Source organism: Muscardinus avellanarius (genome assembly GCF_963383645.1).
Source record: "Muscardinus avellanarius genome assembly, chromosome: 16".
NCBI lineage: Eukaryota > Metazoa > Chordata > Mammalia > Rodentia > Gliridae > Muscardinus > Muscardinus avellanarius.
The window spans coordinates 53855275-53925090 of NC_137802.1; the positions used below are offsets into that span (position 1 = coordinate 53855275).

Consider the following 69816-nt stretch of genomic DNA (forward strand, 5'->3'; position numbering starts at 1 on the left):
TTTAGTGAGACCCTGGCTCAAAATAAAGAATAAAAAGTAGGGCTGGGAGTGTAGCTCGGAGGTAGAATGCCCTTGGGTCCCATCCCCTGTACCGCAAAAAAAGGGGGGGCTAGAGGTATAACTCAGAGGTAGAGCCCCTCTGGGTTTAATACCCAGTAACACACACACACACACACACACACACACACACACACGGATGTAGCTCAATGGTAGAACACTTGCCTAACATGTGCAAGGCCCTGGGTCCAATCCCCAGTGTTGCCAAACATAAATGTAACACACCATGAAAATAATCTCATGGCATCGAATCTTCGTCCTTACCATTTCCAGTGGTGGTTAGGAGTCTGACTGTGTTGTCTTACAGTTTACTTGACCCCCGATTGATGCTTTCATTTGTTAGCTGGTTGATGCTGGGATAGAATCCCAGGGCTGTGTGCTGGGCGGGCACTCCACCATTGAGCTGCTTCCTCAGGCTTTCTTAAGGCTTCTGGCCCAGTGAGGGACTTCAGCACGGAGCCTAGTTGGCCAAGACAGAAGCCTCGGGTATTATTCAGATCAGAGGAGAAGGCCGATCAATTGTGGGGCGGGCATGCTGGTGCACACCTGTACTTGGGAGGCTGAAACAGGAAGCTGGCAAGTTGGTGGCAGCCTCCGCAACTCAGTGAGGCCCTCTACAACTTAGTAAAACCCTCTTAAAAAAAAAAAAAAAAAAGCCGGGGGTGTGGTGTTGCATGCTTGTAATCCCAGCATTTGGGAAGCTGAGACTGGAGGATCACAATTCGCAGATGGCCTCAGCTACTTAGGCCCTTTGCAACTCACTGAGACCCTGTTTCAAAATAAAGAATAAAAAATAGGACGGAGGTAGAATGCCCTTGGGTCCCATCCCCTGTACCGCAAAAAAAGGGGGGGCTAGAGGTATAACTCAGAGGTAGAGCCCCTCTGGGTTTAATACCCAGTAACACACACACACACACACACACACACACACGGATGTAGCTCAATGGTAGAACACTTGCCTAACATGTGCAAGGCCCTGGGTCCAATCCCCAGTGTTGCCAAACATAAATGTAACACACCATGAAAATAATCTCATGGCATCGAATCTTCGTCCTTACCATTTCCAGTGGTGGTTAGGAGTCTGACTGTGTTGTCTTACAGTTTACTTGACCCCCGATTGATGCTTTCATTTGTTAGCTGGTTGATGCTGGGATAGAATCCCAGGGCTGTGTGCTGGGCGGGCACTCCACCATTGAGCTGCTTCCTCAGGCTTTCTTAAGGCTTCTGGCCCAGTGAGGGACTTCAGCACGGAGCCTAGTTGGCCAAGACAGAAGCCTCGGGTATTATTCAGATCAGAGGAGAAGGCCGATCAATTGTGGGGCGGGCATGCTGGTGCACACCTGTACTTGGGAGGCTGAAACAGGAAGCTGGCAAGTTGGTGGCAGCCTCCGCAACTCAGTGAGGCCCTCTACAACTTAGTAAAACCCTCTTAAAAAAAAAAAAAAAAAAGCCGGGGGTGTGGTGTTGCATGCTTGTAATCCCAGCATTTGGGAAGCTGAGACTGGAGGATCACAATTCGCAGATGGCCTCAGCTACTTAGGCCCTTTGCAACTCACTGAGACCCTGTTTCAAAATAAAGAATAAAAAATAGGACGGAGGTAGAATGCCCTTGGGTTCCATCCCCAGTACTGCAAAAAAAAAAAAAATTATATATATATATATATATATATATATATATATATATATATATATATATATTGGTGGTACTGGGGTTCCTGGAAACCCTTCTATCTCTGGGTTACACTCCCAGACCTATTTTTTATATTTTTTTTTAATTTGGAAACAGGATCTCTTAAGCCAGCGAGGCTAGCTTCGAACCAGCGCGATCCTCCTGTCTCCGCCTCCCAAGCGCAGGCCCGGGCTAAATTAATTAATTTAATTTAAAAATAAAATAGGGCTGGGGGTATAGCTCAGAGGTAGGTAGAGGGGTCAGGCTGCCAGACTGAAGCTGGTCAGGCACTGGGGAGACACTATGTGGGGCTTCCCTGGAAACCAGAGGAGCACTCTTGCTGTCTTGCCCCTCTGCCCCTCCTCCCCAGCAGCCGCGGGTGCTCCCTCCCGCAGCTCCTTCGCTGTGGCCCCCATGCTGGCTCGGTGCTGCTCCCAAGCAAGCTGACGGCGAGCTGCAACCGCCGCAATCTGTGCCTCGCCCTAACGCCCCGAGCTGTCCGCTCCTCTTGCAGTTCCAGGCCTTGGTCCCTCCAGGGGTCTCGCCCCCCCCCCCCGCAGCGTGGCGAGGACTGGGGAGGTGGGTGTTGGATGCGGGCGCAGAGGACAGAGGAACTGGATGTCTCCGTCCTCGGGGAGATGGCAGATGACTCAGAAGCCACGAGAGGCGCGAGGGGCTCGGGATGAATGGATGGCGGCGCGGGCTCGGGCGCGGCCGGGATTGGCCCGTCGCGGCTCGGCTTCCAGCGCGGGGGCCGCGGCCAGCGGGTCTGGATGACTCACCCGCTCCAGGCTGATTCACCGCCCCGCTGGGGACGCGCGGAGGGGAGGCAGCCCCTCTCTGCGGAGCACACGCGCGCAGACACGCGCACCGACGCGCGAGCCGGGCTCGGGTGCCCGGGCGGCTCTGGGTGGCTAGAGGGGGGATGCGCGTCCCCTGGCTCACCTGGTGATGGAAGACAAGGCTGAAGCCTCTGCGTGGCTATTCACGGTTTTTTTTTTTTTTTTTTTTTTTTTTTTGGTACTAGGGATGGAACCCAGGGGCAGTGAGCCTCCAAGCAAGACCCCTATCCCGTGTGTGTGTGTGTGTGTGTGTGTGTGTGTGTGTGTGTGTGTGTTACTGAAGGTAGAACCCAGGGGCCTTCTACCTCCGGGCTACACTCCCAGACTTATTTTATATTTTATTTGGAAACAGGGTCTCACTAAGTTGCCAAGAGCCTCACCCAGTAGCTGAGGCTGGCTTCGAACCTGTGCGATCCTCCTGTCTCAGCCTCCCAAGCGCAGGGATTACAAGCATGCGCCACCAAGCCCGGCTTTATCCCTCCTTATTTTTATTTCTTTATTTTTTTTGTGGCAGTGGGAATTGAACCCAGCGGCATTCTACCTCTGAGCTATACCTCCAGCCCTATTTTTTATTTTATTTTGTATTTTGAAACAGGGTCTCACTAAGTTGCAGAGGGCCTCACTGATTAACTAAAGCTGGCTGTGAACCTGCAATCATCCTGTCTCAGCCTCCCAAGTACTGGGACTGCAAGTGTTCACCACCATGCCCAGCTTGTGTGTGTGTGTGCGTGTGCGCGCGCGCCTGTGATACTGGGGATTGAATCCAAGGGCTTCTACCTTTGAGGTACACGCCTAGTCTTACTTTATTGTTTTTTTGTGTTTTGTGTGTGTAGGGGGTTGGAACCCAGGGGCATTCAACCTCCGTGCTAAAACCCTGTTCTATTTTTTATTCTTTATTTTGAAACCGGGTCTCACTGAGTTTTAGAGGGCCTCACTAAGTAGCTGAGGCTGGCCGCAAACCGTGATCCTCTGGTCTCAGCCTCCCACATTCTGGGATTACAAGCGTGAGCCACCAAGCCTGGCTTTTATTGTTTATTTTGAAATGGGATCTCATCAAATTGTGGAGGGCCGCCTGCTGGGGAAGCTGACCTAGAACCTGCATACTCCTGCTCCTGTCTCAGCTTCTTAACTACTGGGATTACAAACATGTGCCACCATGCCTGGCTTTGAACAGCTAGTTTACATGCACTGGCTACACACTCAGAATACACAACTTTCTGGGAGTGTAGGGGCACACACCTGTAATCCCACTAGTTGAGAGGCTGAGACAGGAAGAGATTTGAGGCCAGTCTTGGCCATTTAGGAAGATTCTCAGCAATTTAGCAAAATCCTGTTTAAAAAAAGTTTTGAGCCGGGCGTGGTGGCCCACGCTTATAATTCCCGCCTTGGGAGGCAGAGACAGGAGGATCGCGTAGGTTTGAAGCCAGCCTCGATGGCTTAAGAGACCTTGTTTCCAAATATAATATAAAATAGGTGTGGGAGTGTAGCCCGGAGGTAGAAGGGTTCCATCCCCAGTACCACCAAAAAAAAAAAAAGTTTTGAGCCGGGCGTGGTGGCGCATGCTTGTAATCCCAGCATTCCTTCTGGAGGCTGAGACCAGGACAGCCGCAGCTACTTAGTGAGACCCTGTTTCAAAATAAAGAATAAAAAATACAGCAGGGGATGTAGCTCAGAGATCAAATGCCTCTGGGTTTCACCCCCAGATCCGCAAAAAAAAAAACAAAAAAAAAAACTTTTTTTTTTTTTTGCAGTACTGGGGATTGTACCCAGAGGCTTTCTATCTCCAAGCTACACCCCTAGCTCTATTTTTTATTCTTTACTTTGAAACAGGGTCTCTCTAAGTTGCAGAGGGCCTCACTAAGTAGCTGAGGCTGGCCACCAACCGCGATCCTCCTGTGTCAGCCTCCCAAGTACTGGGATTGCAAGTATGCACCACCACGCCTGGCCAAAAAAAAAAAAAAGTGCTAAGGGTGCAGCTTGGAAGCTTGGATTTCACAGCCTTTATACACACAGATCAGCCATTCCCCACCCCCATAGGCAGCACACAACACACATTTAATTCCACACACTCACTCAACATGCAACACCCACCCACCCACCAACACAGCCACACGAAACTCTCAGTATGTGTACGCATTTCCTGTCCAAATATACCAGTGTCCATACCAAGGAAAACAAACACGCGCATCATCACGGCGATTCCAATACAACTGTTCATACAATAAAAACAAATCAGGGTGAAATGCATTTGCAAATATGCTGAAATAGATACAAACCCAAGCCATGTGGTTCCCATAACAATTCCCAGCACATGTTTGCAAACTCAAGTAGGGGGGAAGGGAACCCACAGTTGTTGAGGCCCTGCCAACATGCCAGGCGTGGAGCTAGCCATTTCAATACATTAATTCATTTAATTTCACAGCAACCCAGTAGAGAAGACGTAGCATTCTATTTTCATAGATGAAGCAACTAAGGTTCAGAGAGAGAGAGAAAGTAATTTAAATGTATAAACCCAGCCACCAGACGTGGTGGCGCAGGCCTGTAAATCCAAATATCGAGGAAACTGAGATAAGATTGAAGGTTTGAGGGCAACCTCAGCAACTCAGTGAGACCCTCAACTACTTAGCCAGACCCTGTTTCAAAATTTAAAAAAATAAAAATAAAAAGGATAGGGGTGTAACTCAGAGGTAGAAAGTCCCTGGGATATAGCCAAGTGTGGCAGCACACGCTTGTCATCCCCGCGCTCGGGAGGCTGAGACAGGAGGATCGCACAGGTTCGAAGCCAGCCTCAGCTACTTAGTGAGGCTCTCAGCAATTAGTGAGACCCTGTTTCCAAATAAAGTATAAAATAGGTCTGGGAGTATAGCCTGGAGGTAGAAAAGCCCCTGGGTTCCACCCTCAGCACCACAAATAAATAATAAATAAATAAATAATAAAAATAAAAAGGATTGGGGCATAACTCAGAGGTAGAAAGTCCCTGGGTTCAATCAACAGCACCAAAAAAATTATATATATATATACACACAAGCATGGCAGCACATGCTTGTAATCCCAGTACTTGGGAGGCTGAGACAGAGGATTGCAGGTTCAAAGCCAGCCTCAGCCACTTAGTGAGGCTCTCAGCAACTTAGAGACCTTGTTTCCAAATAAATAAAATAGGTCTGAGTTCCATTCCCAGTACCTTATATACAAAAAAAAAAATTATAAGCCACTGGACATGGTGGTGCATGCTAGCAATCCCAGCATTCAGGAGGCTGAGACAGGAGGATAGTGGTTCGAGAGACAGCCGCAGCTACTTAGTAAGGCCATCCATAACTCAGTGAGACCCTGTCTCAAACTAAAGAATAAAAAATAGAGCTGGGGAGCCGGGCGTGGTGGCGCACGCTTATAATCCCCATGCTAGGGAGGCTGAGACAGGAGGATCGCACGGGTTCGAAGCCAGCCTCAGCTACTTAGTGAGGCTCCCAGCAACTCAGTGAGACCTTGTTTCCAAATAAAATATAAAATAGGTCTGGGAGTATAGCCTGGAGGTAGGAAGCCTCTTCCTTTCCTTCTTTCTTTCTTTCTTTCTTTCTTTCTTCTCTCTTTCTTTCTTTCTACTTTTTTTTTTTTTTGGTGGTACTGGGATGGAACCCAGAGGCTTTCTACCTCCGGGCTATACTCCCAGACCTTTTTTTATACTTTATTTGGAAACAGGGTCTCACTAAGTAGCTTCGAACCTGTGCGATCCTCCTGTCTCAACCTCCCAAGCGCGGGGATTATAAATGTGCGCCACCACGCCCGGCTCTTTCTTTCTTTCTTTCTTTCTTTCTTTCTTTCTTTCTTTCTTTCTTTCTTTCTTTCTTCTTCCTTTCTTCCTTCCTTTCTTTCTTTAGAAAGTACCACCAAAAATAAAAGACAACCCAGGAAGCGCAATAGAAGTGAAGCACAGTGGAAGTAACCCCCAAACTCAGGGCTCTGGAAGCAGGGGAGCTGCGTCTGCTTAGGGGTTGAGGAGGGCTCTTAGAGGAGGTAACTGAGCTGGGCTGAGAGCATGCCCTGTGGTGGGGAGGGATCACTGGGAGATTGCTTGGGAGACGCCGTAACTGTTCTGGCCCTGGGATTTTACGCCTGTCATTGTCTGATGACTGAGGAAGGACGAAAGATTTGGAGCTTTGTGCGCTCTGGGCAGGCTGTCTGTCACTGAGCTGACACCGCCAGCCCTGAGGATTTTTTTTTTTTTTTTGTAGTAGGGATTGAACTCAGGAACATTGAACCTCTAATCTAGACTTCCAGCCCTTATTATTTATTTTTAATGAATTTTTTTGTAGTACTGGGGATTGAACCCTGAGGCATTCTACTTCTGAATGACACCTCTAACCTTATTTATTTATTTATTTATTTATTTATTTATTTATTTATGCAGTTCTGGGGATTGAACCCAGGGACATTCTACCTCTGAGCTACATGCCCAGTCCCACCTTTTATTTTTTACTTAGAAACAGTGTCTCACTAAGTTGCAGAGGGCCTCACTATGAAGAAGAGGCTGGCTGCAAGTCTGTGGTCCTCCAGTCTCAGCCTCCCAAGTACTGGGATTACAAGCATTGTGACACCATGCCAGGCTTTATTCTTTTTTTTTTTTTTTTTTTTTAAACAGCCTCACTAAGTTGCTGAAGCTGGCCTTGAGCCTGCAATCTTCCTTTCTCAGCCTCTCAAGTACTGGGATTACAAGTGTACACCACACTCAGCTTATTTTTTAATTTCCAAACAGGGTCTCACTAAGTTGCTGAGGGTCTCATTGAGTTTTTGAGGCTGGTCTTCAATCTGAGATCCTCTTTTCTCAGCCTCCCAAATACTGAGATTACAAGCCTGGGCCACCACACCTGATTCCTGAGGAACTTTTATAGTGGAAATAAAAGGATGCCATTTACATGTTAGATGGGATGACCAGAAGGAAGGAGAGCTCAGGCTAGGTGGGGACCACACAGGAGGTACTGCAGTAGTCCAAGCTAGAGCTACTAAGGTCTGACATGGGAGTGGAAGGTGTCTGGAGAAGATGAGGAATAGTGGGTGGGGAGGGGTGGGGCGTATCCTGTTCCTGAGATAGAGCAAAGAAATAGCCTTTGACCCATAAAAATATGATGAAAGCTATGGATTTTCCCCCAGAAGAAAGCACATGTGCATCAGCACATGATGTTTTGCACGTAATTATAGAGGACTTATATTCCCTGCAGCCTCAGGTTAAGAACTCAGTTCCTTGGAATTCTAAGAAGCAAAATGACATAGCGGTTAAGTTTGTGGATCCTGAAGTCATAATCTCAGCTCTACCACCAATTGCCGATGGGAGCTTGGGCAGGACCTTGACCCTGGAACAGTACCTGGCACACAGAGTGCTCGGGAAGAACCGGCTGCTATTGGCTGGGGTTAAACCAGAGAGCTTCTGGGAACCCCCCTTCCCATACACACCCTCTCCTGTGCCCCCCGCTGCAAGCCGGGCGAGTGGTATTTCTACCATGGATCTTCCTGCCCAACCCCCTGCACCCACTTTTCCCATTCTTTGCAACTTTTGTGTGTGTGTGTGTGTGGTGCTGTGTATGGAACCCAGAGACACTCTTCCTCCAAGCTACACCCTAGCCCGAGTTTTTCATTCTTCATTTGGAAACAGGGTCTCACTGAGTTGAGGAGGGCCTTACTAAGTAGCCGAGGCTGGCCGCGAACCCGGATCTAGATCCTACTGTCTTAGCCTCCCAAGTACTTGGATTACAAGTGTGCTCCACCACACTTCTTTTTGAACCTTTTGACTTTCTTATTTTCTTTCCTTTTCTCTTCTTTCTTTCTTTCTTTCTTTCTTTCTTTTCTTTTCTTTTTTTTTTTTTTGTGGTGCTGAGGGTTGAACCCAGGGCCATTGTATCTCCAAGCTATACTCCTAGCCTATTTTATTTTATTTTATTTTTTGTGGTACTGGGGATTAAACTCAGAGACATTTTACTTTTGAGCTACAGCCCCAGCCCCCAGCCCAATATTTTATTATTTGGAAATAGGGTCTCTCTAGGTTGATGAGAATCTCACTACTTGCTGAGGCTGTCCTTGAACCTGCAATCCTCCTGTCTCTGCCTCCCAAGTACTGGGATTATAGGCATGTGCCACCATGCCCGAGTCTTTATATTTTAACTAATTAATTAATTTTTTGCGGTACTGGTGATTGAACCCAGGGGCATTCTACCGCCAAGCTGTACCCTCAGCCCTATTTGAAATAAGGTCTTACTAAGTTGCGGGGGCCTCACTAAGTAGCTGAGGCTGGCCACGAACCTGCAATCCTCTTGTGTCAGCCTCTCAAGTACTAGGATTACAAGTGTGTACCACCACTCAGCTCTTTGTTTTATTTTTAATTTTTTATAGTATTGGGGATTGAACCCAGGTCTATTCTACCTCCAAGCTACAATCCCAGCCCTATTTTTTATTTATTATTTTATTTATTTATTTATTTTTTTGTGGCACTGGGTATGGAACCCTTCTACCCCCGGGCTACACTCTCAGACCTATTTTATATTTTATTTGGAAACAGGGTCTCTTAAGCCAACGAGGCTGGCTTCCAACCTGCGTGATCCTCCTGTCTCTGCCTCCCAAGTGTGGGGATTACAAGCCTGCGCCACCACCACCCCGGCTTTATTCTTTATTTTGAAACAGGATTTTACTAAGTTGCAGAGAGCCTCACTTAGTAGCTGAGGCTAGCTGCAAATCTGTTGTCCTCCTGTCTTAGCCTCCCTCGTACTGGGATTACAGCATATGCCACCATGTCTGTTGTTATTATTATTATTATTATTATTATTATTAGTGTTTGTGTGTGTGTGTGTGTGTGTGTGTGTGTGTGTGTGTGTGTCACTGGAGATTGAACCCAGGGGCATTCCACCTCCAAGCCGCACCCCTAGCCCTATTTTATTTTTATTATTTTTAATTAATTAATTAATTAATTTTTGGTGGTACTGGGGTTCCTGGAAACCCTTCTACCTCCGGGCTACACTCCCAGACCTATTTTATGTTTTGAAACAGGGTCTCTTAAACCAGCGAGGCTGGCTTTGAACCTGCGCGATCCTGTCTCCGCCTCCCAAGCGCGGGGATTACAAGCGTGCGCCACCACGCCCGGCTTTATTTTTATTTTTAAACAGGGTCTTCTGATGCGAGTCTCACTACTACTTACTGAGACTGTCCTTGAACCTGCGATCTTCCTAGTTCAGCCTCCCAGTACTGGGACTACAGCCATGGGCCACCACACCTGACTTGTGATTTGGAAACAAGGTCTCCCTAAGTTTCCGAGAGTCTCTGGCGGCAGGCTTTGACCTGCACTCCTCCTGTCTCATCCTCCCAGGTACTGGGATTACCAGCGTGGCTGGTGGAGCAGGGTTGTCCTGACCAGGCAACGGAACCCACCCAGTTGGTTGTTCCTCCTCTACTCATCTATGCACCCGCCCAGTCTATTCTTAGACAATCTGTCTATTGTCTATTCAGCAATTTAGTGAGGCCCTGCCCTGTGGGTTTTTTTTTTTTTTGGGGGGGGGGGTCTGGGGATGGAACCCAGGGGCATTCCACCTCCGAGCTACACCCCTTGCCCTATTTTTTATTCTTTATTTTGAAACAGGGTCTTACTGAGTTGCAAAGGACCTCACTATGTAGCTGAGGCTGTCCTCAAACTGCGATCCTCCTGTCTCAGCCTCCCGAATGCTGGAATTACAAGGGTGCTCCACCATGCCCGGCTCAGCCCTGCTCTGTAAAAAAAAAAAAAAAAAAAAAAAAAAAAAAAAAAAAAAGTCTGGGGGTATAGCTTAGAGGTAGAATGCTCCTGAGTTAAAATTCCCAGTACCAAAAAAGGAAAAAAAAGAATAGACGGGTGCATAGATGAGTAGAGGAGGAACAAAACAACCGGGTGGGTCCCGTTACCTGGTCAGGAACAACCAGGCTCCACTAGCCAGTCCGTGTCCTTTACACAGCAGGGAAGGGGGAGCAGGATTCCCCAACCCCGCCTTCACCCAAACCATTCCACTGGGCCCGAGGGGCCGCTGGGGGGCGACCGAGAGTTCGCCACTTCCCCTTTAAGGCTGAGGCGGAAAGACGGCCTTCCTGTCGGCGGGATAGAAGCAGGCCCGCCCCTTTAAGAGGGCGGGGACTAGTGTGGCGGCGGCTTCGAACACGGCCTGGAGTCGCGCCGCGGCCTCCGGGCGACGCGCCCCCCGCCTCCCCGGGCCGCCCGCCCCCTGCCCTCGGACCGTCCCTGAGTGCCGCCGCCCGGAGTCCCACACCGCCCCCTGGTCGACCGGGACCCCGCCGGCGCGAGCCCGTCGCCATGGTAATGCCGCGCCGCGCCACGGGGACGGCAGGCCGCGGAGCTGGGCGAGGGCGCCCGCCGCCCCGGCCTCAGTTTCCCTTCTGCTGCCGGCCTCTGCCCTCGCAGACCCGCGGGCCGTGCTCCGTGCGCGCACCCGGCCTGGCCTCCAGGGCGAGCCCGCCCGGCCGCCCCGCCGGCCCCGGGGGCTCTAAGGCGGCCCCGCCGCGGCTCTCCGCGAAGCCGGTCGCCACCGCCTGCGGGCTAGAAGGAGGGACGTCCTCTCCCCACACACCCTAGCGTTTGGATTGGGTAAAAGGAGAACTCTGCATCATTCTTAGAACAAGGCTACCGCGCTCGCCCGGCTTAGATGGATGGTAGTTTCCTTGTGTTTGAGCAACTTTGGGGAGATCGCAGTCGCCGGGCCTGTACGCACAGCGCTGATTCCCGACCCCCAAGCTGGGGGTGGAATCCTTGCCTCAGCCCTGCTAGGCACGCTCTGTACCAGCCCCGTGCTGATTCTGAAGACTTGCCCTTGCTCCTCTCGGCAGCCTTCTCTTTGTCCCCCTCCCCCTTTCTCTTCCAGGACTAATGCTGATGGATCTAAGTGGATTCTATTACAAGAAAGTATTTTAAGTCATTTATTTATTTTTGTGGTACTGGGGGTGGAACCCAGGGGCTTTTCTACACCCCCCCCCCTTGGGCTATACTGCCAGACCTAGTTTATATTTTATTTGGAAATAGGGTCTCACTAAGTTGCTGAGAGCCTCACTAAGTAGCTGAGGCTGGCTTTGAACCCACTCAATCCTCCGGTCTCAGCCTCCCAAGTGCTGGGCCACCACGCCCAGCTTTTTAAAGTCATTTAAATGTTTAACTAGATCCTATTTCTTCTCATACCTATTCCTCCCCCAGTACTAGCACAAAAAAAAAAAAAAAAGCAGTACACCTGATGGTCTTGTTGGAGTTGGGAAGCAACACAGTAAGGACAAAATGTACTTGCAAGCACGATTTCTCCTCTAGTCTCAATTGCTTTGTTTTCCTTTCAGGCATGCAGTTTGCAGAAGCTGTTTGCTGTGGAAGAAGAGTTTGAAGATGAGGTAAGGACAGGTTGGTGATCAGAGATGGCAAAGGATGTAAACATTCCAAGTCCAGAACATTTTCCAGCAGCCTGTGCCAGCCTTCTTTGAGTTGACATGTTCATCTTTTTTTTTATCTGTGAGAGGCTGAGAAATGAGAAGAAATATAAACAACCTACTTAACTGTCTTAGAAACAAACAGAAAACCAGAGATGAGCTGCCTAATTGTCATACCTTTAAATTTTAAGGACCCATTTCTGGAAGCTGTGTCATGTAGATGATTTAATTCACCTTCACGATAACATATTTGAGATGGAAAGAAAGTTTGTGAAGAGTCAGACTAGTGTAGGAGGAGCCGGGTGTTGTGGTACACGCCTGTAATCCCAGTACTTGGGCTGAGGCAGGAGGATCACAGATCCAAGGACAGTCTCAGCAAGTAAGGAGACTCATCAACCTAATGAGACCCTGTTTCCAAAATTAAATAGGGCTAGGGATGTAGCTTGGAGGTAGAATGCCCTGGGTTCAATCCCCAGTACCAAAAAAATAAAATAGAATAGTGAGGAGACAGAAAAGTTACTGAATGGCTTGAGGGCTGTGGTCACCAATTGGTCTTAAGAACCAGGGCAGCCGGGCGTGGTGGCACATGCATGTAATCCCCATGCTTGGGAGGCTGAGACAGGAGGATCGCACAGGTTCGAAGCCAGCCTCAGCTACTTAGTGAGGCTCTCAGCAACTTAGTGAGACCCTGTTTCCAAATAAAGTATAAAATAGGTCTGGGAGTATAGAACTCAGGGGAATTCTACCTCCCAACTATATCTCCAGCTCTATTTATTTATTTATCTATTTATTGTTACTGGGAATTGAACCTAAGGGCGTTCTACCTCTGAGCCATATCTCCAGTCCTTTTTATTTATTATTTTGAAATAGAGCTGGGCATGGTGGCGCGCCCTTGTAATCTCCTTTTTTAGGGGGATGAGACAGGAGGATCACGCAGGTTTGAAGCCAGCCTCGCTGGCTTAAGAGACCCTGTTTCCAAATAAAATATAAAAAAATAGGTAGGTCTGGGAAGCCGGGCTTGGTGGTGCACGCTTGTAATCCCAGCATTCGGGGGGCTGAGACTGGAGGATCACAGTTCGCAGACAGCCTCAGCTACTTAGTGAGGCCCTCTGCAACTCAGTGAGACCCTGTTTCAGAATAAAGAATAAAAATAAAAAAAATAGGGCAGGGGGTATAGTGTGGAGGTTGAATGCCCCTGGAATCCATCTCCAAACCCTCAAAAAATAAATAAATAAATAAAAATAGGTCTGGGAGTGTATCCCAGAGGTAGAAGGGTTCCATCCTCAGTACCACCAAAAAAAAAAAAAAAAAAGAGTCTAACTTGCTGAAGGCTGGCTTTGAACCAATGATCCTCTCATCTCACCCTCCCAAGTAGTGGGATTACAGGCATGCCCCACCTTGCCTGGCAGCAAATTACTTTATTCTCTGGCCTTCCACTTTCTCTTCTACAATACAGGGCATTCTTCTGCTTCTGGATTCCTCCCTTTTTTTCCTCAGAAGTTAAGGGATTAGACTAGATCTAATGCCAATGAGTTAAATTCACCTTGTTTAGGCCTGGCCAGTTGCCAATTAAATCAATATCAGAATTTCTAGAGCTGGCAGAGTTGTTGTTTTTTTGTGTGTGTGTGACACTGGGGATGGAACCCAGGGGCCTTAAGCCTCCAGGATACATCCTCAACCCTATTTTATTTTGTATTTGGAAACAGGGTCTTGCTAAACTGCAGAGGGCCTCACTAAGTTGCTGAGGCTGGCTGAGAACCTGCGATCCTCCTGTTTCAGCCTCCCAAGTACTAGGATTACAAGCATGTGCCACAACGCCTGGTTTATTCTTTATTTTGAAACAGGGTCTCACTAAGTTGCAGAGGGCCTCACAGGTAGCTGAGGCTGGCCAAGAACCTGTGATCCTTCTGTCTCAGCCTCCCAAGTACTGGGATTACAGGGTCCACCACCTTGCCTGGCTCTTACATGTGGATTTGGTTTTTACAAATAAATAATCCAGAACTGCCAGCTTTGTCAAGGAGATGTGTTCTTGTCTTTCAGCTTTGGAGATGTGTGATTACAGGCTGAAAAGTGACTGTTAAAATGACCAGGTGATGCCGGGCCTGGTGGCAAATGCTTGTAATCCCCGCACTTGGGAGGAAGAGACAGGAGGATCGCGCAGGTTCGAAGCCAGCCACGCTGGCTTAAGAGACCCTGTTTCCAAAAATAAAAAAAGTATAAAATAGGTCTGGGAGTGTAGGCCTGGAGGTAGAAGGGTTTCCAGGAACCCCAGTACCACCAAATAAATAAAATAAAATAAAATGACCAGGTGATGGATGATAGGATTCCTAGGCTGGTAATGGAATTAGAGAAAAGGACTCTGGTTGTTCAAGTTTCTGTTCCCTGAAAATGGCAGACTAGTCCCTTTCCCCCTTTCCCAAGGCACATGACATCATGTGTGAGAGTGAGCTCTTTGGGAGAATAGGGATCCATCATCCTCCAGGCTCACTGGGGATTTGTTCCTTCTGAATTCTGATTGTTGTTATTGCTAAATCCTAAGGTGGGCCTGTGGAGTGTGGGACTCTCTTGATAATACACAAAGCAAGGAAAAAAGCTTTCTCTAGTCCAGACAAGCCGGTGCAGCAGTGGGGGCCGGGTGGGGGCCTTTCTGCCAGTTAAATCAGCAGTTCTGACTCAAAAACACCCTCAGAACAGGTCTGTTGCTCTTGAAGGTGTCAATCTCACCTTGCTTCCCAACTGGAATCCATACTTAATTTAACTTGCCTGAAGAGCTATATTTAACTTCCTCCTATTTTGCTGGATCCAAGGGCTGGGCTCTCTGGCATACTGAATGTGTGTGTGTGTGTGTGTGTGTGTGTGTGTGTGTGTGTGTGTGTGTGTGTTGGGGGATGGGGAGTGGGCTAAGGACATGCAGCATGACCAGCTGGATCCCTATTGGCACAGACTGGACACCAGAATGCTAGTTTTCCTTGAGATGGGTATTTCTTTTTCTTTTTTTCTTTTTTAGTAGTAGGGATTGAACACAGAGGCATTCTACCCCCAGCCCTATTTTATTTTTTATTTTGAAAGAAGATCTCACTAAGTTGTGGAGAGCCTTATGAGGTTGGCCGAGAACCTGTGATCCTCTTGTCTCAGCCTCCAAAGTATTAGGATTACCAGTGTGTGCCAGGCTGAGATGGGTGAGTTTGACCTTGGGTGATTCCTTTTTTTTTTTTTTTTTTTTTTTTTTTTTTTTTTTTGTGGTACTAGAGATTTAACCCAGGGGGCATTCTACCTGTGAGCTACACTCCCAGTTTGATTTTTTTTTTTTATTCTTTCTTTCTTTACTTATTTATTTTTTATTTATTTATTTTTTGTGGTACTGGGGATTGAACCAAAGGGCATTCTACCTCTGAATTACACCCCCAGCCCTAGTCTTTATTCTTTTTTGAAACGGTCTCACTAAGTTGCGGAGGGCCTCACTAAGTAGCTGAGGCTGGACTTGAATCTGTGATCCTCCTGTCTCAACCTCCCAAGTACTGGAATTTTATATTTATTTTTTTACTTATTTTTTGGTGATACTGGGGGTAGAACCCCGGAGATTTCTACCTCTGGGCTATACTCCCAGACCTATTTTCTATTTTATTTGGAAACAGGGTCTCACTAAGTTGCTGAGAGCCTCACTAAGTAGCTGAGGCTGGCTTTGAACCTGTGCGATCCTTCTGTCTAAGCCTCCCAAGCTGGGGATTAAAAGTGTGTGCCACCACGCCCAGCTCTGAAATTTTATTCTTTACTTCAAAACAAGCTCTCATTAAGTTGCAGAGGGCCTCACTAAGTAGCTGAGGCTGGCCATGAACCTGCAATCTTCCTGTCTAAGCCTCCTAAGTACTGGGATTACAAGTGTGATTTCTTTGATTGTTTGTTCCCTGGGGTGTTAGCTTTCGCTGCCCCCCATCCTTAACTCCCTAACCTGGAGATTGAAGGAAGTGAGAGGTGCTGCTTGAAGACAGCCTCAGAATGTTTCTGATAGAAGGCTGGTGGTAGGGCCATGTGCAAGGTCAAATAGTGATTTTGAGAGACATCACCGTTGCCTTTTTTTGGGGGGGGGTGTGGTTCGGGAATTGAACCCAGGGGCATTCTACCCCTTTATTACACCTCCAGCCCTTTTATTTTTTTCTTGAAACAGAGTCTCACTAGAGAATCTTCCTAAGTTGTTGGAGCTGGTCTCCAACCTGCGATCCTTCCGTCTCAGCCTCCCAAGTACTGGGATTACAGCCTTCCAAGACTAGGATTCCGGACCACCGTTGCCTTTCATGGCTTGGCTTCTTGCTTGCATGTATCTGCACACAAACATTCCACATGCCTGAACATTAAAAGGGAAGTTTTTTTTTTTTTTAATAATTCTGGATGCAAAGGTGCACTGTCTCTGCTTCTTGCAGGATTTCTTGTCTGCCGTGGAGGATGCAGAGAATCAGTTTGCTGGCTCTCTACCTGTGGATGCCGGGTGCCTGAGACCTGTCTCTTCCAGGCCACAGGAGACTGTGCAGGCCCAGTGCTGGAGGCGGCTGCCATCACACCCCACTGCTCCTTCAGAGACTCTGGGCCAGCCAGCCTTGGGCCTCTGCCTCCCTACCTCCAGCGTGCCCAGAGCCATTGGGGACCCACCTGTTACAGAAACAGTCTCATCAAGGCCGATGTTGACTTCCAGCAGCTGGGCCGGCAACCAGAGGAGAGTGACAGGGACAGAAGTGCCCCGTGAGCCAGCAAGACTGCAGTCCCCAGGCCCATGCCCCCTGCTCACCTTTAAGACTCACCAGTGGCAGGGCACCAGTGATTTTGAGGGGCCTCAACAAGACGAATTTGATGACATCTTGGCAAGCATGGAGCTGGAAGAAGCTGGCGTGGAGCTGAGACTTGGCATCCGCAGTGAGGACACTCGGATCTTGCCTGCCCAGCAGCAGGAGGACCCAGAATTGACAGAGAAGGTGTGGGGAGCTGAACTGGGTGGATCTTGCCCAAAGGGGCCCATGGCTGCCAGCCGCGTAACAGGTGTCACGTCAGTCCAGGTTGAGCCTCTAGCACCTGCTGTCCACTGTAGGACTCCGTGGCCCCGCGCGAGACCTGGTGCTACAGGCAGCCTTCCTATTTCAGCTGCCTTGGTTCCACTTCAGCAACCGCCCTGGGAAGCCTGCTCCAAAGGCCCCCCTGTTCTAGCACCCCATACTCCCCAAGCTGCTGGAGGGCCTATTCAGAGCAGCCCTCAGAATCATTCACCTGGTCAGCCATATCAGGCTCCCCGTTCCTGTTTAGGTGGCAAACCTCGTTTTCCTGGACCTCGCACTGCTAACTCCAGCTGTTCTACTCCCTCAAGGACCAGCTCTGCAGTATTTCCTTCGGGAGCCTTGCAGTCCCGTGCCCCAGTGTCTTCTGTTGTGTCTCCTGCTGTTACCCCAAAAGGTCCCCATTCCTCTCTGGTTCCCCAGGCAGCTCTGCAGACCCCCTTAGTCACTAACCACCTGGTACAGCTGGTCACTGCTGCCAGCCGGACCCCGCAGCAGCCTACCCACCCCTCCACTCGAGCCAAAGTGCGCCGCTTCCCTGGCCCAGCGGGGCTCCTGCCTCACCAGGTGAGTGACCTGGTTCTCCAGCACACTGGGGACAAGGGAGGGAAGCAGCAGGCCATCGTGTCTGGCCACAGTCTAGAACAGTGTTCTCTTAGAGGACAAGGAGGAAGGAAGCAAAGATAAGGACAGTCTGCGAAGCTGCAGAAGGAGTAGAAAGTGGTGGGGAGGGGCTGGCGGGTGGCTCAGGAGAGCGCTGGCCTAGCAGGGGTGAGACCCTGGGTTCCTTTCCCAACACGGCAAAGAAAAACTGGCAGGAAGGAAGAATACTTGAAAATCTTCCCTTGCCAAGCATGATGGCTCACGTCTGTAATTCCAGAACTTGGGAGGCTGAGACAGGATGATCGCAGGTTCAGAGCCAGCCCCAGCAACTTAGGCTGCCAGCAACTTAGCGAGACCCTGTTTCCAAATAAGAAGTAAAATAGGACTGGCGTGTAGCTTAGAGGTAGAAGACCCCTGGGTTCAATTCCCAGCCCCACAAAAAAAAAAAAAAAGGAAAGAAAATCTGCCCTTGAAAGAGGTGCCTAGACTCTGAGAGCTTCCTAGTTTTCCTATGTTGGTAGAGTGCCAACTGTTTGATAGCGCTAAGGCAGGAAATTCATTCTTTCATACTTGCTAATGAGTAAGTAGATAATGGACAGTATGCTTTGAACTAGAAATATAGAGAATAAGAGATAATTTCTGTACTAAGGAGCTCACAGCATAGGAGAGGGGTGTGGACAAATGCGCACAAAGAGCGTAGTGTAAAGGTCACTCGCAGGCTGCTGGGGCGGCGCTGGCTCTGCTGGCGCTGGCGCGACTGGATGGCTGCGGCGGAGGTGAACAGGTGTGGAGGGGCTGTGCTCTGAGGGTGTCCTGCAGTGGGAAGACGGAGCATGCGCAAAGCACAGGCCCAAGAGCAGGTGCTCTCAGAGCCACAGGACAGTCCCCGGGTGGTGTGGAAGGAAGTAGAGCTGCAGAGACGGCGGGAGTTTGGATTTAAGCCATGGTAGAGGGACAGGATCTGTCCAACTAGTTTTAGATCAGGTCCCAAGTGACTGCCTGGGCTCTGGGCATGTGTTCTTGTTGTTAATAGGTGTACCCTTTCATCTTAAGGGCGTTTGAAACAATTTCTGCCTGTTACTTGCCCTTCCCCACTTGAGGAGAGTCCATGGAGGCTGTCTGTACTCCTTCTGGTTCTCCCTGAAGGGAAAGGTTAGGTCCCTAAGAGGGGCCCTGGGGAAGCTGCCTCTCTCCTCATCACAGGCCCCTTATTTGGGTTACTGCCCCCTTCAGGCAGCCCTGGGTTTTGTTCCTGAGCCCACTCCGGCCTCTTCACATTCTCAAAACCATCCCCAAAGTGTCTTTTTTGAGCTGCTAGTGAGGCTCCTGAGACTGCGTTAGGAGAGATGTAATATGTGTTAATTGTCCCTGATAGTTTCCTGAACTCATTATGTAACTCAGACAAGACGCTGTACTTGTAAATAACAGCTGCTGAGCTTGCTCTCGCCTTCTTCTCCCTCCCCTCTTAGCACAGTGGGAAGAATCTGGAGGAAATCATGGTTTCCACGCCCCAGACTCCTACCCATGGTGCTCTGGCTAAATTCCGGACAGAGGTAACTTATCCCGTGCACTTGTTAACTTCCTGGCCATCGTTTGAGAGTGAGGGGTGACCTTGCCTGTTTCAGGAGTTGAGAACCAGAGTTGATCTGCTAGGCCTGTACCTCAAGGAACCTGGAGAAGCAGTTGGGGGAGGTGGTGACTTTACTGGTGTAAGGTGAGGCTGTTCTTGATGCCAGCCATGCATTATCTGATGCCACGGGTCTAGCCTTCTTTCCCATCTAAGAATTAAAGGCCCAGTCTGCTGTCTTCTCCCAGGGGAAGAGAGTGTAATAAATATTTTGAGATTGTATCTCAGGAGCCCTTCCTCTCAGGTTTCTGGGAACTGAGCTGGGAAGGATCTGCCTTCATCTTGTCTCCAGGGGTTCCCTTTGGTGGGTGACACCAGCTTCCCTCCCCTGGGGTTCTGGTTGACCTATGTCCTCAGACCCACATTTCATTTGCTTTTAATTCTCCTGAGAATGTCTTCTCTTTGCTGTAGCTCCCCTGTTCTGCCAATCTATTTCAGATCCAAGCCAGCTGCTAGTCATCTGAATTCAAATCACCTTTTTTTTTTTTTTTTTTTTTTTTTGGTACTGGGGTTCCTGGAAACCCTTCTACCTCCAGGCTACACTCCCAGATCTATTTTTTATATTTTTGAAACAGGGTCTCTTAAGCCAGCGTGGCTAGTTTCGAACCTGTGCGATCCTCCTGTCTCCGCCTCCCAAGCGCAGGAATTACAAGTGTGCGCCACCACGCCCGGCTTTTTTTTTTTTTTTTTTTTTTTTTTTTTGCAGTACTGGGGATGGGACCCAGGGCCATTCTACCTCTGAGCTACATCCCCAGCTTTAAGCTTTATTTTTTATTCTTTATTTTGAAACAGTGTCTCACTAGGTTGATGAGAGTCTCACTACTTGCTGAAGCTGTCACTCAACCTGTGATCCTCCTATCTCAGCCTCCCAGATGCTAGGATTACAAGCGAGTGCCACCATGCCCAGCTACCTCCAGCTTTTTTTTATTTTTTATTTTGAAATAAGGTTTCACTAAGTTGCAGAGGGCCCACTAAGTTGCAGAGGACCATGAATCTGTGATCCTCCTGTCTCAGCCTCCCACTTACTGGGATTATAAGCAGGTACCACCAGCCTGGCTTCAAAGCAGCTTTTTTTTTTTGTACTGGGGATTGAACCCAGGGGCATTCTCTCTGAGCTATACCCCCAGCTCAGGTTTCACTAACCTGTGATCCTCCTGTCTCAGCCTCCCAAGTACTGGGATTATAAGTGTGCACCACCACGCCTGACTTCAAAGTAGCTATGAATATAAAAAGATTAATGATGTTGGGTACAGTGGTACACACTTGTAATCCTACTACTTGGGAGGCTGAGACAAGAGAATTGCAAGTTTGAAGCCAGCCGTAGCAATTTAGTGAGACCCTGTTTCAAAATAAAAAGTAAAGCTGGTATAGTGGCACATGCTTGTAATCTCAGTACTTGGGAGGCTGAGATAGGAGGATCACAGGTTGAGTGACAGCTTCAGCAAGTAGTGAGACTCTCATCAACCCAGTGAGACACTGTTTCAAAAACAAAAATAAAGCCGGATATGGTGGTGCACGCTTGTAATCCCAGCATTTGGGAGGATAAGACTGGAGGATCACACGGTTCGTGGAATAGCCTCAGCTACTTAGTGAGGCCCTCGGCAACTTAGTGAGACCCTGTTTCAAAATAAAGAATAAAAAATGGGGCAGAGGGTGTAGCTTGGGGGTCAAATGCCTCTGGGTTCCATCCCCAGACCTGGGGAAAAAAAAAAAAAAAAAAAGAATAAGCCAGACACACTTGTAATCCCCGCGCTTGGGAGGCTGAGACAAGAGGATCGCACAGGTTCTAAGCCAGCCACGCTGGCTTAAAAGACCCTGTTTCCAAATAAAAAATATTAAAAAAAAAAAAGATCTCAGAATGTAGACCAGAGGTAGAAGGGCTTCCAGGAACCCCAGTACCACAAATAAATAAATAAATAAATAAATAAATAAATAAATAAATAAATAAATAATAAGGCAGGGGATGTAGCTTGGAGGTCAAATGCCCCTGGGTTCCATCACCAGACCCGCAGAAAACAACAATAACAACAACAAAAAATAAAAGAATAAAAATTAGGGCAAGGGGTATAGTTTGGAGGTCGAATGCCCTTGGGTTCCATCCCCAGACCCACAAAAAAAATAAAAAATAAAAAAATAAGCCAGGCATGGTGGTACACCCTTGTAATCCCAGCATTCGGGAGGCTGAGACTGAAGGATAGTGGTTCACAGACAGCCTCAGCTACTTAGTGAGGCTCTTTGCAAATCAGTGAGACCCTGTTTCAAAAGAATAAAAAAGGCCAGGCATGGTGGCGCACTCTTGTAATCCCCGTGCTTGGGAGGCAGCGACAGGAGGATCGCAGTGGTTCGAAGTCAGCCTCGCTGGCTTAAGAGACCCTGTTTCCAAATAAAAATATAAAATAGGCCTGGGAGTGTAGTCTGGAGGTAGAAGGGTTTCCAGGAACCCCAGTACCACACACACACACAAAAAGAATAAAATATAGGGTAGGGGGTGTAGCTCCAAGGTTGAATGCCCTTGGGTTCCATCCCCAGACCCGCTAAATAAATAAATTAATTAATTAATTAATTAAAATAGGGCTAGAGCTGGGCATGGTGGTGCACGCTTATAATCCCCATGCTTGGGAGGCTGAGACAGGAGGATCACACAGGTTCGAAGCCAGCCTCAGCTACTTAGTGAGGCTCTCAGCAACTTATAAAATAGGTCTGGAAGGATATCCCAGAGGTAGAAAGCCCCTGGGCTCCACTCCTAGTACCACCAAAAAAAAAAAAAATAGGGCTAGGAGTATAGCTCGGAGGTAGAATGCCTCTTGGCCCAATCCCCAGTACCACACATAGCTAAAGACACTCTAGAAGCCTGAAGCCTATGATGTATGCAAGAAATTCCCAGCCTTCTCTCTCTTTTTGGTGGGGGGAGATGAGCCCAGGGGAACTCTACCTCTGAGCTATACCCCAATTCTGTTTTATTTTTTATTTACAAACAGGGTCTCACTAAGTTGCTGACAGCCTCACTAATTTGCTGAGGCTGGCCTGGAACCTGTGATCTTTTTTTTTTAGCCTCCCAAGCACTCAGATTACAGGCATGGGCCACCATGCCGAAGTAGACTTTTTGAGTCTATTACAAGAAACAAGTGTGGATGGCCTTTTGCTTCAGTGTAACTAAAGTCAGTATCTGCTGAAGCTAAGCATGGCTACACGCACCTGTAATCCCAATATTTCAGAGGCTTAGACAGGAGGATTACAGGTTTGAGGCCAGCCTCAACAATTTAGCAAGGCCTCCAGCAACTCAGACCCTGTTTCAAAAGAAAAATAAGGGCTGTGGATATAGCTGAGAGGTAGAATGCCCTGGGTTCAGTCACACACACCGTCATCTTTGGTATAGCTGTGGTAGGTAGCAAGATTTCAACTATTTTCTGGTATTGGAGATACGCGCGAGACTGTGGCCACCATGCTGCGGTGTTCTCCGGGGATTCACCCTTGTCTTCACCCCTCCGTCCTGTCCCAGTCAAGGGTCCGTAGGCAGGTGGACCTGTTCATGCAGTCTTCCCCTCTGCTCTGTGGTGCCAGATTGCTGCGAGTTCCCAAGCATCCGTGGAGGAGGATTTCGAGCGAGGGCCCTGGCTGACCATGAAGTCTGCTCTGGGCCTGGATGAGACAGACCCCACCTGCTTTCTCTGTAAATACAGCATCGTCATGGTGCTGCGGAAGGTAAGGCTTCTGAGGGCAGGACCCAGGGAGACTGTTTTCTCCCTTTCCCAAGCCTGCTCCTCCTCAGGAAGGGGCCGTCTGCTCCCTCTTAGCCCAGGCCCTCTCTGAGGAGCAGCCTGGAGTTGCTTTGGTTTTCCCTTCCACTCGCCTACCTTTCCCGTCTCCCATGGTCCACAGGATCGGGCAGGTCTAGGAGAGAGGGTTCTGGGCGGGCCCCCGCTCCCGGGCTCTGGATGGAGGCGGTTAAGCTCCCTGCTGCCCTCAGAGCCCCCGGTGGTCACGGGTCAAGTGTACATGCTGTCACAGCCCACACATTCCTGCCCATGCTCTGCCTTGATGCACCGCTACATAAATACATGTACACAGAAGAAAGGAAGCACCAGAGAGCAACGGCCTGCCCGGGGCGGGCATGAGAGTCCCTGCCTAGCTGCCCCTCTGCCCCCACATCCCTGGTGCCCTGGCCCTTGGGGTGTGGGAAGTTACAGGGGCCATGGCTGGCGCGGTGAACGTTTCTCCTCATAAGCAGGCAGCCCTGAAGCAGCTCCCCAGAAACAAGGTCCCCAACATGGCGGTGATGATCAAGTCCCTGACTCGGAGCACAGTGGATGCCAGCGTGGTTTTTAAAGACCCCACCGGTGAGGAATTAGGTGCGGGGAGTCTCCTGAGTGGCCTCTGATGAGGAGAAATCACCTTCTCCACTTACAGATGGGAAAATCGAGGCAGTGAGAAGCCCACTCGCCAGCCAGGGTGCAGACCAGTCACTGCCCTGACCCTGAGACTGATGTGGTATTTGCAGGAGAGATGCAGGGGACTGTGCACAGGGTTCTGCTGGAGACACGCCAGAGTGAGCTGAAGCCTGGCTCAGTGCTGCTGCTGAAGCAGGTAGGGTTGTGCTGAAGCAGGAGAGTTGTGTGGAGGGGAAGGAGACACAGGGGGGACAGGAGCAGTTGGTGTGGCCCTGCTGCAGAGGACACTGAGGGAGAGGCAGGCAGGCCCCAGGTGGCCACGTGGCAGCACCCAGTGCACCCTCCTGACGCTGACCTTCCCCTTCTTCAACTCCAGATCGGAGTGTTTTCTCCTTCACTGCGAAATCACTACCTTAACGTGACACCCAACAACCTGGTCCATGTTTACAGCCCTGACTCTGAGGACGGGAACTTTCTCAAGCCACCTCAGCCCTTCCCCAAGGTAAGAGGAACAGGGTAGGTGGGCCCAGTGGAGCCTTCTGCCCGGGTCTTATTTCTTTCTCTCCTCCATGCTGAGGAGCAGAGGCGCAGGGACTGTGGCTCTGAGGTGAAGGGGTGCCTTGGGGCACAGAACCATCCTGTCCCCGCTGCAGCCACCTGTTGGGTGGCTCAGTGTCAGAGCCTGGAGGAGCAGATGGTGTCCTGGTGATCCGTGGGTATGTGACGGCAGCTGGAATACCTGAGAGGGTAGGAGTCACCTGAGAACCAAACTGGTGAGGGCCCACCAGGGGTAATGGTGGGAAAGGACCAAGGTCAGATCTGCGGGTGGCAGTGCAGAGGGCGGTGAGCCAAAGGCGGCTGTCAGGTGAGCCAGTTTTTGTATGGCATCTTCCTGCCTGGCCTCTGCCTTTGCTAGGCGGAGCAGAAATTGCACACAGCACTGGGGATGCCCTGTTAGGGACAAGGCAAGCATTTGCTATCTCTGGGAAACCACGAACAACTCCAGGGTGAGAGTGCAGAGCCCAGGCTTGACTTGGCTGTCCCCGCCTCCTGGGATCCTGGCTCTGAGGGCAGGAGACCTGGGCTTGTCCCAGACTTGCTGATAATCTCTGCGGTGACTGTGGGCAAGCCTTGTCCCCTCCCCTGCCATTGCTTCACCTGTAGTGCAGGGTGTTGGACTTGATGACCTCTAGTCAGCTGAGACCTTTAGCTCTAATTTTCTAATTTTTTGGGGTGTGTGTGTGGGGGGGGGGGATCCTGGGGATTGAACCTTAGAGACATTCTACATTCTGGCTACATCCCCAGCCCTAATTTTTATTTTTATTTATTTTTCTGGTACTAGGGATTGAGCCCAGGGGCATTCTACCTCTGAGCTATATCCCCAGCCCTATTTCTTATTCTTTATTCACTAAGTTGCAGAGGGCCTCACTAAGTAGCTGAGGCTGGCCGCAAACCTGTGATCTGTCTCAGCCTCAGCCTCCCAAATACTGGGATTTCAGGCATGTGCTACCATGCCCAGCTTTTATTTTGATTTTGAAACAGGGTCTGTCTAGATTGATGAGTCTCACTACTTGCTGAGGCTGTCCTCGAACCTGCAGTCCTCCTGTCTCTCCTGTCAAGCTATCAAGTATTGGAATTACAGGTGTGTGCCACCGTGCCTGTCTCAAATTCTCTACTTTTATTTCCTTCATCTTTCCTTTTTTTTTTTTTTTTTTTTTTTTTTGTGGTGGTACTGGGGGTGGCACCCAGAGGCTTTACTCCCAAACCTTTTTTTATATTTTATTTGGAAACAGGGTCTCACTAAGTTGCTGAGAGCCTCACTAAGTAGCTGAGGCTGGCTTTGAACCTGTGCGATCCTCCTGCCTCAGCCTCCCAAGCGCGGGGATTACAAGTGTGCGCCACCACGCCCGGCTCCATCTTTCCTTTTAACTCCTTCACGTTCTCTGAAAATCACCCCAGTTCTTTTATTTTATTTTTTTTGTGGAACTGTGGGTGGAACCCAGTGGCATTCTACCTCCAAGCTGCACCCCTAGCCCTATTTTTTTATTCTTTATTTTGAAACAAGGTCTCACTAACTTGCTGAGGCTGGCTATGAACCTGCAATCCTCCTGTCTTAGCTTCCCAAGTATGAGGATTAAAAGCATGCACCATTATACCCAACTAAAGTCACCCCATTTCTAAAAATACTTTTTCTTTCCTTTATTTTCTTATTTATTTATTTTTGCGGTACTGGAGATGAAACCCAGGGGCACTCTATCTCTGAGATACACCCCCCAACCTGAATTTTTATTCTTTATTTCGAAACAGGGTCTCATTGAGTTAGTTAGTGAGGCAAAGGGCCTCACTAACTAGCTGAGGCTGCCTGCGAACTGCAGTCTTCTTGTCTCAGCCTCCCAAGTGCTGGGATTATAAGTATGCACCACCATACCCAGCTCTCTTTTAATTTTTTTTTTTTGTGTGTGTGTGTGTGGGTCTGGGGATGGAACCCAGGGGCATTTGACCTCCGAGCTACACCCCCTGCCCTATTTTTTAATCTTTATTTTGAAACAGGGTCTCACTAAGTTGCAGAAAGCCTCACTGAGTAGCTGAGGCTGTCTGCAAACCATGATCCTCCAGTCTCAGCCTCTCGAATGCTGGGATTACAAGTGTGCGCCACCACGCCCGGCTCTCTTTTAAATTTTTAACCATCTGTACTCATCGATATAAATTGAAACAGCATAGAACTAGCAGAAAATGAAACTCATCTTTCTGCACTTCTATTTCCTAGGGATAACCATAGGAAATAGAACTTAATTGCTGAGAGGCTGAGACAGGAGGATTGCACAAGTTCAAAGCCAACCTCAGCTACTTAGTGAGGCCCTCAGCAACTTAATGAGACCCTCTTTCCAAATAAAGTATAAAATAAGTCTGGGAGTATAACCCAGAGGTAGAAAAGCCCCTGGGTTCCACCCCTAGTGAAAAAAAAAAAAACCCAGTTTAATTGCCAGTTTTAGTTACCCGTCAATATATTAGCTATTTAGGAGATTGTTAAATTTATCATTTTTTTATTTTATTTTATTTTATTTTTTTATGGTACTGGGGGTGGAACCCAGAGACTTTCTACCTCTGGCCTATACTCCCAGACCTATTTTATATTTTATTTGGAAACAGGGTCTCACTAAGTTGCTGAGAGCCTCACTAAGCAGCTGAGACTTGCTTCAAACCCGTGCATCCTCCTCTCTCAGCCTCCCAAGCGCGGGGATTAAAAGTGTGCACCACCACGCCCGGCCGTTAAGTTTATTTTTGATCCCAGGCTAATTCCTTAACATATTTTCAGTGACCTCTTTACTCTGTTCTAGTTATATAGTTCTCCTAAAACATTAGATACCAACAGAATTAGAAAATCACCCCCAAAAGTTTTTCTTTTTAGGGAAATATAAGAGGTTTATTTAGGGAAGTGGGGATACTGTTTAAGGTTAGAGAAAGGCTCTTCATTGGTGAGATTTCAGAGTGGAGAAGAGCGCTGTTTTGTTTATAATTGTCTGCAGTTCTGAGTGTTTGGTGCATCTGCTCCCTCTCAGTCTGGCCTTGATGACCCCGGCCCTGCCACGCTCCGCCTTCATGTTTCTATTTTTTAATTTATTTTTATGTTTTATTCATTTATTATTATTTTTTGCGGGTCTGGGGATGGAACCCAGAGGCATTCAACCTCCGAGCTACACCCCCTGCCCTATTTTCTTTTTTGAAACCAGGTCTCACTGAGTTGCAGAGGACCTCACTAAGTAGCTGAGGCTGTCTGCAAACCACGATCCTCTGGTCTCAGCCTCCCAAATGCTAGGATTACAAGCGTGCGCCACCACGCCCGGCTTCCCACCTTCATGTTTCTTTCCTGAGCCCCTCTTCATCCCTTCAAGGTACTCTACCATCCAAAGGACTGCAGAGGCAGGGCAGTAGTAACCAGATCCTCTGTCCCCAGGATCCTGGAAGCTTCCATGGAGGCCTCCAGCAGGATGTGGCCATAAAACCTGCGGAAGGCTTTGAAACAGCACAGACCCCAGGGGCGGGGGACGCCCCCGAGGAAGAACTCCCAGAAGCAGGTAAGGCAGTCAGCCAACTGGATTGGAGACTATTTCCTCTGGCCTAGCTCAGCCAGAATCTTCTTGGCTACCTCTTGTTCCTCCTCCTGTGAGTCTTTGGACCTTACAAAATGGTATAGAAATCAGATGGACTGCCTCATGTGGCAAGGCTGCAGTCCACAAACCAGGTAACAGTGTGTTAGGAGCCACAGTAAGATGTGCATGGCTCCCCCATCTTCAGGCCTGTGCTGTAGCCACAGGAGGAAACGTCACCATTCTTGTCCAGATGGACAGGGGCTACATTGTGCCATGCTTTGAGCCCTCTGTGGGCTGATGAGCGGACTACAAAGTCAGAATTCTTCAGCCTGCTTGAGCTCAGGCCCTCCAGGGAGTGCTAGGGGGTCAAATGTCCATGTGATCAGGAAGACCAGGACACAAATCTGGGAGGCCCACATGTAGACCTCTTGTAGGTAGGCCCCAGGAGAGGGTCGCTTCCTTAGCTTTTTCTTTTCTTTCTTTCTTTTTTTTTTTTTTTTTTTTTTTCAGTACTGGGAATTGAACTCAGGGGCATCCTACTTCCAAGATACACCTGCAGTTTTATTTTTTATTCTTTATTTTGAAACAGGGTCTCACTAGTTGGCAGCGGGCGTCACTAAGTAGCTGAGTCAGGCCATGAACCCACCAGCCTCCTGTCTCAGCCTTCCAAGTACTGGGATTACAAGCGTGCGCCACTATGCCTGGTTTAGCTTTTTGATTTCAGAAGTTCATTCCTATGGGGCAGGGTGATGCATGCCTGTAATCTCAGTATTTAGGAGACTAAGACAGGAAGATCCCAGGTTCAAGATCAGCCTCAGTAATTTAGTAATACCTGCTTTTTTGATTGTTTCTCTGGTGCTGAGGATTGAACTCAGTGACATTCTACTTCTAAGCTACACCCTGAGTCCCATTTTATTTTTTGGAAACAGGATCTCACTAAGTTGCTAAAAGCCTCATTAAAGCCGGGTGTGGTGGCGCACGCTTGTAATCCCAGCATTTGGGAGGCTGAGACCTGGAGGATCGCAGTTCGTGGACAGCCTCAGCTACTTAGTGAGGCCCTCTGCAACTCAGTGAGACCCAGTTTCAAAATAAAGAATAAAAAATAGGGCATGAGATGTAGCTCAGAGGTCGAATGCCCCTGGGTTCCATCCCCAGACCTGCAAAAAAATAAAAATAAAAAATAAAAAAATAAAAAACCTCAAAAAAAAAACCTCATTAAGTTACTGAGGCTGGCCACAAGCCTGCGATCCTCTTGTCTCAGCCTCCCAAGTACTGGGATTGTAGGTGTGTGCCACCATTCTCAGCCACCCTGTTTCAAAATAATAAACAAGCCCAGTGTGGTGGCGCACGTTTGTAATCCCAGTACTTGGGAGGCGGAGACAGGAGGATTATGCAGGTTTGAAGCTAGCCTCAGCTACTTAGGCTCTCAGCAACTGAGACTCTGTTTCCAAATAAAATATAAAATAGGTCTGGGAGTGTATTCCAGAGGTAGAAAGCCCCTGGGTTCCATCCCAGTACCACCAAAAAAAAAAATAAATAAATAAAAAAAAAATAATAATAATAATAATAATAATAATAATAAACAAAATGGGGCTGGGCATGTAGCTCAAATAGGTCTGGGAGTATAGCCCGGAGGTAGAAAGCCCCTGGGTTCTACCCCCAGTACCACCAAAAAAAAGAAAAGAAAAGAAAAAGAAATTCAGTTCTGTCTAGTCCAAAGGTCATGGAAGTGGTAGGTGTGGCGTATACAAACCAGATTCATAGTATACCAATGGATAGATCAGAAAGCCCATTTATTTATGTCCTATGAAAGAGTACCTCTAAGCCGGGCGTGGTGGCGTACGCTTGTCATCCCAGCATTCGGGAGGCTGAGACCTGGGGCATCGCGGTTCGCGGACAGCCTCAGCTACTTAGTGATGCCCTCTGCAGCTCAGTGAGACCCAGTTTCAAAATAAAGAATAAAAAGTAGGGCAGGGGGTGTAGCTCGGAGGTCAAATGCCCCTGGGCTCCATCCCCAGACCCGCAAAAAAAAAAAAAAAAGAGTCTCTATTCTTGTGTGTGTGTGTGTTGGGGGTGTCTGGGGATGGAACCCAAGGCATTCGACCAACAAGCTACACCCCCAAGCCTTATTTTATATTCTTTATTTTGAAACTGGGTCTCACTAAGTTGCAGAGGGCATCACTAAGTAGCTGAGGCTGTCTGCAAACCACGATCCTCCCGTCTCAGCCTCCCGAATGCTGGGATGACAAGCGTGCGCCACCACGCCCAGCCTACTACCTCTATTCTAGAATCTTGCGTTTTGGGAATTCTGTACTCTTTCCTTGTAAGTAAACTTGACAAAATCATCACCAGAAGGCTGCTGGTGGCGCACACTTGTAATACCAGCATTTGGGAGGCTGAGATAGGAGGATCACGGTTCGCGGACAGCCTCAGCTACTTAGTCCCTTTGCATCTCAGTGAGACCCTGTTTCAAAATAAAGAATTAAAAAAAAAAAAAATAGAAAGCCGGGCGTGGTGGCGCACACTTGTAATCCCAGCATTCAGGAGGCTGAGACAGGAGGATCGTGGTTTGCGGACAGCTTTAGCTACTTAGGCCCTTAACAACTTAGTGAGTCCCTGTTTCCAAATAAAGAATAAAAAATAGGGCAGGAGGTGTGGCTTGGAGGTCGAATGCCCCTGGGTTCTATCACCAGACCTGCAAAAAAAATAAAAAACAAAAATTTTAAAATAGGGTTGAGAGTGTAGCTCGGAGGTAGAATGCCTCTGGGTTCCATCCCTAGTACTGCAAAAGAAAAAAAAAAGTTGCTGGTGATAGGCACAACGGCACATGCCTGTAATTTCAGCTACTTAGGAAGCTGAGGCCAGAGGATCCATGTTCAAAGCCAGCCTGGGGAATGTATTGAGGACCTGTCTCAAAAATCTTACAAAGCGAGCTGGGCATGGTGGCGCATGCTTGTAATCCCAGTACCGGGGACACTGAGACAGGAGGATCACAGGTTGGTGGCCAGCCTCAGCTACTTAGGCCCTCTGTGACTTAGTGAAACCCTGTGTCAAAATAAAGAATAAAAAAGCCGGGCGTGGTGGCGCACGCTTGTAATCCCAGCATTCGGGAGGCTGAGACTGGAGGATCGCGGTTCGCGGACAGCCTCAGCTACTTAGTGAGGCCCTCTGCAACTCAGTGAGACCCGGTTTCAAAATAAAGAATAAAAAAAAATAGGGCAGGGGGTGTAGCTCGGAGGTCAAGTGCCCCTGGGTTCCGTCCCCAGACCCGCAAAAAAAAAATTAAAAAAAAAAAAAAAAAAAAAGAATAAAAAGCCGGGCGTGGTGGCGCACGCTTGTAATCCCAGCATTCGGGAGGCTGAAACCAGAGGATCACAGTTTGCGGACAGCCTCAGCTACTCAGTGAGGCCCTCTGCAACTCATTGAGACCTGGTTTCAAAATAAAGAATAAAAAATAGGGCATGGAGTGTAGCTCGGAGGTCAAATGCCCCTGGGTTCCACTCCCAGACCTGCAAAAAAATTTTAAAAATCCAAAAAATAAAAAATAGGGCTACTGAAGGGTGTAGCTTGGAAAATACCTCTGGGTTCAATCTCCAGTACTGCAAAAAAAAAAAAAATCTTACAAAGTCCTGCGGCTGTAACTCAGTGATAAAGTGTTTACCTAGCATTCCCCAGGCCCTGGGTTTCACCGCAATACCGCCTGGGCAAGCTGCCTGAAGGCAGGAGCTTTGGATCCATCACCTGGAACCCTAGTGCAGTCACTGAGACTGCCCCTCTTCTCCCTCTGCAGATGACCTGGACGGGCTCCTCAGTGAGCTCCCTGAGGACTTCTTTTGTGATGCCGGCAGCTGGAATGGCCCCAAGGCAGGGCACCCCCCATGAATAGGCAGCCTCTCCGCTCACAGGCAAGATTCTGGGCACATCTCATGCTCACGTCCAAGGGAGAGAAGGCTTGCAGCTGGAGACTCGAGGAGGCCGGGGCCTGCGGTGCCCACCCTGGACACCTTCCCGAGGACTCCCTCGTCTCAGATCCTGCACTGCCATGGCACGGGACTGCTTTGACGTTGGCATCCCGGGACCCAGCCCAGGACTACTGGCAGCCCTCCTGTCCTCCGAGCCCTGGCCTGTCATTCCCCTTCCTCCTGTAAATGGGAACGTGTGTCACTTTCTCACCTCAGCTGAACTTAAAGGACGGTGGGCCTGGTTCGCTAGTCCCTCTACTTCCCAGTCCCGGGACAGCTGAGGCGCCAAGAAGAGCCCTGAGGCCTCTTGCTGCCTCGCTCACCTGTGTCCAGCTCCAGTGGACCAGGGGCAGGGTGTGGGCTGTCACCCCTGGCTCTGAAATAAAGCAGTCCTGCTCGACCCGCCTCCCTCCTTCCCATTCGCCACTTATGTTCTGCCGGCCCTGCAGGGTACATGGGGGTGCGCCAGGCCAGGGCAGAGCCAGCACCTCGCTTCTCTTTTCCTCTTTCTTTCTTTTTCATATACCTTTCTCTTTTCTTTGTTTTTGGTACTGGATATTTGGTACAGGGACATTCTACCTCCAGGCTACACCTCCAGCCCTATTTTTTATTTTTTATTTTGAAACAAGCTCTCACTGAGTTGTGGAGGGCCTCACTAAGTAGCTGAGGCTGGCTGTGAATCATGATCCTCAAGTCTCAGCCTCCCAAATACTGGGATTACAAGTTTGCAGTTCCACGTGCCTGGCTTTATATACCTCTTTCTTTCTTTTTGCCTGTGTGTGTGTGTGTGTGTGTGTGTGTGTGTGTGTGTGTGTGTGTGTGTGTGAGTCACTGGGGATGGAACTCAGGGGCACTCTACCTTTGAGATATACCCCATCCCTATTTTTTATTCTGAAACAGGGTCTCACTGAGTTGTAAAGGGCCTCACTAAGTAGCTAAGGCTGTCCACAAAACGTGATCCTCCTGTCTCAGCTTCCCAAATGCTGGGATTATAAGAATGTACCACCACACCCAGCTCATATACCTTTTCTGTTGGACAATTTTACTGCCTTTTTTGGGGGGAAGTGTTGGGGGATACTGGGGCTTGAACCTAGGGGCATTTTACCTCTGTGCTACACCCCATCCTTGTTTTTTATTTGGAAATGGCCTTACCAAGTTGCTGAGGCTGGCCTGGAACCTGTGATCCTCCTATCTCAGCCTCTCAAGTACTGGGATTACAAGCGTGTGCCATCACGCCCGACTTCTATTGGATACTTTTAGATTTACAGAATTATTTTGCTAGGTGCGGTGGCACACCCCTGTGATCCCTGTATTTGGGATGCCAAGATAGAAGGATTGCAGATTTGAGGCCAGCACTCAGTAACTTAACGAGACCCTGTTTCAATAAAAAATTAAAAGGGCTGGGGGTGTAGCTCAGAGGTAGAGCACCCCTGAGTTCAATCCTCATTACCACACACACAGAATAATTTTGTAAAAATAGTATCAAGTTCTCACATCCTCTCCACCCAGTTCTCCTTACTGTTAGCGTCTTACATTTATCATGATTAATGAACCAGTATTGATACACGGTATTGATACAGGAACTGAACTTAGATTTACTGTTTCTCTTCCTTTGTTTCAGAATCCATCCTGGCCGGGCACCGTGGTGCACACTTGCAATCCCAGTACTGAGGAGGCTAAGACAGGAGGATTACAGGTTTCTAGCCAACCTCAGCTACTTAGGCCCTCTACAACTCAGTGAGACCCTGTTTCAAAAATAAAATAAAGCCGGGCATAGTGTTGCACACTTGTTATCCCTGTGCTTGGGAGGCTGAGACAGGAGGATCATGCAGGTTCGAAGCCAGCCTAAGCTGCCTTAAGAGACCCTGTCTCCAAATAAAATATAAAATAGCTCTGGGAGTGTAGCCTAGAGGTAGAGGGCCCCTGGGTTCTATCCCCAGTACCACCACCACAAAAAATAAAAAATAATAAAAAAAATAATAATAATATAAATAAAATAAAATTGGGCTGGGGGTGTAATTCAGATGTAGAATGGCCCTGGGTTCAATCCTCAGAACCACATACACAAGAAAGCATCCTTTCCAGGAACTCATGTTACATTTGTTCATTTGCTGTCTCTGTAGGCTCTTATCTGTAGCAATTTCTCTCTTTCCTTCTTTCTTTCTTTCTTTCTTTCTTTCTTTCTTTCTTTCTCTCTCTCTCTCTCTCTTTCTTTCTTTCTTTCTTTCTTTCTTTCTTTCTTTCTTTCTTTCTTTTTTGCAGTACTGGGGATGGAACCCAGGGGCATTCTACCTAGCCCTATTTGTGTGTGTGTATGTATGTGTGTGTTACTGGGGGTGGAACCCAGGGGCTTTCTACCTCCGGGCTATACTCCCAGCCCTATTTTTATATTTTATTTGGAAACAGGGTCTCACTAAGTTGCTGAGAGCTTCACTAAGTAGCTGAGGCTGGCTTCGAACTGTGCGATCCTCCAGCCTCCCAAGCGTGGGGATTACAAGCATGTGCACCATGCTTGGCCCAAGCACTTTTTTTTATTCTTCATTGTGAAACAAGGTCTCACTGAGTTGCAAGGACCTTACTAAGTAGCTGAGGCTGTCCGTGAACCACAATCCTCCTGTCTCAGCCTCCCAAATGCTGGAATTACAAGCCAGCTTAGGCTGGCTTCGAACCTGCATGATCCTCCTGTCTCAGCCTCCCAAGTACAGGGATTACAAGTGTGCACCACTACGCCCGGCTTTATTTTATTTTTGAAACAGGGTCTCACTGAGTTGTAGAGGGCCTAAGTAGCTGAGGTTGGCTAGAAACCTGTAATCCTCCTGTCTTAGCCTCCTCAGTACTGGGATTGCTACCATGCCCAGCTATCTGTAGCAATTTCTTAGAGTTCCCTTAGTATTATTATTAACTTTTTTTTCTGGTATTGGAGCTTGAACCCAGAGATGTTCTACCTCTGATCTATATTCTCAGTCCTATTTAAATATTTATTTATTTAGCAGTACTGGGGATTGAGCCCAGGAGCATTCTACCTCCAAGATATATCCCCAGCCCTATTTTATTTTTATTTTGGAACAGGGTCTCCATTGATGAGAGCCTCACTCACTACTTGCTGAAGCTATCCTCGAACATGTAATTCTCCTGTCTCAGCCTTCCAAGTATTGGGATTACAAGCATGTGCCACCATACCTGGCATTTATTTGTTTGTTTGTTTGTTTGTTTGTTTGTTTGTTTGTTTTTGTGGTACTGGGGGTGAAACCCAGGGCATTCTACCTCCGTGATCCTCCTGTTTCAGCTTCCCAACTACTGGGATTACAGGCTTACGCCACCATACCTGGCTGCCCCTCCTCATTTTAGAGGAACTCAACAGTTCTGAGAAGTACTGGTCAGGCATATTGTAGGATGTCCCTCTACTAGGACTAGTCTGATGTTTTCCTCATAATTAGATGGGCTAGGGTCTGGGGAGGAAAACCTGAGGTGAGATACTGTTCTCACATCTTGCCAGGGTTCTTGGTGACCTGGATCTCTGGTTGAGGGAAGATTTGTGACACTTCTCCACCATAAGATTACTTTGTTTTCTTCTCCCTTTCTGTACTGTACTCTTGGAAGGAAGTCCCCGTGCAGCCCATGGTCAGCAGTGGGGAGTTCTGTGCCACTTCCTTAAGGGCAGAAGACCTACATAAGTCATTTCAAATGCTTATTCCTGGGAGATCTGTGTATTCCTAATTTATTCAATCCTTTATATTGTTTTGTGGTACTGGGGGTGGAACCCAGAGGCTTTCTACCTCCGGGCTATACTCCCAGACCTATTTTATACTTTATTTGGAAACAGGGTCTCACTAAGTTGCTGAGAGCCTCACTAAGTAGCTGAGGCTGGCTTCGAACCTGCGCGATCCTCCTGTCTCAGCCTCCCAAGCGCGGGGACTGCAAGAAGCGCGGGGATTACAAGCGTGCGCCACCACGCCCGGCCTTTATATTGTTTTAGACTTAGCTACTTATTTTATACTCCGGGTTTTAATCAAGTGCTACTTTATTTTGCCAGGTAGCTTCTCTGTTCTCCCTTGTAGACAATGGCTTGGGGGGTGTGAGCAGTCGATTCACATCGCCAACCTCATTCTCCTTTCCAGAGGGGAAGGCAACAAGGAAACTGCCAACACAGCGGAAAGGCAGGTTAGAGTCCGGCCTCCACCCCCGCCCCGCCTCCCGGGGTCCCAGCGTAAGGCTGAAGTGATCAAATGCCTTGGGAGCCCCACCTTAGCTGTCAGGTGGAGTGGCCCCGTTCCAGAAGGCCTTTGCACCCCTAGGCCGGGGCACGAAAGGCTAATTCCCTGGCACGCTTATGCCTTCGCATTCCCATGTGGGCCCTCCCTGAGCAGACCACGCACTTCCTCCACCTGCTGCTAAGGCTCGGCTTGCCTCGGAGCTGAGATCTGGGCCAGGGCCCATCTATGCCATGGTGGTCCTGCAGCTGGACCACCTGTGCCCTCACCTGCAACGAATGGGGATTCATCCTGGTCCCCACTGCTCAGTCTTGACTTATTCCAACTGACTCATGTCCTGCTTTCTAATTTTTTTATTTTTTATTTCATTTTTTTACTTTTTACTTTTTTTTTTTTTTTTTTTTTTTTGCAGTACCAGGGATTGATTCAGGGGTATTCTACTTCCAAGCTACACTCCAGCCTTTTTAATTAATTAATTAATTTATTTATTTATTTATTTATTTATTTTGCAGTACTGTAGATTGAACTCAGGGGCATTCTACCTCTGAACTATACCCCCAGTACTTTTTTTTTTTTTTTTGTAATCATACATCACTTTGGAATACAAGGCTTGAGAGGATATACAAGCACATATCATCCAATAAGCCCTCATCCAATCCCCATCCCATTCCTTCCCCCTCCCTCGATCCCATGCTTAATTGGTGATTATCTTTGATATAATTGTTTAAGTACCTCATGAGTTTTAAAGAGATTCCATCCTCCCCCAACCCCTCCCCTCTGATTGGTCACCTTAATTGCTTTTCAATAGGGCCCTTTCTACTACTCAACCTCCTCCTGTTACCCCTTTCCTCCTAGTTCTTGCTAATTAGGGGAAGCATCTGGATTTTATTTTCTGTGCTTTTTCTCTGTGCACGCCGCATTGCAAGTTCCAATCCCACTCTTGACGGCCCCAGTAGTGGCCTAGCCACCCGGAGGATTCTGATCTCGACCTCGCTGGCTCCAGCACCGGCCTTGCCTCATGGGAGGCCCTGATCCTGGCCTTGCTGGCCCCCGCACCGAACTAACCCTTCGGCTGGCTCCTCTCCCGGCCTCAGAGGCCCCAGTACCGGCCCAGCCTCACAACAGGCTCCGATCCCGACCTCGCTGACCCTGGCACCTGCCTAACCCCTCGGCAGTCTCCTATCCTGGTATCGTAAGTTCCAGCTTCATCCTTGCCTCACAGCAGTTTCTGATCCTGGCCTCGCTGGCCCGGCACCGGCCTTACCTCTCAGCAGAGTCCAATCCCGGCCTCATAGGTCCCAGCACCGGTCTTGCCTCACGGCAGGCTCCGATCCCAACCTTGATGGCCCCGACACCGGCCTAACCCCTCAGCTGGTGCCGATCCCTGCCTCGGAGGCCTCAGTAGTGGCCTTGCCTCATGGCAGGCTCCGGTCCTGGCCTCATTGGCTCCAGCACTGACCTCACCCCTCGGCAGACTCCAATTCCAGCCTCAGAGGCCCCAGTACCAGCCATACCTCAAGGCAGGCTCTGATCCTGGCCTCGCTGGCCCCAGCACCAGCCTAACCCCTCGGCAGGCTCCTATCTAGGCCTCGGAGGCCCCAGCACCGCCCTTGCCTCACAGCAGGCTCCGATCCTGGCCTCCATGGCCCCGGCGCTGGCCTAACCCCTTGGCAGACTCTGATCCCGGCCTCGCTGGCCCTGGCACCAGCCTAAACCCTTGGCAGGCTCCAATCTCAGCCTCGGAGGCCCCAACACCAGCCTTGCCTCTCAGCAGGCTCCGATCCCAGCCTCGCTGACCCAATCAACCTAACCCTTCGGCAGGCTCTGATCCCAGTCTCAGTGGCCTCAGTAGTGGCCTTGCCTCACAGCAGGCTCCGCTGCCGGCCTCGCTGGCCCCAGCCCCAGCACCGGCCTAACCCCTTGACAGGCTCTGATCCTGGCCTCAGAGGCCCCATCACCTGCCTTGCCTCATGGCAGGCTTCAATCCCAGCCTTGCTGGTCCTGGCACTGGCCTCACCCCTCGGCAGGCTCCAATCCGAGCACCCTCTTTACCCAGCAGGTTGTCCCACATTCCCAAGGGTGCGTGGTGGTAGTATTCTGCCTCTGAGGTAATTTCTTCAAAAGTTCTAGGTGTATTATGTCAGATCTCTGCCTCCCCCGAGTACTTGCCGCCGCCAATGCGACTGCCTCCACCATTTCAAATCTTTCCCAAGCTCTTTTCCCATACAGCATAATGTCCAGTGTTCCTAAGCATGTGCGACAGTAGCATTCGACCTTTGGGGTAATTTCTTCAGAGGATCAGGGTGGGTTGGATCAGATGTCTACCTCTCCCAAATCCAAGTCTCCACCGCCATTGCGGCCACTGCTGCTGCAACCGCCTTCCTCCTAGGTCTCCGCTAGACTCTCTCCTTACAGGTGATGTCCCGGATTCTTAACAATGTAGAGAAGCAGCAGTCCTCCTTCACTGGGAATATTTCCAAAAGTTCCAGTTCAGATGGATATGTTTTGTCTGCATCTCCAATATTCTAGCTGCCACCGAAGCCATCTTAACCCCTCTCGAATATTTTTCTTTTTTAGTTTCCCTTTTTTTTTTCTTTTTTTTTTAAATAAGAGAGTATGCATGGTTTGGGGAGGATGTGGGATCAGGCACTCGGTAGCGATGAAAAATTTTTTTTCTTTCCGGGTGGGGGGGGGTCGCCTAAGGGTGCCCCGCCCGTGCCTGCCTACCCTCCCGTGTTGGGGCCATGTGGCCCGTACCTCTGGGGCCTTCCAGGTGGAAGGGGGTCACCTAAGGGAGCCCCACCCACCTGCGCCCGCCCACCCTCCCAGGGTCAGAGCCATGCGGCCCTGGACCTCTGGGGCCTTCCGGGTGGGGAGGGTTGCCTAAGGGTGCCCAACACGCGCCTGCCCACCCTCCCAGTGTCAGGGCCATGCGGCCCAGACCTCAGGGGCCTTCTGAAGGGGGTGTCGCCTAAGGGTGCCCCGCGTGCGCCCGCCAACCATCCTGGGGTCGGGGCCAAGCGGCCCGGACCTCTAGGTCTTCCAGGTGGGGGGGGTCGCCTTAGGGTGCCCTGCGCGCGCCCGCCCACCGTCCCCTAATTCTTTACTTTTGAAACGGTTCCACCCAGTTGCGGAGGGCCTCACTAAGTAGCTGAAGCTGGCTGTGAACCTGCGATCCACCTACATCAGCCTCCCAAGTACTGGGATTACAAGTGTGCGCCACCACGCCCGGTCACTCCGGCCCTATTTTTTATTCTTTATTTTGAAACAGTCTCATTAAGTTAAAGAGGCCTCCCTAAGTAGCTGAGGCTGGCCGTGAACCTGCGATCCTCCTGTCTCAGCCTCGCAGGTACTGGGATTACAAGCATGCACCACCACACCTGCTTTTCACTCCTGCTTCCTCAGGAGCCTGGTTGCCATAGGCCCTGAGCTCCCAGAAGTCAGGCTGGCCACCGAATCTCCTGACATTGATCCCTCCAGTACACGTCAAGGCTCCTGTGGGCTCCTGGGTAGGCCAAAGTAAAGGCCTCCACTCTCTACCTCCAGGAGGCTGATACTAAGGACGAGGAAATCTCACACTGGTGTATCTGGGAGGACAGAGCTGTAGTCCGCACCTTCAGGCTGTGTGGCAAGAAGGCAGGGGAGAGACTGGGCTGTGACTCTGTGTGCCTTGGGGTAAGGGGACGCCCACAACCTTGGCCCCTCTTGGCCCCACCCGGCCTTGCCAGACTCCCAACCCTGGGAACCCAGCTGTGGGTGCTCAGCCAGGCCGTTGGCGGGGCAATTAAAACACGGAATGGGTTCCAGTCGGGTTAATCACAGCTGCAGCTATAGAGGAGTCTTTCTCTGAGGATCTCCAAGCCCTGGCTGTGCATGACCTCATTCCTCCTCTGGGATCCCCCACCCTGGAAGGCCACCAAGAAGCTGGGGCCAGGCAGAGTGAACAGAGGGTAAAGGCAGTGCCAGGAAAGCCCGGGCCGCCGCCTCCCACTCGGGCAGGTGGAGGAGTGTTTGCACTGGCAGAGAATAGGGACCTTCGTTGAATGCAGTCCACGTGAACACCGTGTCAGCCCAGCTCTGCCAAGGCCTGCCCTGGAGCGCCATGCAGCATGGCGGGGTGACAGCTATAGCGCAGGACAGGTGCTTGCAAAGCCAGCCTGGAGCCCTTTAGGAGCAGCTGGAGCTGCAGGGTGGGCACCAGGTGTCCTATAGAGCAGGCTTCCCAGAGCAGGCGACCTTTGAAGTGGACTTGGAGGCGTGGGGAATTCCAAGCCATTGGAACACCATGGGAGGGAATGGTGTGCGTGGGGCGACTGTGGGGGGTGAGGAGTCTCAAAGGTAATGCTACCTGCTCTGGGGACAGACCAAGGAACTTGGGGAGGGGCAGGTGCTGTAAGTAAGTAGACATTTTGGGTTTTGAACCCAAGGGGAGTTCTACCTCTGAGCCATGTCCCCAGGCCTATTTTATTTTTTAGTTTGAAACAGGAGCTCACTAAGTTGCTGAGAGTTTTGCTGTATTATTGAGGCTATCCTTGAACCTGAGATCTTCCTATCTCAGCCTCTCAAGTACTGGGATTACAAGCATGTGCCACCATGCCTGGAGCAGAAATTTTTTGTTTTGTTTTTGGTACAGGGGATTGAACTCAGGGGCATTCTTCCTCCAAGCTACACCCTAGCCCTTTTTATTTTTTATTTTGAAATATAAATATAAGTTGCTGATGCTGGCCTTGAATCTGAAAATCTGTTTTAGCCTTCCAACTACTGAAATTATAGGCATGCCAACAGTAATAATTTATTTATTTATTTATTTATTTATTTATTTATTTTTTACTTATTTATTTATTTTTTGCAGTACTAGGGATTGAACTCAAGGGCATTCTACCTCCAAGCTACACCTCCACACTATTTTTCATTCTTTATCTTGAAACAGGGTCTCACTAATTTGCAGAGGGCCTCACTAAGTAGCTGAGGCTGGCCGTGAACCTGTGATCCTCCTATCTCAGCCTCCCATGTACTGGGATTACAAGCATGCACCACCATGCCCGGTTTAGTGTGTGTGTGTGTGTGTGTGTGTGTATGTGTGTGTGTGTGTGTGTGTATGAACTGAACCCAGGGGCATTCTATGAGCTACACTCTAGCCCTTTTTAATTTTTTTTTTTGAAACAGGGTCTCACTAAGCTACGCTGAGACTCACTAAATTGCTGAGACTGGCCATAAATACTGGGATTACAGGCATGCAACCCTGGCTAGCAGAATTTTTAAAAAGGGAATTAAGCACCATAAACATCATTCTGCCCGGGGAGCAGAGGGTTCTGCGGTCAGAGGAAGGAATACTGGGTCTGAGGCTGGGCTGATCCAGGTTTAAGGCATGAGGCTTGAGAATGTGCAACCCGGAGGTAGAACTTGTCTAGGTGCAGGGACCAGGGGAGAGAGAAGGTACAGAGGAGCCCACGGGGCAGTGTGTGGGCCCGGGGCAGGTGCAACAGCCATCCAGCCACCTGGAGCTAGAGAGCTTCTGGCCTTGTCCTCTACCTTCTCCTTCCCCAGCGTGGCAGGCACAGCTCTGGGTGGTTTCACGGCCTAATTCCTCCCCCTACAGGCTGCTGAGAGCAAAGCAGCTGCCTCCTCAGGGTGAATGGCTTTGTAGCTTGAAGATCTCTTTGGTTCAAGCCCAGAGGTTTTTTTTGTTTGATTTTTTTCCTTTTCCTTTCATTTCCTTTCCTTTCATTTTTCCTTTCCTTTTCTTTTCCTTTCTTCTCTTCTTTCTCTCTTCTCTCTCTCTCTCTGGTACTAGGGATTGAACCTGGGGGTATTCTACCTCTGAGCTACACTCTCAGACCTATTTTATACTTATTTAGAAACAATGTCTCACTAAGTTGCTGAGACCTCACTAAGTAGCTAAGGCTGGCTTTGAACCTGTGCGATCCTCCTATCTCAGCCTCCTAAAGCGCTGGGATTACAAGCATGCACCACCATGCCCGGCCTATTTTTTATTTTAAAACAGAATCTTGCTGCTACGTTGCTCAGGGCCTCAATAAATCCTGAAGCTGGCTTTGAACCTGTAATTCTAAATCTCAGCCTTCCAAATACTGGGATTACAGGCACGCACCACCTCTCTGGGCTCCCAGAGTTTCAATGTCAACACTCAGAACCTCTTCAAGCAGACACAAGTTCCTTTGGGAGCCAGAGGGAGAAATCAGCAACTGAGGCAGTTTGCGGAGGCCATGGAGTCCTGCTTGGGATGGGGGAGGCTCACAAAACTGTCCCTGTGCCACCTGGCCACAGGAGCTGAAACCAAAATGCACGATCTGTGCAATCAGGCCTGCTGGAGCCCTGGCTCCAACTCCCAGGCCGCCCGAGCCAGTGATTTTACCTCGGTAAGCCTCAAGTTCCTCATCTGTAAAACAAAGACAAGTCAGCCAACTCAGGTGTTCAAGTGTGATAGTGGATAATGAGCAGGACCATATCATTCACTGTCCAGCCTGTTTTATATTACTCTATTGTCACCTAAATGAAGACTGTTCATCTTCTCTATCTGTTCCAGCCTCCCTTAGCTGGGCTCCCGTCCCCCTGGGCACAGAGGCGGGAGGACCTCGTCTTCCTCCCGCCCATCCCATGGCTGGCTGCTTCACTTGACCTGGACCTTGCCAAGCCAGGAGGACCACTCCAGAGAAGTGGGAGTACGCAGACCCGGCGTCTAGGGCTGGCCTCAGCTGAGGGCCTGCGGGCCATCAAAGGGTACCAGCCGGGGCAGGAGCTGGCCCAGCACCTCTGCACCAGGATCATGCCTGGGCAAACTGTTTACCAGAGTGCAAAGGACCTATTTATAGCCTCAGCTGCTCTTCTTCTGGCTCATGGGGGAGGGGACAGGGTGGCTCTCCAAGCCAGGGTGGTAGTTGGGTGAAGGAACCGCCGCCCATGGCGGGACAGACCTTCCCCTTCACCTCCTCTTCACAACGCGCGCTCCGCCTGCAGCGAGAATGGCTGGAATGGGAGGACCGGCGGGCCGCGGCCCAGCGCTGTCGCAGCCTTAGGTGGCCCTCGAGTCTCCAGGCCCGACTCACCAGGCCTCGCCGCTGCTGCCGAGACCCGGCTGTCTACAATGCCCTCTTCTCTGGCGACCTGCAGCAGGTCCAAGCCCTGTTCCAAGATGAAGAAGCGGCCAACATGATTGTGGAGACTGTGAGCAACCAGCTGGCCTGGTCAGCGGAACAGGGTAGGGAGCCCGAGTGAGGAGGGCAGCAGGGAGCAGAGGGGGAGGGGAGGCCACCCGGAGCCAGCCCAGCTCCCACCAAAGCAGAGATGGGGCAGTTAGTGTGTGTGGGTCTGGGGATGCAACCCAGGGGCATTCGACCTCCCAGCTACAGCCCCTGCCCTATTTTGTATTTTTATTTTAAAACAAGGTCTCACTAAGCTGCAGAGGACCTCATTAAGTAGCTGAGACTGTCCGGGAACTGTGATCATCCTGTCTCAGCCTCCAGAATGCTGGAATTACAAATGTGTGCCACCATACCTAGCTGGCATGTCTTTGAGAATGGAAAGTGGTATTTTTTTTTGGTATATTACATACATATTTTGTAAATTTAATTTTTAGTTGGCAAATCGCTCTACAGTTGACATTAATCATAAAATGACAATATTATGGGTGTGGTAGTGCACAGACTTGTAATTCCAGTACTTGGAGGCTGAGACAGGAGGACTGCAGGTTGGAGGTCAGCCTCAGCAAGTGGTGAGACTCCATCAACCTGGTAAGACCCTGTTTCAAATTAAAAAACAAATGGGGCTGGGAGTGTAGCTCAGAGATAGAACACCCCTGAGCTGAATCTCCAGTACCAAAAAAACAATGTCATTCTAACATAGTTTTTTCTTTCTGTGTATATATATATATATCTATCTCCATACATATGAATTTTTTTTTTCTTTTGTGGTACTGGAAATGGAACCCAGGGGCCTTCTACCTCCAGGCCATGCCTCCAAACCTATTTATTTTTTTAATTTGGAAATAGGGTCTTGCTAAGTTGCTGAGGCTGGCTTTGAACCTGCAATCCTCCTGAGGATTACAAGTATGTGCCACCATGCCTTGCCTGGATGTCTTTCTTTAAATAAAGAAACTACATTCACATGCAACTTTATTTTGTTTATATTTTGGGGGCTGGGGATTGACCCCAGGGCCTCTTACATGCTAAGCATGAACTCTATATATGGGCCCCCAGCCCATATGCAACTGTACAATCTAATACATATACATATTAGTACTAAGGATTGAACCCAGGGGCATTCTACCTCCAAGTTACCCCCACCCAGTTCTTTTTTTTTTTTTTTTTTTAAGGTACTAGGGATGGAACCCAGGGGCATTCAACCCTCCTGTCTCCCAAGTACTGTGATTACTGGCATGTGTCACCACGCCTGGCCCCAGCACCCCCCTTTTTTTTTCTTTGGTGGTACTGGGGGTGGAACCCAGAGGCTTTCTACCTCCGGGCTATACTCCCAGACCTATTTTATATTTTATTTGAAAACAGGATCTCACTAAGTTGCTGAGAGCCTCACTAAGTAGCTGAGGCTGGCTTTGATCCTGTGTGATCCTCCTGTCTCGGCCTCCCAAGCGTGGGGATTACAAGCGTGCGCCACCACCACCCTGGCCCCAGCCCTCTTTTTTATTCTTTATTTTGGAACAGGGTCTCAGTTAGTTGTGGAGGACCTACCTAATTAACTCATGCTGGCTGGGAACATGTGATCCTCCTGTCTTAGCCTCCCAAGTACTAGTATTACAAGCATGCATTGCCACACCCAGCTAACCTGATTTGTGTGTGTGTGTGTGTGTGTGTGTGTGTGTGTGTGTGTGTGTGTATGATACTGGGCATGGAATACAGGGACATTCTATCTCTGAGCCACATCCCCGGCCCTATTTTTTATTCTTTATTTTGAAACAGGGTTTCATTGAGTTGCAGAGGGCCTCACTAATTAGCTGAGGATGGCCACAAACCTGGATCCTCCTGTCTCAGCCTCCTGAATGCTGGGATTACAAGCGTGTGCCACCACACCTGGCTCCCAGTCCTTTTTTATCTTTATTTTGAAATAGGGTCTCACTAAGTTGCAGAGGGCCTTGTGTTGCTGAGGCTGGTCACAAACCTGCAATCCTCCTGTTTTAGCCTTCCAAACCATGTGTCACCATGCGCAGCTTAAAAATCTCTTAAGAGCCAGGCGTGATGGTGCACGCTTGTAATCCCAGTACTTGGGAGGCTGAGACAGGAGGATCACAGTTCACGGAGAGCCTCAGCTGCTTAGTGAGGCCCTCTGCAACTTAGTGAGAACCTATTTCAAAATAAAGAATAAAAAGTAGGGCTGGGGGTGTAGCTCGGAGCTAGAATGTCCCTGAATTCCATCCCCAATACTCTAGGGGGAAAAAAAAAAGCTGACATTTATTTATTTTTCATTTCCAAGGTAGAATGCTCCTGGGTTCAATTTCCAGTACCATTTTAAAAAAAGGTATTATAATTCAAAGACCCTAGCCGGGCGTGGTGCCCCACGCTTGTGATCCCCGCGCTTGGGAGACTGAGACAGGAGGATCACACAGGTTCAAAGCCAGCCTCAGCTACTTAGTGAGGCTCTCAGCAACATAGTGAGACCCTGTTTCCAAATAAAATATAAAATAGGTCTGGGAGTATAGCCCGGAGGTAGAAAGCCCCTGGGTTCCACTCCCAGTACCACTAATAAATAAATAAATAAATAAATAATAATTCAAAGACCCTGAAGTAGGCTGGACATAGCGGTATACACCTGTAATGCTACTATCTGGAAGGCTGAGACAGGAGGATTGCACTTTCAAGAACAGGTTCATGATGGTGCATGCTTATATTCCCAGCCTTTTTTTTTTTTAGCAAGGCCTTCAACATCTTAGGCCCTGTTTCAAAATAAAAAATAAAGCCTGGCGTGGTGGTGCACACTTATAACCCCAGAATCTGGAAGGCTGAGACAGGAGGATTGCGATTCACAAACAGCCTCAGGTACTTAGCGAGGCCCTCTGCAACTTAATGAGACCCTGTTTCAAAAAATAAAGAATAGCTGGGCGTGTTGGCACATGCTTGTAATCCCAGTACTTGGGAGGCTAAGACAGGAGGACCGCAAGTTTACAGCCAGCCTCAGCTACTTAGTCTGCAACTTAGTGAGACCCTATTTCAAAATAAAGAATAAAAAGTAGGGCTGAGGGTACAGCTCGGAGCTAGAATGCCCCTGGGTTCCATCTCTAGTACTGCAAAAACAAAAACAAAAACAAAAACCAAGACTAAAAAATAGGTCTGTGATGTAGCTTGGAGTTAGAATGCCCTTGTATTCTATCCCCAGTTCCACACACAAAAAAAGAAGGGCTGGGTTAAGGTCCTTGGTTTCAGCTCCCATCACCCCTCCACACAAAGAGCTTGAGGTTTCCATAATTAGATTCACCCTTAGTTGGGTCTTGTGGTTTTACAGCAATTATTTTTTCTGTGATACATACCACGTTTTGTCACAACAGACAAACTTCTAAAAGGCTCTTCTAATTTACACCTCCAATTCAGGGCTTGAGTGAGTCCCTTTCCACAAGCAGAGCCTGGCTTTTTTTATTTTTATTTTTATTTATTTATTTATTTATTTATTTATTTTTTTTTTTGCGGTACTGGGGATGGAACCCAGGGGCATTCGACCTCCGAGCTGCATCCCCAGCCCTATTTTTTTATTCTTTATTTTGAAACTGGGTCTCACTGAGTTGCAAAGGGCCTCACTAAGTGGCTGAGGCTGTCCTCGAATCATGATCCTCCGGTCTCAGCCTCCCAAATGCTGGGATTACAAGTGTGTGCCATCACGCCCGGCCTGGCACGGGATCTGTGCCCTGGCAAGCCATGCAGAAGGCAGGCCGGTGTTAGCTGTCAGCTCTAGACCAGCATCCCCATCCCTTCCCTGCCCCATGGCCTCAATACATGGTTCCCCAATGCCGCCTGTTCTCAGGGTTCTGGGTGCTGGCCCCCAAGACCAAGCAGACGGCACCCCTCACCATCACTGCAGCCAGAGGCTACACCGACTGCGCCCGCCACCTGATCCTGCAGGGGGCTGAGCTGGATGCCCGGGTCGGGGGCTGGGCTGCCTTGCACGAGGCCTGCGCCCAAGCCCAGCCCGACTGTGTGCGGCTCTTGTTGACCTTTGGTGCCAAGGCGAATGTGCTGTCTGACGAGGGTGCCACTCCCTTGCACCTCTGCACAGCCCCGGAGTCCTTGCAGTAAGTGGCCATGGGCTGGGATGGTTTGGGAGGAGTGTGTGTGTGTATCTCTAACTTGCATGCCAGGAGAGGGGAGAACTTGACATCTATATATAGCTTTGTGATTTCCGAAGACCCTTACATACATGTCTTCGCAACAGCTCAGAAAGGTTTAGTGACTTGTCCAAGGTCGCATGTGCTAAGAAGCTGAGGAGGCGGGGGCCCCAAACCTTGCTGCAACCGTAGTCTCTGCTTCCCTGGAAATCTTCTAGAACCAAATTCCTAGTTTTTTTGTTTGTTTGTTTGTTTTATTTTGTTTTATTGGGTACTAGGGATTGAACCCAGAGGCCTTCTATCTCCAAGCTAAATCTCCTGTCCTTTTCTTTTTTGATTTTTTTTTTTTTTTTTTTTTTTTTTTGGTGGGACTGGGGTTCCTGGAAGCCCTTATACCTCTGGGCTACACTCCCAGACCTATTTTTATATTTTTATTTGGAAACAGGGTCTCGCAAGCCAGCCCGACTGGCTCTGAAACTGTGCGATCCTCCTGTCTCCGCCTCCCAAGCGCAGGGATTACAAGCGTGCGCCGGCCACCACCACGCCCGGCTCCTTTTCTTTTTTGAAACAGAGTCTCAGTAAATTGCTGAGACTGGCCTCAAACCTGTAATCCTCCTGAATCAGCCTCCCAAATGCTGGGACTACAGTCAGAAGCACCATACCTGACCCAAGTTCCTAGTTTTGAGATGAACATCATTGAAGATGTAGCCATGTGTTTACCTAACCTCAGCATGTGCTGAGCTTCCCCCATCCTCTCCCCGCTTTGTTTTTTGGTGGTTCTGGGGACGGAACTCAGGGACATTCTACCTCTAAGCTACACCCCCAGCCTATTTAAAAAAAATTTTTTTTGGTGTGGTAATGGGGATGGAACCCAGGGGCTTTCTACCCCCAGGCTACACTCTCAGACCCTTTTTTTTTTTTTTTTTGGTAGTACTGGGAGTGGAACCCAGAGGCTTTCTACCTCCGGGCTATACTCCCAGACCTATTTTTTATATTTTATTTGGAAACAGGGGCTCACTAAGTTGCTGAGAGCCTCACTAAGTAGCTGAGGCTGGCTTCGAACCTGTGCGATCCTCCTGTCTCAGCCTCCCAAGCGCGGGGATTACAAGCGTGCGCTACCACGCCCAGCTCAGACCCATTTTTTAAATATTTTATTTGGAAACAGGGTCTCACTAAGTTGCTGAGAGCCTCACTAAGTAGCTGAGGCTGACTTAGAACTTGTGCGATCCTCCTGTCTCAGCCTCCCAAATGCTGGGATTACTAGCGTGCGCCACCACACCTGGCTTCCCCAGCTTTATTTTATTCTTTTATTTTGAAACAGGGTCTTGCTAAGTTGCTGACAGCCTAAGTTGCTGAGGCTGGCCGTGAACCTACAATCTTCCTGTCTTAGCCTCTGAAGTACTGGGACTACAAACTTGGGCTACCATGCCCAGCTCCTCCACACTTTTTTTTTTTTTTTTGTGTGTGTGTGTGTGTGGTACTGGGGTTCCTGGAAACCCTTCTACCTCCGGGCTATACTCCCAGACCTATTTTTATATTTTTTATTTGGAAACAGGGTCTCTTAAGCCAGTGAGGCTGGCTTTGAACCTGCGCGATCCTCCTGTCTCCGCCTCCCAAGTGCAGGGATTACAAGCGTGCACCACCACCACCAGCTTTCCTCCCCACTTTAAGGTCAAAAGTTCCTTGGAGCTGGGCATAGTGGCAGATGCTTGTAATCCCCGCACTTGGGAGGCTGAGACAGAAGGATCGTGCAGGTTCAAAGCCAGCCTCAGCTACTTAGTGAGGCTCTCAAAAATTTAGTGAGACCCTGTTTCCAAATAAAGTATAAAACTAGGTCTGGGAGTGTAGCCCGGAGGTAGAAAAGCCCCGGGTTCCAAACACACACACAAAAAAGTTCCTTGGGCCCCTGCATGATGATATTTGCAGTTTTACAAATTAATTCAATAGATCAGGCTGGCAGGTAACGATTCATGCCTCTGTACAACTCACATGTGGGATCTCTTCCTGCTAGATCTAGATCAGTGAGGGACCTTGAAACCTTGAAATGATCCAGATTTTGTAGCCCCATTTTAGGTTCTTATGAGCGCGTGTCCAGGGTGGCTGGACACAAGTGCCTTTTTTTTTTTTTTTTTTGGCAGAAGTGGGATTGAACTCGGGTATTTAACCTCTGAGCTACACTCCCAGCCCTATTTTTTTTTATTTTTATTTTTTTGGTGGTACTGGGGGTGGAACCCAGGGGCTTTCTACCTCCGGGCTATACTCCCAGAGCCATTTTATATTTTTTATTTGGAAACAGGGTCTTGCTAAGTTGTTGAGAGCCTCACTAAGTAGCTGAGGCTAGCTTTGAACCTGGCAATCCTCCTATCTCAGCCTCCCAAGCGCGGGGATTACAAGCGTGCGCCACCACGCCGGGCCTCCTATTTTTTTTTTTTTTTTTTTTTATTCTTTAGTTTGAAAGTTCTCACTAAGTACCTGAGGCTAGCAGTGAATCCGGATCCTCCTGTCTCAGCCTCCCAAATACTGGGATTACAAGTGTGCACCACCACACCTGGCTTCACAAGTGCCTTTCAACAGCCCTCATTCTTTTAAGTTAGGTGAGAATGGGCAGGCGCATGCCTGTAATCCTAATACTTGGGAGGCTGAGACAGGAGGATCACAGGTTTGAGGAAAACCTCAGCAATTCAGTCAGATCCTAAGCCACGTGTGGTGGCCCACACTTGTAATCTCAGTGTTTGGGAGGCTGAGACAGAAAGGTCACAGTTTTACAGCCAGGCTCGGCAACTTAGTGAGACCCTGCTTCAGAACAAAATAGGGCTGGGGGTTTAGCTCAGATGTGGAATGGCCCTGGGTTCCAACCCCAGTACCCCCCACACACACACACAATTTCCTGAGAACATAAATTCAGTGGCTTGCAGATGGTTGGCTGCTATCCAATTCTTGGCCACTGAGCCAAGGACCTTCCAGCCCGGGGAGCTGGAATTCTGGCCATTTGGGGAGAGGATGTCTGGTTATCAGGGTTTCACTGGGGTTCTGACTTTCCAGCAGCTGCCATTCTGGCTTTTTGTTTTTGTTTTTTTTTTTTTTTTAGTGGCACTGGGGTTCCTGGAAGCCCTTCTACTTCTGGGCTACACTCCCAGACCTATTTTATACTTTTTATTTGGAAACAAGGTCTCTTAAGCCAGTGAGGCTGGCTTTGAACCTGCGCGATCCTCCTGTCTCTGCCTTCCAAGTGCGGGGATTACAAGCGTGTGCCACCACGCCCGGCTCCATTCTGGCTTTTTAAGTATAAATTACTTTTAGTTTAGTTTCATCACTATTAATTTGGTTGGCTGCATGTATGGTTTTCCGCATATTTGCCTCAGTGGCGTTCTGGCCTGAATTTTCCCTGGGAACTCAGAGACTGTGAGACATGTGCTCTCTTAATGTCTGTTTGTTTTTGCTAGGAGAATGGTGTAGGGACGTCCCCAGATGTACTCCTCTGCTTTGATGAAGATGGCTCAACCTAGAAGAGTGGTAGAGTGTGGGGACAGCTTGAAAAATATATTAGGGCCAGGCGTGGTGGTGCACGCTTGTAATCCCAGCATTCGGGAGGCTGAGAGTGGAGGATCGTAGTTTGTGGACAGCCTCAGCTACTTAGGCCCTCAGCAACTTAGTGAGACCTTGTTTCAAAATAAAGATAAAAAGTAGGGCAGGAGGTGTAGCTCAGAGGTCGAATGCCTCTGGGTTCCATCCACAGACCTGAAAAAAAAAAAAAATATATATATATATATATATATATATTAGAACTTCTTGTCTTTTTTGGCTCATGTGCCTTAATTTCTTTGTGTGTGTGTGTGTGTTACTAAGAATTGAACCCAGAGGCATTCAACCAATGAGTTACACCCCCAGACTGATTTTATTTATTTGGAAACAGGGTCTCACTAGGTTGATGAGTCTCACTACTTGCTGAGGCTGTCCTCAAACCTATAATCCTCCTGTTTCAACCTCCTAAGTACTAGGATTACAAGCATGGGCCACCACACCCAGTTTATGTGCTTTATTTTCTGTACTTCATAGTGTACACAGGATTGGGTTTTCAAAATCTTGTACTATTAATATCAAAAGTGGTTTCAGGAGCTGGGCATGGTGGCACGCACTTGTAATCCCTGTACTTGGGAAACTGAGACAGGAGGATTGCAGGTTCATTGCCAGCTTCAGCTACTTAGTAAGGTCCTCTGTAACTTAGTGAGACCTTGTTTTAAAAGTTTTAAAAATAAAGAATAAGCTGGTTGTGGTGGTGCATGCTTGTAATCCCTGCATTTGGGAGGCTGAGACTGGAGGATCATGGTTCATGGACAGCCTCAGCTACTTAGTGAGGCCCTCCACAACTTAGTGAAACCCTGTTTCAAAATAAAGAATAAAATATAGGGCAGGAGGTGTAGCTCGGAGGTCGAATGTCCCTGGGTTCCATCCCCAAACCCACACTAGTTTTGGCAGCCACTAATTGCTGCGTGTCCTTGGGTGCTGCAGGAGACCCTGCTGGGTTGACAGTTCTCTTCTGAAAACTGAAGGTGCTTCTGGCAGCTCTGATGGGGCCTTCCAGCTCCAATGTCTGCACAGGACTTCGGTGATCATAACATGGGCCGGCACCTTGAAGCTGAGGGATGGGAAGAAAGGGGTGCTCTCGGCCTGGGCTGGACCCTCAGGGCTGGCCTGTCCCCAGGTGCGCCCAGCTGCTGCTGGAGGCCGGAGCCGCGGTGAACCTGGCGGCGGAGGGCGAGGTGACGGCCCTGCACGTGGCGGCGGCGCGAGGCCTGGAGGCGCACGTGGCTCTCTACCTGCAGCATGGCGCCCGCGTCGGCCTGCGCACCAGCCAGGGCGAGACGGCCTTGAACGCAGCGTGCGCGGGGGCCGAGGGCCCGGGCAGCAGCTGGCAGCACCAGGCCGTGGCGCGCCGGCTCCTGGAGGCCGGGGCTGACCCCCGGGCCGCGGGCCGCAAGCGCCACTCGCCGCTGCACAACGCCTGTGCCAGCGGCTGCGGGGCCCTGGCCGAGCTGCTGCTGCGCCACGGGGCCTGCGCCCGGGCCCCCAACGGGGCGGGCCTCACGCCCCTGGACTGCGCGCTGCAGGCTGTCCGGGACGCCCCCAACTGGGAGCCCGAGGGCCTCTTCGCCGCGCTGCTGGACTACGGGGCCCAGCCTGTGTCCCCTGAGGTGAGCAGGGAGGGCCTGAGGAAGGAGGCTCTGCTTGGGCCGGGAGCCTGGGGCTGCCATTGCTCTGCCTCTGGGGAACGGAAGGGTCCAGGAGATTGGAAGTCCACCCTCAGTGGCCAGGCGTCCATCTCCATCTAGAGAGTGAAGAGGGTGGCAGGAGAGGGCATCCGTGGGAGGACAGAGTCCCCAAGGCAGCTGTCAGGAGCCAAGGGTTGGGAGCATACTTGAGGCTGAGGTAAACTGAGGCATGGAAAGGGATGAGAGACCCAGACCTTAGCTCCCCAAAGGAGAGTATGAGCAGGGATCTGGATTAGGTGACTGGGTCTGCCCTTGTTTGGGGAGGCGTGGTGCCCTGTAGACTATCTTGATTCCTAGAAGCTGAAACACTGTGCCAACTTCCCGCGCGCTCTGGAAGTCCTGCTTAATGCCTATCCTTGTGTCCCATCCTGTGATGCCTGGGTAGAGGCAGTGCTCCCGGAGCTGTGGCAGGTATGTCTGCCCCAGGGACAGGGCTCCCTCCTGAGTGGATGGAGAGAGGAAGGGTGTTCCACAAACCTGTCCTGAAGGACCAGCTGCATGGGGGCAGCTGCAGGAACCCTGGGCACAGGCTGACCTCTGAGTCCACACACCTGCCCAGCCTCCCTCCTCCCAGTGGCGCCGACATGTTAGGCAACTCCGACTTGGTGAGCACTGTGCCAGCCTCTTGGGTAGGAGTGGGTGCAGTCATGGCGGAGCCCCTGTGCCCAGGCACAGGTCCAGCCTTTCCACACGGCAGGGACCCAAAAGGCCCAGTGCCCCCCCCCCAACACTGGGTTGCCCCCAGATGGAAGGTGAGTCGAGGGTATTGGACCATCTGACCCTCTTTTCTTTGTTCCCTCCTGGCCCAGGAACACGAGGCCTTCTACAGCTCGGCCCTGCGCATGGTGAACCAGCCCAGGCGGCTGCAGCACCTAGCCCGAATGGCCGTGCGGGCGCAGTTGGGGAGCCGCTGCAGGCAGGCTGCCGCCCAGCTCCCTCTGCCCTCGCTCCTCAGGGACTACCTCCTACTGAGGGTGGAAGGGTGCATTCAGTGAGCCCGTCCGCTCCCTCCCCCTGTCCCTGGCCCTCTTCTTGCATGCTCTCCTAGGACGGTTCATCCTGCTGACCTCCAGCAGGCGTGAGCATCGTGCCCTGCCCCCACCGGGACCCTGCTATCCACCCAGGCCCCAAGCTAGAAGCTGGGCATCCTTGCCGCCTCTCACCTGTCCTCACATTACCTGTCCTGCCTCTCAGTGACAAGACGCTGCCTCTGCCTGCACTCTTCTGCCCAACCTGCCTGTCAGAGCAAGGGAGGTCTTGGAACCCGGGTTTGGAATGGATGCTGGGATGACCTTTGGGTCTCAAATCTGATCATTTCCTGCAGTGGTTCCTTTCTACCTTCAGGCAAAATCAAAACAAGATGGGCTAGGGATGTAGCTCAGTGCTAGAGCTCTTGCTCAGCATGTGTGAGGCCTTGGGTTCAATCCTCAGCACCACAAAAACAAAAAGATGTCAACAAAACCAAGTCTCTACACCTTGGCCTCCACCTGTTCTCTGGCTTCCTGACTCCCTTTCTCCCTTCCCAAGTTCCTAGAGTCTGAGATCTTCCTTCCACGTGTGTTTGCTTGTGTTGCCAACACTTGGTAGGCCTTTCCACTGTTTTTGGCCTGCTCAAGGCTGACCTGACCCTCAAGACACAGTTGAAACCAGCGGGATCTCTGCAGAACCTTCTTTTGGCCACCCGGCTGGAGCCTTCCTCAGCACTGTATTGGTGTACGTGTGCTCCCACTAGGCTCTCACAAGGACTGTATTCCTTGATTAGGTGTTTCATAAATGCATGAAGCCTGGGCTATTGATGATGTGATCCCCTCACCCCGAAGTGATGTATGGTTACTACAATAAAAAAAAATTTTAAAAAAGAGAAAAGGAACCGGGTGTGGTGGCACACGCTTGTAATCCTAGCTCTTGGGAGGCTGAGACAGGAGGATCACGGTTTGCAGACAGCCCCTCAGCTACTACTTAGGCCCTGTGCAACTCAGTGAGACCCTGTTTCAAAATAAAGAATAAAAAATAGGGCTGGGACCATAGCTCAGAAGTGGAATGCCTCTGGGTTCCATCACCAGTACTGCAAAAAAAAAAAAAAAGATAGAGAAAAGTTAAATAGTGGTCACTACAAAACAGTATCTGAAGGCCCTTGACAGGAGGACCAGCCACTAGCCGCCCTGCCCTCCTCCATCTGTCCCGTCAAAAGTACCAAATTCACTTTCAGGAGGAAGCTTTTCAAGGCAAGCCAGTTTTCAGGAATGCAAACAAATGATCTGTGCACAAAAGTGTGGATGTCGTTAGATTTAAGTGTGACAGGTTCCCAGCAATCCGTGTTTATTTCTCCCCTATGTGTCTTCTGTGGCTTCCAAGTTTTCTGCCCTGAGCAGCTGCTACCAGCAATAGGAAAAAGGTTAGAGAACACAAGGCCCCTCGCAGCCCAGCGCCTTGGAAGCCACTGCAGGAGGGAAGAGCGGTGCCCAGCAGCCTCGTTACCAGTTGGAGTCACAGCAGAGACACAGCCCTGCCTGGGCCTGCTGCTGCAGCCTCTGCCCAGCTCTCCCTCCTGCAGGGACTTGTGTCCATGAGATTCCCTCTCACTGGCACAAGACAGTCTTTGACCTGATTAAGTAGAGCAGCAACCTCCCTTTTCTGGACGGAAGTTTTGTGCTAGTTTCAGAGAGCCAAAAGGTCTGAGAAAAGAAAAGGAAACCCTCCCTCTCCCTGGGACCCGGCTAGGAGTCACTCCAGGGAACTGTGCTGAACATTTATTCACCTTGGTAGGGTAGGCAGACTCCAGTCGGTGCATCATTTTCTGTTGTTTCCAACTATAAAGGCATGTGGCACATGCCTGTAATCCCAGTACTTAGGCGGCTAAGACAGGAGGATCACAGGTTCAAGGCCATCCTCAGCAACTGGGTAAGACCCTGTTTCAAATAAACAAAAAGGCCTGAAGTTATTGGGTTTAATCCCTAGTACCATGCAGACACACACACAGACAAATACACAAAACAAACAAAACCAATGTCTTACGGCAGATGTCAGTCCATGTATGCAGGGCAGTCAGAAAGTATGTATATCTACCTAACCCAAAGGAATAGATTACGAGCCCAGAGGAGTAAGGAAGCCAGGTGTCCCACCTCCAAGGAGAGCAATCAATGATTCCTTCTCAAGTTGCCTTTTTCTTCATTTCTCCCCTTCTCTAAGCAAATAACCATCTTTAGGATTCTCTCCTCCCTCTCTCTTTTCTCTCTCTCTCTCTCTCTTTTGTGGTACTGGGGTTCCTGGAAGACATTCTACCTCTGGGCTACACTCCCAGACCTATTTTTTTATATTATTTTTATTTGGAAACAGGATCTCCTAAGCCAGCGAGGCTGGCCTCGAACCTGTGCAATCCTCCTGTCTCCACCTCCCAAGTGCGGGGATTACAAGCGTGCACCACCACGCCCGGCCTCTCATCTCTTAATATGTCCTCCACCTAGTCTTTGTTCCTTTCTAGACTGTTTGTTTTGTTTTGTGGCACTGAGGATTGAACCCAGAGGCATTGCACCTTCCAGCTACCCTCCCCAGCCCTATTTATTTTTACTTGGAAACAGGGTCTTCCTTAGGTTCATGAAAGTCTCACTACTTACTGGAATTGTCATCAAACCTTGCGACCCTCCTGTCTCAGCCTCCCAAGTACTGAAACTACAAGCATGTGCCACCATGCCTGGCTAGTGCAAGACTCTTTTTTTGTAATACTAGGGATGGAACTCAGGAGCATTCTACCTCCAAGCTACACCCCCAGCCCTATTTTTATTCTTTATTTTGAAATAGGGTCTCTAAGCCAGCGAGGGGGGCTTGCAAGACTTTTTCTTTTTTTTTTTTTTGCGGTACTGGAGATGGAACCCAGGGGCATTCTACCTCCGAGCTACACCCCAACACTATTTTTTATATTTTTTATTTGAAAACAGGGTCTCTAAGCCAGCGAGGCTGGCTTCAAACCTGCAAAATCCTCCTGTCTCCACCTCCCAAGCGCGGGGATTACAAGCGTGCGCCACCATGCCCGGCTTGCAAGACTCTTAAAAAAAATGGGGCTGGCCGGGTGTGGTGGCACACACCTATAATCCCAGTACTTGGGAGGCTAAGACTGGAGGATCCCAGGTTCATGGCCAGCCTCAGCTACTTATTGAGGCCCTGTTTCAAATAAATAGGGCTGGGGTGTAGCTTGGAGGTAAAATGGCCTTAGGTTCAATCCCCACTTCCGTAAAAAAAAAAAAATGGATCTGGTATAAATCAGAGGTAGAACACCCCTGGGTTCAATCCTCAGTTAAAAAAAAAAAAAAGCCGGGCGTGGTGGCACACGCTTGTAATCCCCACACTTGGGAGGCTTAGACAGGAGGATTGCACAGGTTTGAAGCCAGCCTCAGCTACTTAGTGAGGCTCTCAGCAACTTAGTGAGACCCTGTTTCCAAATAAATTATAAAATAGGTCTGCAGCCAGGCGTGGTGGCGCATGCTTGTAATCCCCGTGCCTGGGAGGCTGAGACAAGAGGATCAACAGGTTCGAAGGCAGGCTCAGCTACTTAGTGAGGCTTTCAGCAACTTTAGTGAGACCCTGTCTCCAAATAAAATATAAAAAAGGTCTGGGAGTATAGCCCGGAGGTAGAAAGCCTCTGGGTTCCATCCCCAGTACCAACAAAAATAAATAAATAAATAAATAAAATAGGCCCTAATACCACCAAAAAAAAAAAAAAAAAAAGCTACGCCAGGCATGGTGTAATCTCAGCTTCCAGGAGGCTGAGACTGGAGGATCACAGTTCCCGGACAGCCTCAGCTACTTAGTAAGGCCCTCCGCAAATTAGTGAGACCCTGTTTCAAAATAAAGAATAGCCAGGCGTGGTGGTGCACGCTTGTAATCCCCGTGCTTGGGAGGCGGAGACAGGAGGATCGCACAGGTTCAAAGCCAGCTTCTCTGGATTAAGAGACCTTGTTTCTAAATAAAAATATAAAATAGGTGTGGGAGTGTAGCCCAGAGGTAGAAGGGTTTCCAGGAACCCCAGTACCACCAAACAACAACAACAAAAAAATAAAAATAAAAAATAGGCTTTGAGGTGTAGCTCGGAGGTAGAATGCCCCTGGGTTCTATCCCTAGTACTGCAAAAAAAAAAAAAAAGAAAAAAAAAAAGCCAGGCATGATGGCACATGCTTGTAATTCCTGTATTTGGGAGGCTGAAATAGGAGTAATCGCACATTTGTGGCAAGCCTCAGCTACTTAACAAGACCCTCCGCAACTTAGTGAGATCCTGTTTCAAAAATAAAGAATAAAAAAGTAGGGCTGGGGTGTAGCTTGGAGGTAGAACGTCCTGGGTTCAATTCCCAGTACTAAAAAAAAGAAAAAGAAAAAAAGCCAGGTGTGTGTGGTGGCGCACACTTGTAACACTAGTTCTTGGGAGGCTGAGACAGGAGGATTGAAGAACTTGAAGCCAGTCTCAGCAACTTACTGAGGCCCTCCGCAACTTAGTAAGACCCTGTTTCAAAATAAAATAATAAAATAGAGCCAGGCATGATGGTGTATGCGTGTAATCCCAGCATTTAGGAGGCTGAGACAAGAGGATCCAGGTTCACAGACAGCCTCAGCTACTTAGTGAGGCCCTTTGCAACTCAGTGAGACTCTGTTTCAAAATAAAGAATAAAAAATAGGGCTGTAGGTGTGGCTCAGAGGTAGAATGCCTGTCCCTAGGTTCCATCGCCAGCACCACAAATAAAATAAGCGCCGGGCGTGGTGGCGCACGCTTGTAATCCCCGCGCTTGGGAGGCGGAGACAGGAGGATCACGCAGGTTCAAAGCCAGCCGTGCTGGCGTAAGAGACCCTGTTTCAAAAATATAAAATAGGTCTGGGAGTGTAGCCCGGAGGAAGAAGAGCGGCTTCCAGGAACCCCAGTACCACCAAAAAAATAAAAAATAAAAAATAAAAAATAAAAAATAAAATAAAATAAGACTGGGAGTGTAGCTCAGAGGTAGAATGCCCCTGGGTTCAATCCCAGTAACACACACACACACACACACACACACACACACACACACACAGAGGAATAAAAAATAGGGCTGGGGGTGTAGTTTGGAGGTAGAATGCCCCCAGGTTTAACCCCCAGTACCACAAATAAAATACAATAAGATATGGCTGGGGTGCAGCTCAGGGGCAGATGCCTTTAGGTTCAATCCACAGTACTACACAAACAAAAAAAATTTGGGAAATTAAAATTTCTCTCTAGGTTTCTCTTTTTTTGTTTTCCTGTGCTCTCAGAAGGTAGTGAATTGTTCTTTTCTTTGGGGGGGGGGCACTGAGCTACAGTCCCATCACTATTTATTTATGGTACTGGGGATGGAACCCAGGGTCATTCTACCTCCGAACGTGCGCCACCATGCCTGGCTCCTGTTTTATTTTTTATTTTGAAACAGGGTCTCAATGAGTTGTTGAGGGCCTTATTTTTTGAGACAGGGCATCGCTAAGTTGCCCAGGCTGCCTGGAATTTGGGATTCTCCTGCCTCCGTCTCTCCTGTAGCGAGGGTTACGGGCTCCCGTCACCATACCCGGCTCACGGCTGAGTTTTTGGAGGTCAGATTGACCAGACCTAACTGATTCTACTAACCTGGAGCTTGATGCGCGGAGCAGAGCAATAACGAATCCCATCAGCCCGGGAAGTAGGAAGCAAGGCTGGAAGAACCAGGATAAAAACAGGGAAAACCCACGCAGGTTTTGCCCAGCAGCTCCAACCTGTGCACAGTCCAGAAGCGAGACCACGCCCCCGCCCAGGCTCCTCCCCCAAGCCGCTCCTCTCCTCCCGGCCTCGCCCCCGACGGCCTGAGGCCCCGCCCACCAGGCGTGGCCCTGCGCCGGGAGGGCCAGATCCCGCCAACAATGACTCCGCCCCTCCTTCCGCAGAGAAACCTGGCCCTTTTATTTAAAGAATACACTTACGTCAGCCCGCCTTACGTAGTTTTGCGTCATCAGTGCAATGCGCGCAGGCGGGACTTCCTGTCCCGGGTTCTAACAGCTTCCGGGAGAAGCCGGAAGAGACCGACCCTGGGCAAAATCAGGGATCGCCCTCCCCTCCCCCGGCCCCTACGGAAAGACGAGTCCAGGGGTCGTCTTGGCGAAGTGAAAACATTTAGCCTGGCCTTTTCAGGTGAGGACCTCCTTCCCCATCCAAGCGCAGGACCAGTCCAAACCCCCTTTAATTTCCCATGACTCTCCGCGTCCTCAAGCCCCGCCCCCACCCAGCCCCGCCCCGAAGTTTGAGGGGTGTGGATGGTTTGTGACCCCCTCACCTGACCCTCCCCATCACCGGCCAGGGGAGCTAGGCTTGGCACGGCCGCAGCGACCTGGTAGTCCTTCGTCTTGAGGAGCTCATGGACTCCGCTCCATTGCCGCGGGAATAGGACTTCCCTGACCCGGAGACTTTGTCTTAGAGAAAGCAGGGTCGCGGACCCCTCCTCACGCGCGATCAGAGTCGCTCAAAGGTTGAAGTGAAAGTAAAGGCCTCTGTGGCGAGATAACCTGGGTCCTGCCTCCTGCCTGGCCCTCCGCAGGGCAGTTGCCCTGTGTCTGTGCCAGTCGTTTTGGTCTCCGCCGCAGTTTTCTTTTCTGTAAATCACAGTTAATGACGTTAACCTTCTTAAAATCAGGGGCAAGGGTGTGTTACATAATTACTGCTATTTGTTTAGTGAACAATTCCAATGTGCCAGGCACTGTGCTAAATTATTTTGTTTCGATGATTTTACGTCATCTTCAAAACAATCTTATGAGGTAGGTACTGGTTTTAACCCCATTTTACTGATGAGAAGGGTGAGGCCCTGAGAAAGTTGTTTGAGGTTACATAGCTAGTAAGAAGCAAGAATGGGATTATAATTAGCTTTTTTTTTTTTTCTGACTCCAGGGCCAGTCTATTAAATAAGGATGTGGAAACTTCAGGTGTTCATATGTTCCACAAATATTCTTTTTTGTGTGTGTGTGTGGTACTGGGGTTGGAACCAAGGGGACTTTCTACCTCCGGGTTACACTCCTAGACCTATTTTATTTTACTTGGAAACAGAGCCTCACTAAGTTGCTGAGAGCCTAATTAGTTGAGGCTGGCTTCAAACCTGCATGATCCACCTGTCTCAGCTTCCCAAGTACTGGGATTACAAGTGTGCACCACAACACCCAGCTCACAAATATTCTTTAAGCAACTGCTATGGCATTATGCTGGGTTGTTCTGTACAGAGAGAAAGACATGGGATCCTTGTCCTCTAGGAGTCCAGTAGAAAGGACAGGTAGATAAGTATAATGAAGTTTTATAGGTGCTATGAGAATAGTCTGAAAATGATAATCATCAGATGGATTTGCCCAGGGACAGCTGGGAAAGCAGCAGATTCTCCAAGGAAAAAAGTAGGTACTCCAAGAAGCAATAAGGAATCCTTCCTGCCTTCTCAGAAACTGCAGAGGGAGAACTTTCACAGTAGGAGAGACTGAGATGGGGATCATAAGAGCTGTGGTGGAGTCCTTTCCAAATTAGTTCCACTTACACAGGGATTTTGCAGCTGTGAGCTCATGGTGATCCAGGATGGTGGTGTTTCTGATGTCTGTCGTGTGTGGCTATCCAGGGCTTTGCAGGAGGGTTTCAGAGGAGGCAGACATAATGCGTGCTGATGGCCCTACAGAGTTGCCCCTTTAGGATGATTGGGCTTTGCTTTTGATAATAGGTCAGTTTTCTTTGGCTCTTCTCATCTAGTCATGTGTCTGTGACCACAGACTAGATGGGGATCAAATGAGAAAGTCTGGCAAAGGTCGCTGTATAGTGCCTCCACAAGACCCCCAAAATAAAGTATTGCAGGCTCTTTGGTCTCTCTCAAGCCAGTTGGAGGCTGCTTATGGGACATATTTGTTAGAAATTGGAGCCAGAGAGCTGGGCGTGGTGGCGCACACTTGTAATCCCAGCATTCGGGAGGCTGAGACTGGAGGATCACCGTTCGCACACAGCCTCAGCTACTTAGTGAGGCCCTCTGCAACTTAGTGAGACCCTGTTTCAAAATAAAAATAAAAAACAGGGCAGGAGGTGTAGCTCGGAGATAAAATGCCCCTGTGTTCCATCCCCAAGCCCACAAAAAAAGAAAAAAGAAAAAAGAAATTGTAGCTGGAGCCAGGCGTGGTGGCACATGCTTGTGATCCAAGCATTTGGGAGGCTGAGACAGGAGGATCATGGTTTGTGCAAGCCTCAGCTACTTAGGCTCTTTGCAACTCAGTGAGACCGTTTCAAAATTCAAAAATAAAAAAAAGATAGAGCCGGGGGTGTAGCTTGGAGGTATAATGCTCCTGGGTTCATCCCCAGTACCACAAAAAAAAAAAAAAAAAAAAGAAAGAAAGAAAGAAATTATAGCCGGGCATGGTGACGTATATGCTTGTAATCCCAGTATTCAGGAGGTTGAGACAGGAGGATTACAGTTCACGGACAGCCTCAGCTACTTAGTGAGGCCCTCTGCAACTCAGTGAGACTCTGTTTCAAAATAAAGAATAAAAAATAGGGCTGAGGGTGTAGCTCAGAGGTAGAATGCCCCTGAGTTCCATCCCCAGTACCGCAAAAAAAAAAGAAAAGAAATTGTAGAGAAACAGTAGGTTCAAAGAAGCAATGTTTTTTCCCAAGCAACCCCGAAAGCAGTAAGCAGCAGCAGTAAATGCAGCAGCAGGCTGTGAGGCTTTCCTGTTGATGTGCTCACTGTGAGCATGGAACCTGAAAGCGTTTTATGATAGAGGCCGAGGGTTAGTACTGAGGCTGGGGGTCTAGACTTAGAGATGTTTGCCTCCCTCCCACAAAACATTGAACTCCATTTTTTTTCCCCCAAGGCTGGCTCTGTTAGAACCTAAACAAACTAGAAGCCTGGTTGCAAGCCCTCTGGCTCTGCTGATGTTATCCCGCTTTGTTCCCGCAGTGTGGACCCCGTCAGCAGCCAGGCCATGGAGCTCCCTGATGTCGCCCTCATTGAGGGTGTGGGTAATGAGGTGATGGTGGTAGCAGGTGTGGTGGTGCTGATTCTAGCCTTGATCCTAGCCTGGCTTTCTACCTATGTAGCAGACAGCGGTGGCAACCAGCTCCTGGGCACTATTGTGTCAGCAGGCGACACGTCTGTCCTCCACCTGGGGCATGTGGACCAGCTGGTGGCAGGCCAAGGCGGCCCAGAGCCCACTGAACTTCCCCATCCCTCAGAGGGTAGTGATGAGAAGGCTGAAGAGGCTGGCGAAGGTGGGGGAGACTCTTCAGGGGAACCTGTTGCTGGGGGCGGTGTGGAGTCCAGCCTGGAGCATCTGCTGGACATCCAAGGCGTGGCCAAGAGACCAGCGGGTGCAGAGAGCAGCAGCCCAGAAGTCCTGCGGAGACCCGAGGACGGCACCTGCCTTTCTCCCAGCCCCAGCCTCATCAACGTGCGGCTCAAATTCCTCAATGACACTGAAGAGCTGGCTGTAGCCAGGCCAGAGGACACTGTGGGTGCCCTGAAGAGGTGAGTGGGTTGGAAAGCGGGAGGCCGCTCATCCCCATTCCCTTGGCCCTCGGCTCCTCCTCCGAGGCTGGTGCAGAGTTGAGAGCAACAGGGGGATGTATGGTCTGGTTCTTACCAAGGATAGGTAGGCGACTTCCTTAGAAACCCACCCATCAGTCTTTCCTTCTGCCCTGCTTTACAGGTCCAGGCTTGTTTGGCCCGTATTCCTTAATTCTTTCTTCCCATCTCATTTTTGTCCTTGCAGCAAATACTTCCCCGGACAGGAAAGCCAGATGAAATTGATCTACCAGGGCCGCTTGCTGCAGGACCCAGCGCGCACGCTGCGTTCCCTGAATATTACCGACAACTGTGTGATTCACTGCCACCGCTCACCCCCAGGGGCAGCTCTTCCAGGCCCGTCAGCCTCCCTGGCCCCCTCAGCCACGGAGCCGTCCAGCCTGGGTGTCAGTGTGGGCGGTCTCATGGTGCCCGTGTTTGTGGTGCTTTTGGGTGTGGTCTGGTACTTCCGCATCAATTACCGCCAGTTCTTCACAGCACCTGCCACTGTTTCCCTGGTGGGAGTCACAGTCTTCTTCAGCTTCCTAGTATTTGGGATGTATGGACGATAATGACATAGGGAGAAAATGAAAGGCATGGTCTTCCTCCTTTACAGCCTCCCCCCTCCTTTCCTGGCCAGAGCTGGACCCGAGGGCCTGGGAGGGAAGGGGTGGAAAGGATGTGGTGGGTACCCCATCCATAGGACACGGAGGCAGGTGTGGGGCCTCCCTTCTCGTCCACAGGGGTATAGACATCCCCTTTGTGCAAGCACAACTCAGGTAGAAACAAAGGTGTCCCCTTCCTTCACTTCTAGAGTCTGGAAGGAGTTTAGAGCTGATGGCCAAGCAAAGCCTGGGCTCTGAGGATCCCTCCCAGTGATGGCCCTGGCCCTTCTCCGTGCCCTGCATGTCTGCCCCTAGCACCAGAGCTTCCTGTCAGGATAGCTCAGCATGGCCCCAGCATCCTTCTGCAGGAGCCCGGAGCATCCTGCTTCTCGGTCTAGTCTTTTGAGACTGAAGTCATACAGACAGGGATGAAGGCTGTGCTAGTTTCCCCTACAGGCACTCAGCTGCCACCTCCCCCTCTGCCCAGTAGCAGGAATAGGGTGTTCTCCCTTCTTTCAAAGCACTTTGCTTGTGTTTTTTCCTTTTTTTAATAATCCTTTACAGAGCTCAGTCAGAAGGGGATTGGGGCACAAGGCCAACCCCTAGTGTTGGGAGAGGCCAGGCCACAGCTGCTGCTACCCTAGGCCTACGGCTGTAAGCAAGACAGTGCTGGCCCTCAGCCAGTGTCCTACCCTGCCGGACTCCAAGGACAAGCTCTGGGTATGGATCACTGGGCCCTAGGCCCTTGCCCCTGGCACTCCTAGTTGGTGGGGGTCAGTGTCTGTGACTAAATAAAGTTCCATTTTGTGGCAGTGGACCCTCCTCCTGTGGCATTGAGAATGGCTTTGCTCTGCCCCCAGCAACATGGCAATGAGGGTGGGTAGGCTGGGCTACCAACGGGAGATGCAGTTTATTTACACCAGCAGCCATGGGGGCAGAAGGAATACACAGCGTTTACAAAGTTAGCTACCTGTACAGGATGGATTACATATGCAAAAATAAAAATCTCAAGACCACAGGACAGCGTGAGCCCCACCCCCCTCCCCCAATGACCCCAGCATGCGGTAATGCCAGGCGGGTGGCCCCTGGGCATGCGGGGGGGAGTGATGCATGGAAGGAAAAGCCACCGGCCATGGAAATTAGTACAGAACCCCCCCACACACACTCAGACACATGATAGGATACAGGGTGGACGACACCTAGCCGGGGCGGGCGGGAAGAATGGGAGTTGAAACCCACACAGCCTGCTGTTAAGAGGGAGGGGTGGGGAGCTCCTAGCCCCTGCTCAGCTACATGGTAGGGGGGAACTCTCCCCAGAAGGAAAGGGGCTTGTTCCCTCAGGGTCCCTGCTGGACCAAGCCCATCTCTACCCCTCTGGGGCAGGGGGCTCTGCCCTGAGGGTGGGCCAAAGAACAATAGGAAGGTTATGTGGACAAACCAGTTCCCAAACTACTCCCCACTTCTCCCTCCTCCAACCAGAGGGGAGAGTGAAAGGCCAGAGGGGAAAGGGTGTGTTGGGGCTTGAGCTGCAGCTGCCTCTCAGAAGGGAGAGTGGCCCTCAGCCTTCCTCACTCCACCTACAGCCAGCTCCAAGACTTCCATTTGGAAGCAGGTTGGAGGTTGCCGAGCTCCTCTCCCTCAGGCTTTCCCTTAGAGGGAGGAGGGTTTGGAGGGCCAAGAACAGAGGACCTAGGCCCCAGGATTTATTCTAACTCCTGCCAAAATTGGTTTGGCTTTTTAAAAAATAATCACAATGCTTGGGTTAAAAACCAAATTTGTAACCAGGCATCAGCCACAATCAGAACCACCCCAGGGAGAGACTGGGGCTTCAGACAGGGTATTGCAGCCCCATCTCTGTTGTTCCCTTTACCCTCTAGGGTCCCTAACCCAAATCAGTCCAACCAGTCCTGGGTACTAGCTACCCAAATGAGGGAGTGGCTCCTCCTGGGAGGAGGGCAGGGGACATGTCCAGCAAGTGCCAGAGTAGTGGCTCAGGGTCAGCTCCATCCCTGTCAGTCAGCTCTGCTCCCAGCCAGCCCTCCAGCTTGGCTCCTGAGGGTGGTGGTGCCCTCACAGGGGTGGGATGGTACATCGTTTGAGGATGTAGACCAGGCAGGTGGGCACACTGGCATGACAGTCCCAGAGAGGCAATGACAGCCCTCCCCCTCCACAGAAAACCCAGGCATGGAGATCCCTCTTCCCACCCTACTCCTGGCAAAGGGGGAGAGGCACAAGACTAGGATTTTCCTCAGAGCCCCAAACCACAAGTACAGAATAAATAACTTAAAAGCGCGAAGGAAGGGGAAACAGGGCAGGCTTTGGAGGCAGGAGCACTGAGAGGAACCGAAGCTGGTCAAAGTGAAGGGTGGCAAGCAGCAGCTGGGAACCTGGGCTGCCCCAGCAGGCGGGGGCGGGGGCAGGGGAACATGGGCCACCCCAGGAGGGTGAGGCTGGGCCCCTTCCTGGGGCAGGGAATGAGGTAAGAAAACATTTCAAATAAAGCAGCACCGTTCCCTCTCACCGTGGGGCCCCACTCCTCACCAGCCCTGGGTCAGGGAGGGATGGCAGGGGAGTCACTTTGATACACAGCTCCCTCTTCCTACCTCCCCTTCCCATTCCTTGAAGCTGTAGAGGCTGGAGGCCTTTCCTGGCACCCATCAACAAACGGACAGCTCCTGCTGCCAAGGAGGCCCATGGGGACTGAGGGGAAAGGGCTGCCCTGTGAGGGCAGGGAAGGCGGCGGCAGTTCTGGACGCCTACCTCAGCAGACAGCATGATGTGCCTGCCTACCCCTGGGACTGGGGGCATTTGATAGGACTCTGCATACAGACAGGACATGCCCAGCCCTGCCCCTCAGCTCCAAGCACCGGACCCATTCACATTGCTGAGGGCAGCGGGGGAGACCCCCTCCAGGCTCAGCTTCCAACCCAGCCTCCCGGGTGGCCACAATGCCCCTCGGCAGGGCTTAGTCCAGTTCCTGGGGTGGGGGGCAGGCAGTGCTCTGGCACAGTGCCCAGGCCAGGCCCCTGGCCTAGCTGGACATCCAGTAACTCACAGAATAAATAGGAAAACCGCCTCCCCACCAAACTTATGTCCAAGGCATAATATGTCCAGGTCTGAGTCCTGCACGCCGAGGGTTCGTGCTCCATTGCAGAGGACCCTGACACCCCCCAGGGGTACATAAGTGGATCCTCTGCCCGCCTGGCCCACCAAGCTTCCCAAGCCCAAACCCCCAGCAGCCGTCCATTTGCCAGGCTATGCCACCTGGGTGGGGGTCGGGAGAGGGCTCTGCTTAGCCAAAGGCTATCCCTTGCACCCGAGTCAGTTGATGTCATCGTAAATGCTGGGCGTCGGGGGTGCCGGTGGCTTTGGCTTTTTCTTCTTGTTGGAGCCTAGGCTGGAAGCAGTCCCTACCAGGCTCAGATGGGATTTCTTTTTCTTGGTTTTCCTTGACTCAGAACTGTTGGTACCTATAAAAGGAAAAAAAAAAAAAAAAAAAATAGAGGCCCAAGGGATGAGAACAGGGTTATGACAGGTGATACCCCATGCCTTCAGCAGAAAGCCCTTTGACCCAACTGCATCACATACCTAGACCCCATCCCTGATTTTCACTCGTCTTGGAGGAGCCTGAATCAGAGGGTGAGAGATCAGAGGAGCCGTCCCACTGAAGCCGGCTGATCAGGGCCTGGCTGTCAGTCATGTCAAAGCTGTCATTATCCAGGGAGCTCTCAACCTCCGGAAGAACGCTGGAAAGGGGAGGGCCGAAGGGGGCGTTAGGGATGCATGGCCGTCCTGACCGGTTACAGCTCACCCCTCAGTAGGGTCACTTACGCTGAGGGCCCAAGGAAATAAATCCGCACGGTTCGCCTCTGCTCATCTGTGTGCTGAGGGCAGCGCAGGGACCTGGTGGGGACAGAATCATCAGACCCTGACAAGGAAAGGAGGCCTGAGGAACTCAGGTAGAGCCCCGCCCCTCAGCAGAGGCCGGAGGGGCGGGGGTGGGGGTGATATTCAGAAAACCCCCAGACAGTGGCCTAAGGTCTGATCACTGGAGGAGGGGAGGGGAACGGCAGAAGCCCCACTGTCCATGTCCAGGGGTACTCCAAACCCACGTGTGCAGGAGGGTCCCCAGTCCCCTTTCTAGGTTCTGTGCTCACCTTGTGCACATCTTCTTGGTGTGTTCAGAAATCACCCCACATTGCTGGAAGAGGAATATAAGCTGAAAGGAGGGATGAGGGAAACCTACTCTAGATACTAGATGTTCCCTCTGCACCAGCGCTACACTGCGCAAGCAGAAACGGCCTGGGGTCCAGAACACTGTGGGCCAGGAAACCTACTTTCGGAGAGCGCTCTATGGCCCCAACTGCTCTGTCGCCAGCCTCTTTCAGGCCCATGACCTCTGCCTCTGGCTCCAGCCCACTCCCAAGGGCCTCCCCTGTCCCAGGTCCCTCACCGTGGTGAGCAGGCTCCGCAGCTCCTCTGGCCCCAGGGTCTCATAGCTGATCCCAGTTGAGTTGCTATACTGTGAAAGAACCAGAGATACTGGTCAGAGGTAGAGCGGAGGCAAGCTAAAGAGGGTATGAGGGCAGAAGTGGACAAGCAGCCCCTCTCCCTCCCCTCCTGCTCCTGCGAGAGAGCAGTTTTCTGCGTCGGTCCATCCCATCTGCACAGGGATGAGGCGAGACCCAGAAAGAACACAAACAGATGAGACCCAAAAGCCCAGCTGGGGCTCTGGCTGTCAGCATTCTGACCGCCCCTGCCCATCGAATCCCAGCTACCTCCCAAGGACAACAGGAGGAGCGGAAGAGGGAGCCTCTACTCACCTTAAAAGGATCCGAATTGCTAAGTTCCCCTGAAGAAGAAAAAAGAAGGGGAAGGGTGTTTGATGCAGAGGTACAGACAGAGAACCCTGAAAATAACCAGAGAGGAAGTGGGGGTGACAGAAGGATCACAGGCCCTCCCTCAACACCCTGACTCCCAACTTCTCCCACCACCCCAAGTCCCAAAACACACAGCTAGCGGCACCCCGTTGCTCCAGCCCCACTTACCATTTTTGTGTTTTAAAGACTTGGATCTTCGAGGGGAATTGGGGTTCTGGAATGGGAGATACCATAGCTTTGGGGAAAGGGCAACGATAAGGGGGAGCCGAGAACCCAGGGAAGGAAAAAAGATTTGACAAAGGAACATCCTCAAATTCCTGCTCTTCCTTCCCACTAAGAGGCCTGTCTACCTACACACCCTCCCCACGCCCCCGAGGCCTCTGTTATCCCCCTGCCCACCACAGACACCCTCACCCCCAAACCCAAAGAGGCCCCCAGTGACCTCAGACGTGAGTCAAGACACGTGAGGACTCCCTGCCCAAAGGGGAGGGTACCTGTCCTTCACCCAAACTTCTCCCATGCCTGCCCCAGCTCTCACCTTGTCTGATTTTCTCTTCTTGGCTGTGGGAGACAAAAGGATAAAGAGCAGGGGTTACAGTCATCCATCTAAGAGCATTTAAAGAAAAAAACTATATCCTCCCCTCCTCATCTGTGACAATAATTTTGGACAAATGTATTACCCAATTTCTGCTTGCCCACCTCATCCTAGTACTCCCCCAAAGACGCCACAGAACCCCAAACACCTTTCTTCTCTGAGCCGTAGGACCAGTCGTTGTCATTGATGTCATCGTTATCCTCTTGGTCGCTCTCAGACTTGTTCATGTTGTTGCTATTGGCAATCCTGCCAAGGGTAGGGAAGAGAAAGAGTTAAAGCCACCACTGCTCTCTGTCTACAACTTTCCATATAGCGGATCACCTGGGCCGAGTACAACCCACCCTCTGTACACTACAAATGCTCCCAGGGCTACACCACGGCAGGCCACAAAAAACCCAACAGCTCTAGTTCTACCCACTTTTTATTTTTCGGTATTGGGGATTGAAACCAGGGGCATTCTACCTCTGAACTGCTCACTCAAGTTTTATTTTGAAAGAGAATGTCACTAAATTGCTGAGGGTCTTGTTATGTTGCTGAGGATGGCCTTGAACCTGTGATCCTCCCGTCTCAATTTCCTTAGTACTTGGATTACAGACATTACAGGTGTGCCTCACCATGCCAGGCTTTTTTGTTGTTGTTGAAACAGTGTCTCACTTAAGTTCCTGAAGCTGGCCTCGAACCTGGGATCCTCCTGTCTCAACTTTCCAAGTACTGGGAGTATAGGTGTACACTACC

The 69816-nt window shown here is 50.1% G+C and overlaps 4 protein-coding genes across 8 annotated transcripts in view; 3 read left to right on the forward strand and 1 right to left on the reverse strand.

Annotated features, from left to right (window-relative positions):
- Window positions 1–10885: 10885 nt before the first annotated feature.
- Window positions 10886–31627, forward strand: HROB (homologous recombination factor with OB-fold; the record flags this gene model as incomplete). Its single annotated transcript, XM_080714088.1, has 10 exons — window positions 10886–11110; window positions 11911–11961; window positions 16416–17603; window positions 19109–19192; window positions 22828–22968; window positions 23495–23603; window positions 23765–23850; window positions 24031–24156; window positions 27610–27730; window positions 31536–31627. The coding sequence occupies 10 exons, from the start codon at window positions 10886–10888 to the stop codon at window positions 31625–31627; spliced, it is 2223 nt and encodes a 740-aa protein (XP_080570214.1).
- Window positions 31628–42836: 11209 nt separating this feature from the next.
- ASB16 (ankyrin repeat and SOCS box containing 16) lies at window positions 42837–53464 on the forward strand (the record flags this gene model as incomplete). Its single annotated transcript, XM_080713419.1, has 5 exons — window positions 42837–43134; window positions 46899–47166; window positions 51902–52391; window positions 52767–52880; window positions 53279–53464. The coding sequence occupies 5 exons, from the start codon at window positions 42837–42839 to the stop codon at window positions 53462–53464; spliced, it is 1356 nt and encodes a 451-aa protein (XP_080569545.1).
- Window positions 53465–60073: 6609 nt separating this feature from the next.
- Window positions 60074–63573, forward strand: TMUB2 (transmembrane and ubiquitin like domain containing 2; the record flags this gene model as incomplete). The annotated part of the gene is made up of 3 exons (XM_080713639.1): window positions 60074–60239; window positions 62399–62965; window positions 63210–63573. The coding sequence occupies exons 1-3, from the start codon at window positions 60094–60096 to the stop codon at window positions 63571–63573; spliced, it is 1077 nt and encodes a 358-aa protein (XP_080569765.1). The 5' UTR covers window positions 60074–60093.
- A 3354-nt stretch (window positions 63574–66927) lies between these two features.
- ATXN7L3 (ataxin 7 like 3) overlaps window positions 66928–69816 on the reverse strand; it is a gene marked incomplete at both ends in the record, with an annotated part of 4233 nt that continues 1344 nt past the window's right edge. For 2 of the 5 annotated variants that reach the window (XM_080713736.1, XM_080713735.1), the window contains 9 exons: window positions 66928–67076; window positions 67195–67352; window positions 67438–67509; window positions 67764–67807; window positions 68060–68128; window positions 68430–68458; window positions 68655–68700; window positions 69025–69047; window positions 69230–69327. In XM_080713736.1, coding sequence (XP_080569862.1) covers window positions 66928–67076; window positions 67195–67352; window positions 67438–67509; window positions 67764–67807; window positions 68060–68128; window positions 68430–68458; window positions 68655–68700; window positions 69025–69047; window positions 69230–69327 — 688 coding nt within the window. Of the gene's footprint in view, window positions 67077–67194; window positions 67353–67437; window positions 67510–67763; window positions 67808–68059; window positions 68129–68429; window positions 68516–68654; window positions 68722–69024; window positions 69048–69229; window positions 69328–69816 lie in introns of all 5 variants that reach the window. The other 3 variants (XM_080713732.1, XM_080713733.1, XM_080713734.1) reach the window with 3 other exon arrangements.